This window comes from Urtica dioica, chromosome 5 (genome assembly GCF_054948205.1).
Source record: "Urtica dioica subsp. dioica isolate 48M chromosome 5, U.dioica_male_clone48M_v1_H2, whole genome shotgun sequence".
In the NCBI taxonomy this organism is placed as follows: Eukaryota; Viridiplantae; Streptophyta; class Magnoliopsida; order Rosales; family Urticaceae; genus Urtica; species Urtica dioica.
This window is the reverse complement of record NC_142760.1, coordinates 38,902,849-38,974,937: the sequence shown is the minus strand read 5'-3', so window position 1 is coordinate 38,974,937 and position 72,089 is coordinate 38,902,849. Positions and strand designations below refer to the sequence as shown.

At 41.1% G+C, this 72,089-nt stretch overlaps 2 protein-coding genes and 1 pseudogene across 3 annotated transcripts; 2 read left to right on the top strand and 1 right to left on the bottom strand.

The window, feature by feature from the left end:
- Positions 1 to 481: 481 nt before the first annotated feature.
- Positions 482 to 939, top strand: LOC149398381 (secreted RxLR effector protein 161-like). Its single transcript, XM_089614574.1, has 2 exons — positions 482 to 616; positions 736 to 939. Exons 1-2 carry the CDS (start codon positions 482 to 484, stop codon positions 937 to 939), a joined length of 339 nt encoding a protein of 112 aa, XP_089470700.1.
- Positions 940 to 19,853: 18,914 nt separating this feature from the next.
- On the bottom strand, positions 19,854 to 23,546 carry LOC149398380 (G-type lectin S-receptor-like serine/threonine-protein kinase At4g27290). Of its 2 annotated transcripts, none has more exons than XM_089614893.1 (7): positions 22,024 to 23,546; positions 21,829 to 21,936; positions 21,363 to 21,493; positions 21,050 to 21,260; positions 20,730 to 20,967; positions 20,478 to 20,628; positions 19,854 to 20,350 (listed from the first exon to the last, which is right to left on the bottom strand). In XM_089614893.1, exons 1-7 carry the CDS (start codon positions 23,306 to 23,308, stop codon positions 20,042 to 20,044), a joined length of 2,433 nt encoding a protein of 810 aa, XP_089471019.1. In that variant the 5' UTR covers positions 23,309 to 23,546; the 3' UTR covers positions 19,854 to 20,041. The 2 variants fall into 2 exon arrangements, with proteins under 2 accessions (XP_089471019.1, XP_089471018.1); XM_089614892.1 differs by having other exon boundaries at positions 21,829 to 21,939; positions 22,024 to 23,545.
- Positions 23,547 to 37,242: 13,696 nt separating this feature from the next.
- Positions 37,243 to 58,531, top strand: LOC149398379 ((-)-germacrene D synthase-like; annotated as a pseudogene).
- The last annotated feature ends 13,558 nt before the right edge of the window (positions 58,532 to 72,089 follow it).

Genomic DNA, 72,089 nt, shown 5'->3' with positions numbered 1-72,089 from the left:
TTTTTATCACTAGTCATATGACCAGAGCAACCACTGTCAAAGTACCAGCTTCTTTCCTCTACATGGCAAGTAGAGCTGTATGCCACAAAACACATCCCTTGCTTCTTGACTCTCAATTCACGACGGGTACAGGTAGACGGTTTGGCAAATACAGGCTTCTCTATCTTGTTAAATCTGAGATCTGCAAGATACCTGAAGCATCAGGGATTGATGTGACCAGGGCGATTGTAGTAGTGACAAATCCACTTCTTTTTTCTTCTAGAGTTGGGAAGAACGCTTGAGACAGATACCTCAAAATTCTTCTTTACATCGCTGATTCTCGGTGGAGAGCTCAAGAATTTTATTTTCCATATCATTCTTCTCAAGCTTTAACTCAATAATGCTCTGATTAAGCATCTTGTTATGCTTTAGAACGCCGCTGGGCAGCTACTTCAAATTTTCCAAGGAGCAATCGCCAGTCACCGAGGACAAGCTGGCGTACATGGACATGATCCCCTATGTTTCGACTATCGGAAGTTTGATGTACGCAATGGTGTGTATGAGGTCAGACATTGCTCATGCAGTGGGAGTTATGAGCAGGTTTATGAGTAACCCAGGGGGAGAGCACTGGAAGGCTGTGAAGTGGATCCTCTGATATATGAGAGGCAGCTCGAGTTCGGCATTGGAATTCAGGAAGTCCGAGCTGGGACCCCAAGGCTACGTCAATGCTGACAATGGGGGCGACGTCGACAGCAGGAAGAGCATGTCCGGATACGTCTACACGTTTTGAGGGACGACTATCTGCTGGGTGTCGAGATTGCAGAAGATTGTTGCCTTGTCAAGCTGCGAGGCGGAGTACGTGGCCATCACCAAGGCCACAAAGGAGATGATATGGCTGATGACAACGGGGGCGACGTCGACAGCAGGAAGAGCACGTCCGGATACGTCTACACGTTCTGAGGGACGATTATATGTTGGGTGTCGAGATGTAGAAGATTGTTGCCTTGTCGAGCTACGAGGCGGAGTACGTGGCCATCACCGAGCCCACAAAAGAGATGATATGGCTGTAGACATTTATGCGCGAGCTGGATCAAGACCATGTCAGGAGTGTGTTGTACAGTGACAATCAGAGTGCCATTCAATTGGCGAATAAACCGGTGTATCATGCTAGGATGAAGTATATACAGTTGAGATACCACTTCATCAGATCGGCGTTAGAAGATGGAGTGTTGATGTTTAAGAAGATCACGAGAAGTCAGAATCCAGCTGACATGTTGACGAAGTCAGTGCCATATGACAAACTAAGGTTATGCTCAACCTCAGTTGGACTCCTCACCTAATGAGTTGAGTCTCCGCTGCAAAATGGAGACATGTGATGAGATTAGTCTCCAAGATTGTTAGAGAGATGAAGCCTAATTTATAGGAGTAAAAAAAAAGTCACACATCGGATATGGATAATCACTTTTGTAAGCTCCTTAGTACATAAAAGGGGTTCCATAGGGTGTATTCTCATCATTCCAAAATAAGAAACACTTGTATACTGTAAACACCTCCCTAATGGGTTTATAGTGATTGTGCTGCGGAAAAGTGGATGCAGCTTTCGCATTGAAAGTGAACCACTATAAATTCTTGTGTCGTTTCTTTGCTATTTATTTATTTCGTTTTCTATCTGGGATTGGGGTTTCGATGAAGAAATCCAAAAAAAAGAATATCGTTGTTTCGATCCGGTTAGTCAGAAATTGTATGTCTCTCGTAATTTCGTGTATTTAGAGCATATGCATTTCTTCTCTGTTCCCACTAGTTCTCATCGTATGACTCAAGACAACTTTATTCGTATTGATCCTTTTGATATTGACACCTTACCCACTGATACTTTGGTTCCCGAGACACACACGCCTCTGACCTCCCCTACTACAACTATTCACCCATCGCTCGAGATTACGGATCATCCTCATCTGCGTCAGTCCACTCGTCCTCGTAAGTCCACTAAATTTCTTGATTTTGCCTATTCTTCATACTCTACCTATTTTGTTTCCTTTCGTGTGTCTCTTCACTCTCTGCATGAGCCTTTGTCCTATAGAGAAGTTGTTGACCCTCTTTGGAAGACTGCTATGGCTGAGGAACTTAGTGCTCTACATTAGACTCATACTTGGGACTTCGTACCATTACCGTCGGGGAAGCGAGCTATTGGCTGCATTAGGTCTATAAGATCAAAACCGAATCTGATGCGTCCGTGGAACGGTATAAGGCCCTTCTTATTGCAAAAGGCTATTCACATGAGTATGACTTGGATTATGAAGAGACTTTTACGCCGGTTACGAAGATGATGATAATCCGCACTCTGATCGATGTGGCTTCCGTTCATCAGTGGAAGATATCTCAGATGGATGTGAAGAATGCTTTCTTGTATGATGATCTTCACGAGGAGGTCTACATGACATCTCATCCAGGTGTTGCGTACCGATCCGGTCATGTGTGCAAGTTACACAAAGCTCTCTATGGTCTCAAACAAGTTCCCCGAGCTTGGTTTAAGAAGTTCTCCACCATGATTACTTGTCTTGGCTTTCTCCCTAGTCTACATGACACCACCTTGTTTGAAAAGCGTATAAGTACAGATCGTATCCTTATGTCCTTGTATGTTGATGATATGATTATTACCGGCGATGATTATGATAAGATTGAATCGTTGAAGCCTGACTTGGCTCTGTGCTTTGCGATGAAAGATCTGCATTTGTTGCGTTACTTTATGGGTATCGAGGTGGCCTTCTCCCCGAAAGGCTACCTTCAATCTTAGTCAAAGTATGTATCAGATCTTTTTTAACGTGCTCATCTCACTGGCAGCAGGACCGTTGATACTCCTCTTGAAACTAATGCTTGTTACTCTCCATCTGACGGGTCTCCTCTTCCCGATCCTAGCCTATACCGCACGATGGTAGGGAGCTTGGTTTATCTCATGATTACCCGTCCCGACATTTCACGTGTTGTTCATAATGTTAGTCAGTTTGTCAGTGCTCCTACCATAGTTCATTGGGTTGCGCCGTTCTTCGTATTCTCGGGTATATATCTTCGTGGTACTCTGTTTCAGAGTCTATGGTTTTCGTCCTCGTCTTCTTAGAGTTGCGCGCCTACTCTGATACCGATTGGGCCGGTGATCCTACGGATCGCAAGTCCACCACTGGATTATGTGTTTTCCTTGGAGATTCACTCATCATTTGGAAGAACAAGAAGCAAGATGTTATTTCTCGCTCTTCCACTGAAGCTGAGTATCGCGCTATGGCCACGACTACATGTGAGATTATTTGGTACCGCTGGCTACTTGTTGTTCTGAATGTCACTCTTCATCATCCTATGTCGCTATACTATGATAAGAATGCCATCCATATTGCTCGTCACTCGGTCTTTCATGAGCGAACCAAACATATTGAGATTGATTGTCGTTACACCCCCCATCATTTACGCTTGATACGATCACATTGCTCTATGTTCCCCCTTCTCTTCAGATTGCCGATTTATTCAAGAAGGCTCACTCCACTTCGCGCTTCCTCTTCTTAGTTGACAAACACTCAATGTTTATTGTTGTAGTATCGTGAGCTTAAGGGGGATATTAACGCATATATATATATATATATATATATATATATATTAGTCATTATTATTATTATTATTATTATTATTATTATTATTATTATTATTATATTTATTTAAGATTATTTTCATTTTTCTTTATTTCCTTTTTTGTTGTTATTTCTCTTTAATGTATTATCATTCAGACTATCTCTTCTATTTCGCAATCCCTAAATCTTCATGGTACCAGAGCCATAAAATCAATTTTTTCACATTTGTTCACTTTTGGATTGTCATGAATTTTTCACAGAATGTTTGTGACACATATCCGCTCATTCTGAACCGTTGGATTGCTATTTTGAGTATTTTAAGTTCGTCCGTCAAGTGAATAGATGAATTGTGAATTTACTTTCGCAACAACCCCGATCAACAACGGGAAAATTAAGTTTGCGCCTTCGTCATCCATTGGATTGTCTCGAAATTAGAACAACATGTTTGGGACAATCATAGGTATGTTTAAAACGGTGGGATTAAAGTTTAGAGCTTTCTAAATCTCTCGTCGGGTGAATCACAGAGCTGTGAATTGTTTGGCTAATTTTACTTTGCATTGGGTAGTTTGGTTGTTGTTTGGTTGCAAATTGCTTCAATTTGAAGTGTATATTGGGTTGTTTGGATTTCGAATTTGGTTGTTTGATTTCATCTTTGGAGTGTTTTGGCTTTGAGTTTTTTTTTTGTTATGGCGAGGTACAATGAATAGTGTGCTTACTGCAAGAAGAAGGGACATTGGAAGGCTGAGTGTCCCGTATTGTTGAGCAGAAGCAAAACGCAGCCGCAATACTAACACCACAGTCCCATTAGCAGGTCATTGGCCCCATTTGTAGATCCGTACATGTTTGAGCAGTTCCAGTAGTTCCTTGCCTCGCAGCCTCATGTCATGTCCCCTTATTCCTCAAAAGGTTTGTCTTTGTCATCAGCCCCAAGTATAACATCCTCCTCGTGGATCCTTGATTCAGGTGCCTCCAATCATATGTTCCATCGCATTTCATCTTTTGTGTCATTGTCTCGTCATTCATCTCTTCCCTTTATGATCGTCGATGGTACCCCTATGCCATCGGAGATAATTGGTTCTGTTGTTACATCTCATATTTATATTCCGGATGTCTACTATACCCCTAGTCTTGCTCTAAATCTTGTGTCTGTTAGTCAATTGACCGAATCTGGTTTCTTAGTCACATTTTCTTCTTCCACTTGTTATGTTCAGAATTTGCGATCTTAGACGGTGATTAGGACAGACCGTAAGCGGGGGGGGGGGGGGGGGGGGGGGGGGGGGGGGGGCTCTATGTCTTGTTTCAGAGTCTCGTTTGCGTTTTTTGGTTTATACGGGAGTTTTAGTTCATTTGAATTCCCATGATATTTCTGATTGTAGTGGTTATAAACTTGCAAAATTCTCAGAATTTCAAAATAGTGTTTCATCATCTCTTGCTCCCTTTGATATTGTGCATTCTGATGTGTGGGGACGTGCCCCTCTGTCTACTAATGGTGGTTCGAGATATTACATCTCTTTTATTGATGATTTCACTCGTTACACTTGGGTTTATCTCATGAAGCGTAGATATAATTTTTTGGGTATTTATCGTGATTTTAGAGCTCTCATTAAAACCAATTGGTGTCAAGTGGAGGGGTCCAACCGATATATAAACACGTGTTCATTCACACACACAATCAACGTGAGACTATCTCACATCAATACTCCCCCTCACGCGTAGCGTGATCAGGTCAAATAACAATAACATCAATACTCCCCCTCATGCATGCATGTATTAAGTAGGTAGGCTTGATCCAACCCTTCTACATTTTCATGGGTCTTTTAATATTTTCAATAATGGAGCAGGTATGCATACCATATGTCAAACAATCTGCTCCTTTCTTTATATATTTTACACGTCGCTATGACATTTCGGCTAAGAAATTAAAGCGGTGTACACAATACAGGAGTGTGCAAAAAAAATCGTAAATCGGATTAGACCAACAGTTATTTAAACTGTCGGTCCAATTTAAAACAATTTTGTCTAATTCGGTCTGGTTCAATTTTTTTGGACCGGTCTAAAATTTCCGTCTGATTTGAAAATTTTAGAATGTGTTTTAGACCTGACCGGACTTGTCTTAATATTTTAATTTTTTGTTTTTTAAATAATTCTAAGACATTTGAATGGACTAATTTTAGTTGGACATATTAATTAATATATGTTTAAATTAATTTTTTTTTCAATTTTCTAATTGAATTTGTACAAAAAAGTCTTAAAAATAATTAAAACGGTTTTAAATTATATAAACTGGACAGGACCAGTCTAAAACGGTTTGGCCTGGTTTAGTTTATTTTCTAAAATGGTCCGGTTTGATCTTAAGATTTTCGAACTGTTTAAAACGGTCTGGTCCGGGTCGGAGGCCGCTGTTAGACCGGACCTAACCGTGCACACTTCTAATACAAATTTCAAGTCACATAAATTGAATCATACGTCGGTATTTTTTTTTACACAAATCAAACACAACAACCGGACTTAGCCACTCACTCTTGAGGAGCTTGCTGAATACATGTTACATCCCAATTTGGCGGAGCAATTCTAGAAGATGCGAGAGCGTCACTTAGCTTTGGAGGCAAGCAAGAAGGATCTGGAGGAGAAGATTAGAGCTAAAAAGGTAGCGCTACGGAGTGAAGTACTGATCCCAGATGAAGAACCCTTACACCGAGCAGGGAATGAGCTACTAGGATAGGAACTGTGGATTAAAAAATTTCGGACCAGACTGTGCACACCCCTACATATCATATGTCGCTATATTTTGAAAGGATAACAATCACTCAAAAAGAAAATATTTTTTCTTTAAATATTTATTTTTATAGTAATAGAAATCACAATTTTAGTCACTTAAAGGAAAAGCCCTTGACGTGTCGTTGAAGGACTACATCAATCGTTACTCTGAGTAAGTGCTCCAAGTAGATGATCTCAACAAGGATTTCAAGCTATTCGGAATCAAGTCAAGAGTCCGAATAAAATTGGAGTTTTGGTGGTCACTCCAGAAGACTGGTCCTCGGGATTACAATAAGTTTCTTAAAAGAGCTCAGAAGTACATCAACGCTTAAGAGGCTAGGTACGTTGCTCGGAAGGTGGAGCGTCCTAAGAGACAACAAGATGAGGATAGAAGGGACATATTCGAGGATACTCACTCCAATAATTATGACAAATACCACCATCTCAACACCCTCATAGAAGAGATTTTTAGCATCACCCAGGATCAATAGATCTTTCTGAGGCCACAATAAATAAAGAAACATGTCTCGAAGAGAGACATAACGAAGTATTGTCCTTTCCACCACAACATCGACCACAAAATGTTAGAGTGCTTCACCTCAATGAGGCTTTAGAAGCCCTTATCCAAAGATGATCACTAAAAAAGTTCTGAACTCAATTTGAAGACCAGGCCGAGAAGAAGCTAGAGGTCTACGAAGACATTTCTCTGATCGTGGGAGGACCACACATGAGCGGAACTGCCAGGAGCTCACAGAAGAGCTATGTCAGGGACCCACTGGTCATCTTCGCCATCATCAGGAACTGTAATGTTCATCGAATCATGATGAAAATGCGGCTCGGTAGATATCCTCTTTGAGAAAATGTTCAACATGCGGGGCCTTAAGAAAGATTTCTTAGCCCCGTTCCAAGTGAACCTCCTAAGGTTTTACATGAAACTCCATCTAACCCAAAGGAACCATCTCGGTACCCATCATAGTGGGTGAGCATCCGAGGACAAAAACGACTAACCCCGAGTCGGTGGTCGTCCCAGCAAAATCCGTTTTCAATGTGGTTAATGATAGACCCACCTTGCAAGAGCTCGGAGCCATTACATCGGTGCAATATTTGAAGATGAAGACCCCAACCGACTAAGGTGTGGTAGAAGCTCAAGTTACACATGCCTTGGCAAGAAGTTGCTATACACCGACTACCTGAAGGTAAGTCAAGACAATCAAGGCCATAAAGTCATGATGACAGCATCGATCTTGACCCCGGCCTTCCAATAAAAGGTGTAATTGACCCAAGAGACGATGTAAAGGAAGTTGGACCTGATCCCGATCAGCCCAAGAAGAAGCTCAAAGTCGGGAAATATCTCAAATCGGATATCAAACAAAACATCCTCTCTTTATCATCTAAGAATTTAGATATTTTTTCATGGTCACAAGACGACATGGACGTAATAAATCTTTAACTTTCTTATCATCGGCTGAATATAGACCCTAAAGAGAAACCTATTAGACATAAAACGTGCCAAATGACGGGAAGCTGGATAGATACGACAAGTGGCGTCTATTTAGTTTCCCGCCATTGCGCTATTTTCATGTATTTACAGACGTAAGTCTTAGATAAATAACAACCTCCATATATTAGGTCACATCATTATTTACGACTATTTATATCTAAGATTTACCGAACGTTTATTATTTAACAATGTCAAACGCAAGGACAAAAAAAAACAATGTCAAACGTTTAAATCGTCTATTTTCATAATTTTTTTGTAATTTTTATTATTTTATTTAATCTGTTTACCAAAGCAACAAGGAACCGTATTCAACAACTTGGTCTAGTGTTTAAGGGTAATTCTGACAGTTGGCTTATAGAAACATGATCACACTGACAATAAGATATAATTTAATTGGTTGGTGTTAAGAACAGTGAAATTTCATTCTCATAGTACATAAGTAGATATATATGTATTCAGTAGGTAGGCTAGATCCAATCCTTCAACATCTTTATGGGCCTTTTAATATTTTAAATAATGGAGCAGGTAGGCATACCATATGTCGTACAATCTGCTCTTTTCTTTATATATTTTACATGTCGCTATGACATTACGGACGTGACATTACGGACAGTACAACAAATACAAATTTCCCTTTCAAGTAACATAAATTTAGGGCGGCGCAAAATAACCAATAAAAACGTAAATCGAATCGAACCATTGCTTTTTAAATTGTTGATCCGGTTTTAAACAGTTTAAAATTTCACCGGTCCAATTTGATTTGTACTTTTAAATGGTCTTGTATAAAAATTTTAAACTGTGATTTAGACCGGACCGGAACGGTTAGTAGAAAAAAATATGTCTAAAACGGTCTTGTCTAAAAGTGAACCGGACTGGTTACTATTTAAGAAAAATATTTAGAAAAATTTAAAATGAAACGGTCCAATACGATCAGGTCTAAACGATATGCAACGGTTTAAATCGGACCAGACTATTTTAATCGTTTGATCCTGTCCGATTTTTTTTTCTTATTTGGTCTGGTCCGATTTAATTTTTTTAAAAATCGTTTATACATGTCCGGTTTGATTTTTTGACCGATTTTAGACCGGACCAGACCGTGCACACTCCTACATAAATTGAATCATATGTCGCTATATTTTGAAAGGATAACAATCACTCAAAAAGGAAATATTTTTTCTTTAAATATTTATTTTTATAGTAATAGAAATGACAATTTTAGTCACTCAAAGGAAAAACTTCTACACTAGAGCATCTCTAATGTATACACTAAATTTAATGTAATTTTTACACTACATTAAAAGTAAATTTTACACCAAATATTTTTTTTTTACTCCAATGATATTGCAGTACAAGCGGGATACCCGCGCGTTGCAACGAAAATTTTTGTTGCATTTTTATATTTTATGATAATAAACTTTTTTTTTTTAGATGTGATAATAAATAATTTTTTTCTCATAAAAAGAAATAATACGGAGTCTAAATATTTTCGAAATATGTAAACATTAAAAAATAGTAAGTATAATACATAGATTATGATATTAAAATATATATGAGACCAAAACATTTGTTCCTTTTGCACAATGGAAAAAAACCGTCGTGGAAAGGGTCATTGGTACAAAATTTTCTAGATGAAATGTGGTGACAATTTTAAGGTTTTACGACGGAACCACGAAGGCCTTATTTCCATCGTGAAAACTTACCACGACATAAAATGACTGTCATGAATATTTAGATGAAGGTTTAAAAAAGCCGTGGAATCCATATTTTGTACTAGTGTACAACGCACTGAAATAACATAAAGATGAGGTGATTGCCACCGAAACTCTCCAGCATTTGGACGATGTCCACCACGTGTTCCGCTTTAACGAAAAAGTGCCGGAGCTTATTCTTTTTCCTCGTATACTCCCGAATATACAATGAATTTTAACACATTTTCTCTTATCTTTTATACGTCAAAAACATCCGGTCATCTTTTTTTTGGGGATCAATACTGAGGATGTATAGGTTAGGGCGAGCTGAGGAGTTGAGCGAGCTGCGAGCTGAGGAGTTGAGCGAGCTGGTTAGGTTAATACGATGTCGTTTTACTTATTTAGTTTTCTTTTAGTTTCACGTGTAAGTGGACACGTGTTATGTTTTCATTTGTTCGTTCTTTTAAGTAGGTAAAGTAGTTGTGCGCTACTATTTAATTACCAGTTGTACTTTCTTTTCAATTAATGAAATTCATTCTTTCTTTTCTTCATCTTCTCGATCCAACCCCAAATCCTCTGGTTTTCTCTCGTAGCTCGGATTCAGCATGGTATCAGAGCTATCCGCGTTTTAGTCTACGTTTGTCTCCATTATCGGTCACAAGTTTTCTTTGAAGATCTGCTCTTATGGATTATGAAATAACAACGCCGACTGGAGAAGATTCCAAGAAAGTCATACCTCATAGGTCTGTGGATGATGATCTTTTAGATCCGTACTAGCTCCACCATTCTGACACTACCAGCTCGGTTCTCGTATCGCAAGCTCTCACCGGAGACAATTACATCTCCTGGAGTAGATCGATGAAGATAGCGCTGGATGTGAAGAACAAGATCGGATTTATAGACGGATCGCTCGACAGACCACCGCCAGAAGAAGTGAAGGCTCATCGACAGTGGAATCGCAACAACAAAATTGTCCTATCATGGATTCTCAATTGTGTATCGAAAGAAATTTCATCGAGTTTGCTGTTTGCAGATACAGCGATGGAAGTATGGAAAGATCTGGAAGAAAGGTTTTCTCAGAGCAATGCGCCGAGAATCTTTGAGTTACGAAGGGAATTTGTGCATTGCCTTCAGGATCAGAAGTCGGTTGGCTTGTACTACACGAAACTGAAGTCTATTTGGGAAGAACTGAGTAATTTCAGACCATGCTGCAAGTGCGAATGCAAATGTTGAGGAGCAAAAGAATTGGCGGCTTTCTTGCACTCAGAATATGTCATGCAATTTCTTATGGGACTGAATGAGAATTACGCTCAAGCGAGAGGTCAAGTTCTTCTGATGGATCATGTTCCACCAATCAACAAAGTCTTTGCACTTATCACTCAGGAGGAGAAGCAAAGATCGATCCAAACAGATATGGTTGGAAATCTTGAACAATCAAGCACCATGGCGATGAATGTTGCTCAAGACCAGAAGAAGTTTAACAACAAAAAGGATAAACCTACCTGTACTCACTATAAGATGATTGGACACACCGCTGACAAGTGTTACAAGCTTCACGGTTATCCACCAGGGTACAAACCACGGGTCAGAGGCCAAGCCAATTCTGTTGAAGGTGTTCAAGTGCCTGACAACGTGAATGAAGCAGTAATGTCACGACCCGCAGGACACCCGTCGCCCTCGGACCGCGACCTTTACCTATACTCATATACTATCAACTCATTCATTATTTAAAAACCACATTTTTTGAAAAGAGTAGCATTAAAGTCATGAGTAGTTTGTAGAAAAATACGGTAAAATTTTTCTTTTCTTTTTAAAATGCTTTACAACTACTTATGACCGCTACTCGTAAACACGGCCTAGGCCTTCAGCGCGTGTTTACATTTTACAAAACTTTAGTAAAATACTTACTTAATATCAAATGAACTAGAAACAGAGTTCGAGCTGGTTTTAAAGAAAATAAAACCTTACATGTCTTCCCTACATGTATCCGTCCTTGCCGCAGGTCGTCATGAGATCTACGTTGACTAGCACTTCCGCTTCGCCTGAGCTTCCTTCATCTACAGGGAGGGGGTATTGTGGGGTGAGTCACACCGACTCAGTAAGCAGGATATCTAACCTAGTGCTACATGAGATGCACGAATGCAGATGATGAATACAGACAATAGATGCTGATGACGAATGCAAATGACAACAGCAGGTAGCAGATTCAGCAGAATAACGATCATTCAGCATCAAGGAAATATCTAACTGGCTAACACGAACAATTTCTTATCGAAATCCATTCATTCATTCAGGAATCCGGCATTCTCCGGTTCCCTCAAAATCTCATCCATCTCACGCATCCCGGCGCCTTACATCAGTGGACTGGGCCCAATCGACACTTCAGTCCGCAGCCGCTCATGAGAGATGAGTAAGCTATTCCGAAAACTCGAGCCTAGCTCTCGGAAAGCCGAAGTTTTAATGTCTAGGATCCACTAGCACATGTAGGAGGGCCTTGACGCGTGTATGGTAGAGGGGAACTAACCCTCACCAATCCCTGATTAGTTCAGGGTTCATATTTCCCTCAGGACAGGTAAGCCACTCATCGACTTACCTGAAGCCACCCATCGACTTCCCATTAAAGGGCCTTCAGGAATGCCACTCGCTACATTGCCGACAAGAGTTCGTTATGTTTTACAGGAGCTGTCTACAGCCTACCTGCCTATCCTACTACAGGAGGAGATCTTATCGGGATAAAGCCCATCATTAACATTATTAGTTTCATTGTATGGCTCTTTACGTATTTTAGAAGGAGTTGTCGACAGCTGTGAGGCTGGACCTTCTCCTAGAGCAGTTTCTCTCGGGATTAAATCCGGAGAACACCGTCTTTCCTCCTCCTGTTGTCCTCCTCATCAGGACAAAGGGTTAAAAACCTATTACAGAAGCTCAACATAGCTTTAAAGGCTTCAAGGTTCTTAACTAGCTAATCGTTTAACCCCACCATTTTATTATCTTATTAGTTAGTGGCCGAAGCCTTATTCGGTCATCTTGTCTAACTGAGGGTTTCTCTTTGTTTTAGGATTAAACGAAAAAACATAAACAATTATTCTACTAGGCACCATTCCCCTTTTGGCGCCTCAAACTTAAATCCCACTTACCCGGAATAGTTCGTTGAAGAACTCGATGAATTCCGGAGAACACTTTGCTTTACACGCTTCCCGAGACCTTTAGCACGTCCTGGAGCGCGAGAGAACTAGAATCCGAAGTTGGAACTTCGTTAGTTACTGGATTTGAAACTACTTGAAAAGATAAGGTTCGTTGTCGGGATTAGATTCGAGTCGGTTCGGAATTCGAGAATTTAATCCATTATTCTCCGGTTTTTCGGAAGTCAAACTTATTCAAGACTCGCGTATTTTCGTATCGAGAACAATACGAAATAAAATCCAACAACATGCTTATGAGTCTTAAATAAATTGATCCGAATAAAAAGTAACCGAGAATTCCAAAGCGAATCAAATCAAACTCTTAAACGTTATTAAATAAATAAACATAAATTATTTATTTAAATACGCGAAATACATCACACTAATCAAATCCAAGAGTATTTAAACGCGAGACGCGATTAAAAGACTCACGAGTTAATCGAGCTTTAATTTCGATAACTCTTTTTCTTAGAATCTTCAAAACCGGCTTCGTCGCCTCCGCCTCGTCCGGTTTCCGTTCGTCCGTCTAGATCTGTAACCAAGTCATTGAATCCAATAACGAGTCAATTTCACAATTTCAAACTCGTACCAAAATTCCCAAACTTGTCAACAAACCCAATAACTTGTCACAAAATCCACATTGACTCAAACCCGAACCAAACCAAGCAAACACTTAACCCGAGGCTCAGAAATATCATTCCAAAATCAGATCAAAATGATAAAAATGCTCGTGGTCAACAAACCTCTGACCAAACCAAATACACGGCCAAGGAAGAACACACTTGGCCATAACGAGCATTTAATCAGAACAACACTTTCAACCCGAAAATCCAACAGCCCTGAAAACATCACAGCCTCCACAAACAGCAATCAAACCCAACTATCCAACTCATATCCAAACACATACACGGCCACAACAACAATCGGCCACGACAACAACAAAAATCAAGTATCCAGAATTCACAACCATTTTTCCTCAAAATCCAAATCAATTTCACGAAAATCCTCATTGAAATCGAAAACCCCCAAATTTTCAATTTCAAAAACCCTAAATCAAAAATCAATTCGGGTTTAGCTTTTCTTATCGAAATTCTTGTGAATCCGGAGTCCTCGTTGCTGTAACTCTCGTTCCCGGCGTCTCTTCCTCAGGCGGTGGTCACGGCGAGCTCGCGGCGGCGTCGCTTCGCTCGGTCGAGGCGCGCGCGCGTCCAGTGACTCCGGGTCTCGGTCTCGGTGGCTGTCGGCCGAGCTTTCTCTTCGCGAGCTCAACTCCGTCTCGCACTCTTTCTCAGTCTCTCTTTCGGCTCTCTCTCTCTCTCCCTCTCTCTCTCTCTCTCACTCCCGCTCGGTTCTCTTCTTCTTCTTCTTTCTTTTCTTTTCTTTTTTTTTTTCCTGGTTGCCGATTCTTTTCTTCTTCACTCGGCCAAGTGATACTTATCACTTTGAAGAAGATGAGTCATAGATGACGTGGCAAGCTAGGAAGAAAACATCTTATTCACAATCCAAACTCTTTTCCTTGTTTTCTTTCAAATGGGTCCCTTAAAAATTGTTACAACCACGTCCTTTGACATAATTATTTAATTAAATCCATAACCGTACGGATTATAATTATAGGATTCGAACCGGGAATTTTCTCGTTCGTTCTCGAATAATTTAAATATATTTAAGGTTTCTCGGAATTAATTCTCGTCCTTAAGAATGTCTTTCTTAAATTAATTTCCGGAATATTTTCTCGGAATTAATTTATTATTCGAGATAAACTCGATAATTCCTTTACTCATTCCGAGATTTCTCATTACCTTAATATATTTAAATCACTTGATAAACTCATTGGACCATAATTCGTTCGAGAGACGAAAAAATATAACGAGGAATCTACTTCACTAATTTCCTTCCGGATTCCTTTCACGTTGAAATCAGCTAGGTCGTTAAAATATATTTTCACTTTCACAATCCTTCTTACATTCGTGAAAATATTCTAAAACCTTATCGACCTTAATATTCTTAATTCCTCATTCTCGATTATTTCCTCGTTCCTTCGAGAAATTCCTTGATATTATTTCCTTTGAAATCTTGAAATCTCACTTGAAATGTGAACCGAGGGAGTATAGAGAAAATCTTCTCGTTTATCTGAGACGAGAGAGGAATGAAATTCTATATAAATTCAAACGAGAGAGAGAAATATAATTTCATTTATTTATTTGCGAGAGAGAGAATCATATGGAGACGGCGTTTAGAAAGTTAGGTTGTGCGGGTCTCACAAGTAAAGGCAATGGAAGGATTTTCAAGTGACCAATGCCATCAACTCATCAACCTTCTCTCAACCAGGCTCACTTCATCAGCTATGCCTCAGACAAAATCTGGAGAAATCAACATGACATCTTACACACCAGGTTATCTTTGTTATAGTTGTTCTCAAATTTCTTTTGACAAATACCACAAGATGTGGATTCTTGATACTGGTGCTACTAAACATATCTGTTCTGATCATTCAGTTTTCATGAGCCTTAAGCCTTTACAGAATTCCAATGTCACTCTACCAAACCATACTTCTATCCCGGTGCAGTTTTATGGTGATATCCGCATCAACAATAATCTCATTCTAAGAGATGTTCTTCTTGTTCCTAGTTTCAGATTCAACCTTATATCTATCAGTGCTCTGACTAGCAAAACTCATTTGTCTGTTTGTTTTACTGATCATGGTTTCACTATACAGGATATGTATCACAAGAAGACGATTGGCAGAGGTGAAAATCACCAAGACCTCTATGTTCTCACTGATCAAAGCCATACCATTGATTTCATCAACAAAGTGTCTGATCAAGTGTGACATAGACGTCTTGGTCATCTCTCCTACAAATGTCTTGATACTATAAAAAACAAACTTCTTTTTTCTTCATCTGACAGAAATGAGCCTTGCTATGTTTGTCCTGAAGCTAAACAGAAGAGGCTTCCTTTTATTTCGCAAAATAAACGTTGTGATAAGCCTTTTGATTTAGTTCATTGTGATATCTGGGGGCCCTACTCTGTTATCTCTAGAAATGGCCACAGATTTTTTCTTACTCATGTTGATGATTGTACAAGGTTCTGTTGGATTTTCTTGTTGAGGAATAAATCAGATGTTCACACAATTTTACCTCGTTTTTGTGCCTTGATTGATAACCAGTTTTCTGCCAAGATTAAACTTTTCAGGTCCGACAATGCAAAGGAATTGGTCTTTGAACAATACTTTGCAAAACAAGGAATTTTTCACCAATATTCATGTACTGAGACACCTCAGCAAAATTCTGTGGTAGAAAGGAAGCACCAACATTTGTTAAATGTCTCTCGTGCTCTTTACTTTCAATCCAAGTTACCGGCTGAATTTTGGTCTGATTGTGTTTTGACTTCTGTCTTCCTCATAAATAGGACTCCTACTCCCTTGTTAGATAATAAAACACCTTATGAGTTGCTATATAATCACCCTGTTGACTATGCTTTCATGCGTGTGTTTGGTTGCTTAGCCTTTGCTTCCACTTTGAAAAACCATAGAACTAAGTTTGCCCCTAGAGCAAGGCAGTGTGTGTTCATTGGTTATCCTCCGGATTACAAAGGTTATCGTTTGCTTGATATCAAAACCAGAAATGTTTTCATTTCTCGGGATGTTATCTTTCATGAAAATGTTTTTCCCTTTCATAATCTTTCTGAACAAGACCAGAATTTTGATCCCTTTCCTGATCTTGTTTTACCTTCCATTAGTCCTGTCTATATTCCTTCTGTTGAGTGTGAAAATGGAGATGATCACAGTGAACCTGACATTAGTCACACAGATGGAGATGATGATCTTGATGATAATGATGGAGGACTGGAGGATAATGGTGGAGGACTGGAAAATGATGATACAACCACTGATCAATCACATAACAGTCCATCTATTCAAACCCAATTGGCTCCTATGAGACCACAAAGGGTTAAACAGCCACCTACATATTTGCAAGATTATCATTGTGGTGTCACCATCACTGAATCAGGTGGTAAAATAACATCACCTCATCACATATCTAAGGTTATAACATATAATTAGTTATCTCCTTCATATTTGGCCTTTTGTTTGGCAGTCTCGACATGTCCGGAACCAAAATTCTATCATCAAGCAGCTCCACATGCTCATTGGAGGAATGCCATGAATGAGGAACTTCAAGCGATGGGGTACAACAAAACCTGGACCCTAGTTCCTTTGCCTGCACACAAGAAAGCCATTGGCTGCCGTTGGATTTACACCAACAAGTTCCATGCTGATGGTTCACTTGCCAGACACAAAGCAAGGCTTTTTGCCAAGGGGTACAACCAGAAAGAAGGCATAGACTTCATCAACACTTTTTTCTCCAGTAGCCAAACTGGTGACAGTGAAACTGCTGATAGCTCTTGCAGCATCATAGAAATGGCATCTCACGCAGTTGGACATTAACAATGCCTTTCTCAACAGAGATTTGGTGGAAGAAGTCTATATGGATCTGCCTCTTGGACTTCAGATTCAGGGGGAGCAAATAGAGGATTCAGCATCAAAACTTGTCTGTCGACTGCATAAGTCAATCTATGGGCTTAAACAAGCCTCTAGACAATGGAATGTCAAGTTTACAAGCTTGGTGATCTCAGTCGGGTTCACGCAATCAAAAGCATATTACTCCTTGTTTACAAGAGGGAGTGGAGACACCTTTGTGGCTATGTTACTCTATGTTGATGACATCATACTGGCAGGACCATCCTTGGAAGCCATTGGTGAAGTAAATGGATATTTGAGTTCCACTTTCAAGTTAAAGGATCTGGGCCAGTTGAGATTTTTTTTTGGGGCTAGAGATTGCACGGTCATCCCAAGGATTGGTGTTAAGTCAGAGACATTATGCTCTCCAGTTACTTGAAGATTATGGGTTCATAGAGTCAAAGCCACTACACACTCCGATGGATCCAAGACAAGTTTTAACTGCTGAGACTGGAATTGCTTTGCCAGATTCAAAGCACTATAGAAGTCTGGTTGGACGACTCTTGTACTTGACCATTACAAGGCCGGATATTACTTTTGCAGTACATGCCTTGAGTCAGTTCCTTCACGCTCAAACTGATGAACATCTTCGAGCTGCACATCATTTGCTCAGATACATCAAGTCCAATCCAGGGCTTGGTCTGTTCTACTCCTCTCAGTCTTCGACACAATTGAGAGGTTTTGTGGATGCTGATTGGGGAACGTGCAAGGACACTCGGAGATCGGTTACAGGCTTTTGTATGTTTATTGGAGATTATTTGATCTCCTGGAAAGCTAAGAAACAGTCAACGGTGGCTCGCTCGTCTGCGGAGGCTGAGTATAGGGCGATGGCTTCAGCTACAAGCGAGATTGTTTGGCTGCATCAACTGCTTAGAGATTTCAAGATTGAAGCTTCATCTAAGTCTGTTTTGTATTGTGACAACAAGTCGGCAATTCATATTGCTGAGAATCCTTCATTTCATGAACGGACAAAACATTTGGAGATAGATTTGCACTTTGTCAAAGATCATGTCAATGAAGGGACTTTTAAGCTCTTGCCGGTCAGGACTCAGCATCAATTAGCTGACATGTTTACGAAGCCGCTGTCATCTCCACAACTACGTCTTACTTTGTCCAAGATTCATCTCAAGGATGTATTCGCTTGAGGGGGAGTACTGAGGATGTATAGGTTAGGGCGAGCTGAGGAGTTGAGCGAGCTGCGAGCTGAGGAGTTGAGCGAGCTGGTTAGGTTAATGGGCGAGCTGAGGAGTTGAGCGAGCTGCGAGCTTAGGAGTTGAGCGAGCTGCGAGCTGAGGAGTTGAGCGAGCTGGTTAGGTTAATACGGTGTCGTTTTACTTATTCAGTTTTCTTTTAGTTTCACGTGTAAGTGGACACGTGTTATGTTTTCATTTGTTCGTTCTTTTGAGTCGGTAAAGTAGTTGTGCGCTACTATTTAATTACCAGTTGTACTTTCTTTTCAATTAATGAAATTCATTCTTTCTTTTCTTCATCTTCTCGATCCAACCCCAAATCCTCTGGTTTTCTCTCGTAGCTCGGAGTCAACAATCAATGTGGTGTTTTGACTTTTCCAAATTTTTTGGAACGAAGTTAAACGACAATATTCAGAATAATGTCTTTATCAATCGCACTGCTCTTGGCGGTGCCGCCACCGCCCATTTTTACTCATCGGAATTTGATACCTTGGTTCTAACTAAAAGTTAAATTGATGTTAAAAGTTAATGAAAAATTATATCATCGGCATATCAACAAGTACAAGGCAGGTGTTGCGGCCTAAAGATATAACAAGTTGTGGGCTTTGACTACAACGAGACTTTGAAGTCCAATAATTATGGCAAACCCACTATCAAGTTGGGTTATATTCTTACCTTTTTTTTTTTTTTTAAACACTATTATATTCTTACTTTAACTATTTCCAGAGTGGTAGGTGAGCGGCTTTATAATTTATATCAATACAGTTGTTGGTTGGTTGTTCAATTAATTATCTGTCGCATGTGTGGGTCTCAAAATAGAACATAAGAAGGTAGTAATCGTAGATATCAAAATATACAGTTGTCATAAATTATTGATTTACAAATTTACAATTAACAACATTTATAGATATAAAAATCTATAATTACTAATAAAAATGTTTAAGAAAATAGGTACTACTATTAGTATCAAAATTACTACTAATTGATTCTATTTCCCAACATAAGATTGGTTTAGGAAGGTTGTCATCAAAATTATCAGATTAGACTAACAGCCTAAAAATATTAGCGTAATTACATACTAAACATAATCTTGTATTAACATATTTCTCTCTCTCTCTCTCTCTCTCTCTCTCTCTCTCTCTCTCTCTCTCTCTCTCTCTCTCTCTCTCTCCCTCATTAATCTCCACAAATTATATATATGAAACTTAATTAATACTAGGTACTTTGATGCTGGAAAGCAAATTTGAGAAAAAAAACTAACCTTTTATTTTCTTGCCATGAATTTATGGAATAATAACTGCTGAAAATGATACGGCAACAGCTCAACATTGATATTTAATATTTGTGATAGTTGACCAAGTCAGTTATTTAATATTTAAAAAAGCTTCAGGGAGATTTAAAAAAAAAAACCAGAACAAGAGCATTATAAATCAACATTGATATTTAACAAGTAATAGCCAGATTAATAACATTCGTCGCAACTTGGTAACAAATGTTACCAAGTTGTACCTTTATCAAGGATTCAATAATGACACGCTAATTTTGTTTTATATAACACCTTTCGACAAATTTTTAGTCCTATGCGTGGATGCATCGAGATTAAATAAGAGTTCATCGAGGCTCCAATACAGAAACGGTAACCTCATTAGTTGATAGTGCTTGGTTGCTTGAAGAAGAAGCGTCGATATGATCATTGCACGCTCTAACAACGAAGAAACCAGGTTCTTTAGGCTGATCCAATGGACTTTGGCTTCCCAACATCATAACCACGGACGGCATGTTTGGCCGATCGTCGGGGCATTGTTGAACACACAAGAGACTAATGTGGACACATCTCAATATTTGCGACATTGAACTCGAGTCTACCAAATATTCGTCAACGATTGCTACGGGGTTTTCGTCTTTCCATAACCTCCATGCCTGAATTAACAATTGATAAAAAAAAAATTAAATTAGATAACATTACTCGTGGGTTTTAATTTCCCAATTTTTTGGTCAAGGTTCATAAATACATTGGAATTTAAAATTTTAAGACTGGCCTCCTTACATGTCCCGTGAGATTAAGGCTGCGGTCGGGATTAAAGAATCCTCGGTTTTTCCTTCCACTTATCATCTCGAGTACTAATATGCCAAAGCTAAACACGTCCGATTTTACGGAGAAAAGCCCATCGCCTGCATATTCGGGTGCCATGTAACCACTAGAAATTCCAATATTTGACAAACAAATGTCATTAATCTACATAAAAAAAATAAAAAAAAATTGATACCATAATTAATCGTCGGAGGTTTTGAAACTTACTATGTCCCGACCACTCGGTTTGTGTTTCCCTCGGTTTGATTTCCTCCAAAGCTTTTTGCCATTCCAAAGTCGGAAATTTTAGGTGTCATTTCGCTATCAAGCAATACATTACTTGCTTTGAGGTCTCGATGAATTATCCTTAATCTCGAGTCTTGGTGAAGATAGAGAATGCCTCGAGCGATTCCGCATATAATTTCAAATCGCTTATTCCACTCTAAAAGCTTCTTCTTTGTCTCGTCTGAAAAAGGTTATTCAATGAAAAATATGGCAATCCATACTGAATCTAGTTAAAACTAAAAATGTTAATTTTTTTTACATACCAAAGATGAAGAAGTCCAAGCTTTTGTTGGGCATATATTCGTAGATCAGCATCTTTTCTTCTCCGTCGATGCAACAACCAAGAAGCCTCACAAGATTCCGGTGCTGAAGTTTTGCGATGAGAATGACCTCATTCTTGAACTCATTTAATCCTTGGCCGGAACATTTTGAAAGCCTCTTTACCGCTATTTCAGGGCCATCTTTCAGCGTTCCCTGAGTATATAACCAATAATGTTTTTTTTTTTCCCTTCATGTTATTGAAATATTATATTTGGCATCCACAATCAAATACTTATTGTATGCTGCTTTTCTAACCTTGTAAACAGGTCCGAAACCCCCTTCTCCGAGCTTGTTCTCATTTGAAAAGTTTTCGGTGGCAGAACATATTGTAGCCAAGTCAAAAAGTGGAAGCTCTAGGCCTTCTTGATCTTTTTCTTGTCTAATTTCTGTGGAACATGAAACTCAATCAAATTTGCATACCCACAAATAATTATTATGTTTTAATAAGCTAATGATGACATCTGAATTTGTAGAAGTGAATCTTCAAAATTGTTTCAGCATTCACTTCCCTGCACTTTTTTATTTATGTCATTTGTACCCTTATGAGAAAAATTGATCATAATTTCAATGAAAAAATTTCAACGTTTTTGTAACTAAATTTAAATGTCAGCTCGCATTAAAATTTTCATTTGCAATGACGACACTTAAATTTTACTACTTTGCTAAACATTTGTCCAACATAGCTATTTTACTAGATTTTTCTAAACTTCTCTGCATTTACCTTTTAAGCATTTTGTCCTTAAAATCCAAAGGCCAAATAAGAGCATCGCCGAAGTTGCTACGACAAGTGCTGCAATTATTACAGCTTTGTGCTTCGTATTGACCTTCCCTTCTAGTAAGACAAATGGAGTAAAAATAGAGAAACATAGACATATATTAACAAATTAATACACTTCACTGTATAAAAATTAATTACCTAGCTCCGAAGCTGAAACCCGGACATATAAATCTTGCCCATTTTCACGAAACTGGACGGTATCGACTAGATCTCCGAACCACATGAAACAACCGCTTCCCTGGCCTCGAATGTCTGAATTCGCATAAGCCGTGCAAGAACAGTTGTTCAAGCATTTATCCTTGCATTCCTTCAGATTCATGCTTCGGTTCACCCGAGAGTGAGCTGTGTCCGGAATTTTCAACCCAACGATCTTGACAAACCCGTCCCCTTTCGATCCCACGCAGCTCGGCAGAGACTTTCTCACGCAGCCCCTCGTTCGATTCGTCGAATCTTTCAACTTGAACCCTCTTGTGATACAATTACAAGCGGGGTTTTGTCCCACCATGGCACAGACTCCGTTGGGCCCGCAAAATCCGTACCTATCGCAGTCCGTTTTGGGGGCCCAATCGAAGCGCACCCAAGCCTGCTTCTGGGCGACCCAGACGTAGCGCTCACGCATTCCCGTGGTTTCGTTCACGACCACTCTCGCGAAGAACTCTCCCACGAACTTGATGCTGTACGTGAAGTAGAGCTCGCGTTCGTCGAACACGTATCGATAGTCGTAAAAAGCGTTGCTCGTCGTCATATCGGGGAGCCCGTTGAAGCGGACCCCATTCCACGGACCTGAGCGGTACACCTTCGAGCCTCCCCTTCGGATGTAAATCTCGGGGCTCCCGTTCGAGTTCGTCTCGAACCCGTAGCTCGAATCCCCGTCGCACGGGTCGTCCCGGCTCTTCCAAGACGTGACTCGGCGCTCGATCCCGGACCTGAAATCCCACCCGAGCTTCATCCCCGGAAGCACAGTGTCCGAAGGGTGGTCGAAGCTCTCCCACAAAACCGTCTCGTCTTGTTCGTCACTCAAGACGAGATTCCCTGAATCCAGAAGCCGAAGGATCGGCTTCTCGGCTTGCCTCCGAAGTCCTGTCGACCACAAGACAGTCTTGTTACCGTACAAGAGAACGGCGTTTCCTGAGCTGTCGATTGTGAACGAGCCGGAGGACGAGTCGTTGATCGGTTTGCACCGGTTAGCTACCCAAATGACGATGATCGGATCCGGCATTTTTGAGTACCAAATTCCGGCGTAACGGCTCTTCGAGTTCCCGGGGCTGAAGAAGCCAAACTCAAAGCTTCCTCCACTAGAGACCAGGGTTTTCCCATCGGCGATGGATTCGAATTGGGAAATCCTGTGAACTGATAAAGAAGACGAGCTGCATGAAAATAGTATAACGTATAATATGAACGTAAAGGCGAAGCTTAGTCTCATTGTTTTGGGGGTATTATCTTTTATTTTTCCTTCTTTTTTATATCTTTTTTATATACGTCCCTTTTATCTTGTTGTTAGTGTAAACTCAACTAGCTAGAATTGGGTGATTGTACGCATACACGTTGCAACTTAGTAATCTTACTACATTATTTTAAAAACTATTTACATCTAAAAATATTTAAAACATAACTTAATATAGCGAGATTCTCACAAAGTATACGTACTTTTTGAAATATTAGCTACTTTTTGTTCAAATTACGTCAGATACAGAGAGATAAATTGACACCTTGTTTAGCTATAGAAATATGAAAAAAAAAAAAACACTATTTTAAGGAAAGTTATTTTTTCATATGTATAAAGTTCATTTTTAGAAAATCTCTCTTTTATGTAACAATTCATTGAAGGGATGGAAAACAAATACGTCACTATTATTACCTTCCAATTGCCACAATGAGTTACTCTCTTGTCCCATACATATTAGACAAATAATACTTGTACGTTAGGGGCATTATAATAGTGGAATAGACGTATATCTTCCTTTAAGACCAAGTGGATGCTCAAATGAATATATGGGTCACTTTGGTTCAATGATAGGACGGACCAACTATAGAATACTATGGGCCATTAAATATGCACAACAAATTGACAAATTTAATTTAAAATGCTAATCAAATTTTCATTCTAACCTTTTTTTTAATTGGGCACAGTAGAACAAGTGTCGGTTGAAGATACAGCGACGCCAAGGCCAAAGTCATCAGCAAGGCCCAAGCCCATTGAAAACAATTTTGACTACAAACATTCCGGCTTCTAATTGGGAAATTGTTATAACTAGTAGCAATTTTGATAATTTGAACCAAAATAATAACAACTATATTTTTTGACACTTTTTGTGACAACCCGACTTTTCGGACCGTCTTACTTATCTTACTTTTTAAAATTTAAGAAAATTTGAGGTAAATTTTTTTTTTTTTAAACATAACTTAAAATATATAGTTTGAAAACTCATAACCTAAAATAAATTTTCATTTAAACTTGACGAACGAAAACACTCAAAAAGTCGAAGTTGCATAATCGAAAATTAAAACCCAAAAATATCATTGTAAATAAATACCATAAATAAATTCGTAACCTTTAACGGAATTAAAACAAATAACTTAAACCATGAAAATAAAACCTTGGGTTTGGATTATTGAAAAACTGAAAGCAAAGCGGAAGTCTTTTATTTTCGAAAATGGCAACCATAACCCAACCATTTCACCATCGTCGCCGCTGATCCACCCTCCTCACTTGCTTATAGGTTGTTAACCTACAACACAGACGTATATTTTTTTTTTCTCGAAGATATGAGCTTACACTCAGCGAGAATACTATAAAGCTCACAAAATAAAAAGAGTAATGCAATGCATGAACCGGTTATTAGTATTTTAAAGCTAATTGATGACTCGATCTTTCTTTTCTTGATTCTATCAATTTTTAGTTCGGGTACCCCTAGGGTAGTCGTACATATTTCAGTGCACACTTAAGAGACGAAAATATGGGGTTGCAAGATCCCACACTTCGCTCTATCTAATAAACATATTAGGGCCTCGGCACGAGAAATTTCCCCATTTGGGCCCGTAAGTCGGCTCGAAAAATTCTCCTTAAGACCTCCGTAACTCGAGGCGGTACGACTCTCTTTCTTATCTTTATCTTTTCTCTTTTTTTATTTTCGTGACATGCATGAATGACGTATGACATAAAATATACATGATAACATGACTAGAAATAAGAACATGATATAAGTATTCTAATTATAAGATATAATCACATAACAGACCATACCATATCATAAACTCAGCATATCATAATATATCATTCATAATTTATCATACCATACCATATCATACTGTTGTTACTATTTTTTTGGCTTTATTTTTTAGTGCAAGATGTGTGGAAAAATGTCTGTCGTTATGCTTCTACTTCTGGTGAGACATCTTTCCTCCTGTGAACAGACTTTATTTCAGGCAAGTTTCCAGTTTTGTCAGATTGCTTCGCTGGTGACTTCATTGTGATATATTTCCTCGCTGGTGACTTGATTGTGAGATATTGCCTCGCTGGTGACTTGATTATGAGATATTCATATGAGGCTGGGTAAGGAAACCCTAGATTCACTTCCAGGCCTGTGCATCTGCTATAAAAGCCATGCGCTCCCCCTTAGCAGCGGTGGCGCTTTTGATAAAACACTTAGAGCTCTTAGACATGCAAGACCGGCGGACTAGGGGGCTTTGTGTTTTGTTGATCGCGGTATATTCTCTCAAACACTATTCCACAGAGATTGAGTGTCTGTGAGAGTTGGGTTTTGTGTTCTCGTGATTGAAGGTTCACGAACGGCTGAAGACTGAGAGTCAACCGAGCACAGGTGGTTGCTCGAAGGGTGGAATTGAGACGGAGCTCAAATTCAGGGGGAGTCCCTGAATAGGTATTCACTGGTGGTGATAGTCTCTAGGTTTTATTGGTTTGTCGATTGTAATCATATATAAACCATGTGTGTACTATTGACTACGAGATACTGAAATCATTTCCACTAGCAGAGTGCCCCCAGACGTAGGTGTGTTTCACCGAACTGGGTAACCATATTGTGTGTATTTTGTTTATTGCACTTTTTGTTTTTTATCCATAATTTGTGTTCAAGCAAGTTGTCGGACACATTGTCAACGCATTGTGTGCGACATCTTGTCTTTGTGACTAATCAGAATTTAAATTGGTATCAGAGCAGGCACCTAGATCTTTTGGTGGTTTCCTGGATTTTTTTTTTTCTGATTACCAGATATGGATAGTTCCAGAGAAGGAGGTTCGGTCAATCGCCCTCCAGTACTCGATGGAACCAACTATGGTTATCGGAAAGCCCGCATGAGCGCATTCATGAAATCCTTTGATAGTAGAACTTGGAAAGCTGTGATACACAGGTGGGAAGCTCCAGTTAATGTTGATGACAAAGGAGCCTCTACTGGTCCAAAACCCGAAAAGGACTGGACCCCTGCTTAAGATGAGGCGGCTCTGGGTAACTCTTGTGCACTCAATGCCATTTTTAACGGAGTTGATAAAAATGTTTTCAGGCTTATAAACACCTGCACAAGTGCCAAAGAAGTCTGGGAAATTCTTGCTGTTGCCTATGAGGGAACCACGAAAGTTCGTGAGCAGAAGTTGCAGTATCTCACAACTAACTTTGAAGCCCTCACTATGCTTGAAGATGAATCAGTCGCAAAATTCAATGTTCGCATCCGAGACCTTGCCAACGAATCCTACTCTCTCGGGAAACCCATGACCGATGAAGATCTTGTTCGAAAAACTCTGAAGGCTTTAAGCCCAAGATTCAAAAATGAAGATCACGGTCATTGAAGAAGTCCATGACCTAAAAACTCTGAAGTTTGATGAACTCATGGGATCCCTCGTGACATTTGAGCTTTCTCTGCCCAAGATGGAGAAAAAACACAAAGGAATGGCCCTCAAAAGCTCTATTCATGAACAAAAAGAACAAGTATACTCGGATTCTGACAATGATATTGACGATACTATAGCTATGCTGGCAAAAAAATTATAGCAGGGTTATGAAGAGACACAATCAGATGAATGGGAAAAATGTCTCGCAAGATGTTAAAGACAATTTCCAACAAAGATTCCAGAGGAATATTAACCCTCACAGGAATGGTAAAAGTGGTGAACGCTCCGGAAAGGGGAAAGGTATTCAGTGTCATGAATGTGAAGGTTTCGGACATATTCAGAAGGAGTGTCCCAACTTCCTCAAGAAATAGAAAAAAGGGTACAACGCCACTCTATCGGATGAAGAAGATGAAGACAGTGACTCCGACCAGATAAGTAACTTTGTGGCCTTTACTGCCTCTATCCATACTCATGAATCTACTAATGAAATTGGTGAATGCTCTCAAAAATTTGTTCTAGATGAAGAACTATCTGACGATGCCATGAATAATGCATACAATACCTTGCACACCAAATGGGTTGAGGAGTCCCAGATTCTCGACAAACAGAGTGCTCTTATTCTCACTCTGATTGAAGACAAGGCAAGGCTCCTAGAAACCATTGTGGATCTGAAAAAGGAAGTCAGTCGGCTGATTGGAGAGCTGGATCAGATGACTAAATCAGTCAGGATGCTGAACTCCGACACTGACAGCCTTGACAAAATCCTCACCATTGGTAAACCTACAAAGAATATGAAGGGGCTTGGATATACTCATGGTGCTTCCTCATCCCACACAACTTTTGTTCCCCAAAAGTTAACTACGCAAATGTCACGAAACATGTCTCAAACATCTGGTGATGACAAGCTTCAACGACAACATCAGCAACATTCTTTTGGACCAACCGGGCCTCTTGCCAACAGACCTCGTTGGGTCTGCCATTATTGTGGAAGAAGGGACCATATTCGACCTTTTTGCTATCGGTTATATGGGAGAAATGTTCATCAGCAAAAATTCTTTCACATAAATGCTCTTCCTCGTCAACAACCCTCTACTCGGTTAGAATGGAGAGTACAAGACACATCCTACCGTGCCAATATCGCATACACATCTCGGAGTGCATCCACCGGTAGCGACTGATACTTCGATAGTGGATGTTCTCGTCATATGATAGGTGACCAAACTTTTCTGACCAACGTAAAACCTTACTCTAACTGTCATGTTACCTTCGGAGATGGAGTGAAAGCCAAGATTGTTGGTAAAGGTCAGCTTAATTACCCTGGTATGTCATGCTTGACTGATGCTTTGTTGGTAGAAGGTCTTACCGCTAATCTTATCAGTATTAGTCAGCTCTGTTATCTGAATTTGCGTGTCAATTTTACTCGTGATAAGTGTGTGGTGATAAATGAGGAACATGATGAACTTATGCAAGGAACCAGGTCTTGTGACAACTGCTACATGTGGTCCCCCGTATCAAACACTCAGTCCAACAACTGTCTCATGACCAAGATTGACGAAACCAAGCTATGTCATCAAAAGCTTGGTCACTTGAATCTCAGGAGCATGCAGAAAATTGTTTCTGAGAAGGCCATTGTCGGTGTCCCCAATCTAAAGATTGTTGAAGGAAGAATTTGTGGTGAATGCCACGTTGGGAAACAAGTCAAGAAGTCTCACAAGATGGTGCAACATTTTACCACATCTCGTGTTCTGGAACTTCTCCACATGGATCTGATGGGACCGATGCAGGTCGAGAGTCTCGGAGGGAAGAGATATGTGTTTGTGTGTGTGGATGACCACTCCAGGTATACTTGGGTTGATTTTATCCGTGAGAAATCTGACACTTTTGCTGTTTTTGAAGCTTTATGCAAGAAGGTTCAGAGAGAAAAAGGAGAAAGCACGGCAAAGTGGTCAAAATACGAAGTGATCATGGGAGGGAGTTTGAGAATATGAGCTTTGCTAAGTTTTGTACTGCAGAAGGGATAGCCCATGAATTCTCAGCTCCCATCACACCACAACAAAATGTAATTGTAGAAAGGAAAAAATCGAACCCTTCAAGAAATAGCCAGAGTGATGATGTTAGCCAAGGACATTCCAGCACACTTTTGGGCTAAAGCTCTCAATACTGCTTGCCATATTCATAATAGAGTTACTATTCGTCCAGGTACTTCTATCACTCACTATGAAATATGGAGGGGGAGAAAGCCAAATGTGAAATACTTCCATGTTTTTGGCTCTGTTTGTCATATCCTTGCTGACAGGGATCCTCGACGCAAATTTGATCCTAAAAGTGATGAAGGTATATTTCTTGGGTACTCTTGAAATAGCCGAGCCTATCGTGTCTTTAACAAACGCACTAAGTCCATGATGGAATCCATAAATGTGGTGGTAAACGATGATCATGATGTTTCTAACAGTACTAATGATGAAGATGAAGTTTTTCCCAGTGACACAGATGTCAGGACAAATACTGATAACTCTCTGCACGACATCTCATATGGAAGCCCTAATGTCAGGACGAATGCAGATGACAAAGTGAGCGACATTGTTCCGGATGAAGGGTCTCCTCCTGTGAATGAACAAAGAATTCCTTCCAGAAGAATTCAGAACAATCATCCTGCTCATGAGGTGATTGGCGAGATTAGTGAAGGAGTGAGGACTTGTCCAAAACCTCCTGTAAACTATCGGGAGATGATTGGTAATCTTTGCTTTGTCTCTAAGATTGAACCTAAAAATGTAAATGAGGCTATTGATGATGAATACTGGGTTAATGCTATGCAAGAGGAGCTTGTTCAGTTTGAAAGAAATGAAGTCTGGGAGCTAGTTCCTAAACCTGACAATGTGAATGTCGTTGGAACTAAGTGGACATTTAAAAATAAATCTGATGAGCATGGCAATATAACTCGAAACAAAGCTAGACTTGTGGCGCAGGGTTATACACAGGTGGAAGGCATAGACTTTGATGAAACCTTTGCCCCTGTTGCGAGACTTGAAGCCATCAGACTCTTGCTCGGCATCTCCTGTCATTTGCACTTCAAACTTTTCCAGATGGATATTAAAAGTGCTTTCCTCAATGGGTACTTGAATGAGGAAGTCTATGTGGCCCAACCTAAAGGCTTTGTAGATCCCAGCTCGCCTCAACATGTCTACAAACTCAAAAAAGCTCTCTACGACCTTAAGCAGGCTCATCGGGCATGGTATGAAAGACTAACTCAGTTCCTTGTGCAGAATGGTTACACCAGAGGTGGAATAGATAAAACCTTGTTCATAAAGAAGGAGGATGGCAACCTCATGATAGCCCAAATCTATGTTGATGATATCGTCTTTGGAGGAATGTCGAACAAGATAGTGGATCTTTTTGTTCGACAAATGCAGTCTGAATTTGAGATGAGTATAGTTGGTGAGCTTAATTATTTTCTGGGCTTTCAGATCATACAAATGATTGATGGTATCTTTATCTCCCAAATTAAGTATGCTAAAAACTTAGTGAAGAAGTTTGGCTTGGAAAAGGCTTCTCACAAGCGGACCCCCGCCGCTACTCATGTCAAACTTACTAAGGATGAGCATGGTGAATCTGTTGATCAAAGCCTCTACAGGAGTATCATTGGTAGCCTCCTCTACCTCACTGCCAGTCGACCAGATATAGCCTACTCTGTAGGTGTGTGTGCACGATATCAAGCTAATCCCAAAGCTAGCCATCTGGCCCAAGCCAAGAGAATTATAAGGTACATCTCAGGAACTGCTGATTTTGGCCTTTTGTATACTTATGATACATCATCAACGCTTGTGGGATACTCTGATGCTGATTGGGCAGGTAGCACGGTTGATAGAACAAGTACCTCTGGTGGATGTTTCTACCTTGAAAACAATCTCATCTCCTGGTTCAGCAAGAAGCAGAATTGCGTTTCATTGTCCACAGCTGAGGCTGAATACATAGCTGCAGGGAGCAGTTGCACTCAGCTCCTCTGGATGAAACAGATGCTTGCTGAATATGATGTTGGACAAGATGTCATGACATTATTCTGTGACAACATCAGTGCGATCAATATTTCAAAAAATCCTGTTCAACACAGTAAGACTAAGCATATTGAGATCAGACATCACTTCATTCGAGATCTTGTGGAAGATAAGAAGATCAAACTCGAATATATTCACCTTCACCAAGGCCTTGGATGCTAACAGGTTTGAAAATCTCAGATCCTCCCTAGGACTGTGTGTGATTGATCAATAGCAATTACTGCTTTTTGGAAGGATTTTTGGTTCCTTCATTCATGTTGACAAGACCGATAACTCTCTGATTTGTGTTGAGAAAGTTTGCTCATGGGCCCATTGCCATTTGTTCTTTTCTTGGGCCGATGGCGGACCATGGCCCATTCCTTGCTACGATGTCGTATTACTCCTTGCCATGCTCTCCTACATGCAGACGGTTGCGTTTTCGAGAAAAACTGGGAAGTTACCTATTGCATTTTTCTTAATTTCTCGCATTTTTCTTCGCCCCCCTTTCACACTATCTCCCTAATTTGCGCTTTCACTCCTCTCGACGGTTATCTGTGTGACAGTTTTATTCAAATTCCTGACAAAATGGTTGGGACCAGAAGCGGGATCATCACTACCATTCCTCCCAAGAAAGAAAAGACCGCGATGAAGGCGAAAGATGTCCGGGTTCGAGGTTTGCGATCCAATAAACTCGCCGATGGTCAGGTCGGAGGTGCGATTTGCTGGGTCAATTCCTCCTGAGAATCCCTCTCTCTCAGTCACACGAAATGCCATGCTCAAGAAAGCCACTCTCTCGATCACAGACATTACCAAAGAAGTAAGCTCCAGCAGTTCTTCTGAAGAAGGAAGAAAAGATGACGCGGCTCTTGAAGAAGAAATCCACACTGGTGGATCTCCCATTGAGAGCCCTCACAAGGTTGTGCAAGGTAACCCTGAAACCTCTCTTCCTCCTGATGAAAATCCTAGGGACAGTGAAATGTTGAACTCTCTCCTCGATGAACAAGAGCCTCCTCCAGTTGATTTCATTGGTGGCATTCTGGGTTTAAGTGTAGATGTCGCGAAAGATGTTCCAACATCTTCTTCTCTAAGGCAAGAGAGGAAGAATGCTCAAGTTCAAGATGATGGGAAGGATATTCTTGCCTCTCTGAAAGAGAAAGTCCAGAAAGATGACGACGTCTGTATTACCACTCTTCTGTCGGAGAAGAGAAAGAAGAAGAGAAAGCTGTTGGAAGAAAGTGCTCCTGCTGCTCCCATCCCTGCAAAGAAGAAGAAGAAGAAGAAGAAAGAAAAGGTGGGCATGATAAAGAAACGTGTAAAGAAGTTTGCTGAGACTCCTAGGTCTCCTACTGACGAGGGCCATGAGTTTGAGGAAGAGGAACCGGTGATCTCTCTTGGGTTGAGAAACAAGAGATCTGTGGAAGGGAAAAAGCTCCCAAAGAATGTCCCTGCTGCCCATATGGACAATGTCTCATTCCATAAGGAAGGCGGTGTCCTCAAATGGAGGTATGTGTATCATCGAGCCATTTTTCCTGAAAAGGAATTGTCTGCTGAGGCTCTCAAGATAGATGTCGTTATTGAGCTCTTGCACGACGCTGAGATGCTCATGACTATCTCAAGCATTGGAGTATACTATCCGGCTTTTGTAAAGGAATTCATCGTCAATCTCTCCTCGTCCTTCGATGCTCCTGACGATGCAGAATTCAGAAAGGTCTTCGTCAGAGGACATTGTTTTGAGATCTCACCTAGTGTCATCAACGAGTACCTTGGTTGAGGGAAGATCATTACTGCCGATAGGGTTCCCTCTCTGGACATCATTGCTCAAGAAATTACTGGTGACGAAACCAAGGTCTAGCCTTCCAAGGGGACTTTGCCATCTGCTGATTTAACTGCCAAATACTCTATTCTCTATCTACCAGATAGGTACTCGTTCCTCCTTTGATTTTGGTGATTTTGTCTTTGATCACTTGGCGAAGCACGCTAAGTCGTTTGCAGTGAAGCTCCCCATAGGTTTCCCTCCCCTCATCACTAGCATCCTGCTCAAGCAAAACAAGAACATTTTGAGAAGTACAGATGTGGTGGGCAAAAGACCTGGTGTTCTCAACTTCAGTCACAAACAGTTTGAGGGGAAACATGCTCGAGACCTTGTCAGACCTTCCGTCGTGACATCTGACATCTCTGGGAGCAATCTTCATTTGGGATCAATGACAGAAGAAGTTTAGAAGAGTGTGCTGAAAGAGCTTCTTGAGGAGATTGAGACTCTTAAAAAGACTATTGAGACTCTCTCCGACAGGAAGTCCAAGTGTGAAGCCCTTGCCCGAGATCTCACTGCTCCTAGTACTGCTACCGATTCTCAGCCTGGTCAAGCTAATGATTCTAATGTTTCTGATACTACTGAAGACACTGAGGACGCTGAGGAGTCTGAAGACGATGAAGGAGGTAATGGCAGTGACCGTGATGATGTTGGTGATGTTGGTGGTTCAGCTTAAATCTCTCTCTCTCTCTCTCTCTCTCTCTCTCTCTCTCTCTCCTTTTATTCAAGATCTGGTCTGTATTATTCAACTTTTTTTTTCAGACCTCTTTATGTTTGTCTTGTGCTACAGTTCATCTTGTGTTTCAGACTATGTTGTGTTGATGTCTAAAACATCTTTCTCATACTCTTGATGGTTAATGTACTACTATTTGCTTGAGTTCTCATCTTTTCAGCCTGCTTTTGTTCCTCCCTTTGTGTTGGTCGATCCTTGCTTTTGGTATTATTTTGAGGCAATCAGGGGGAGAGGCGTCATGAGGTCATTTATTTTGTCTCTCTTCTCTGGTCATGACGCTTGTATGAGAACTGCTCCTGGAAGTGCTTGCCTAAAAAATAGCCAAAGGGGGGATTGTTGTTACTTTTTTGTTGGCTTTTATTTTTTAGTGCAAGATGTGTGGAAAGATGTCGGTCGTTATGCTTTTACTTCTGGTGAGACATCTTTCCTCCTGTGAACAGACTTTATTTCAGGCAAGTTTCCAGTTTTGTCAGATTGCTTCGCTGGTGACTTCATTGTGATATATTTCCTCGCTGGTGACTTGATTGTGAGATATTGCCTCGCTGCTGACTTGATTATGAGATATTCGTATGAGGCTGGGTAAAGAAACCCTAGATTCACTTCCAGGCCTATGCAGCTGCTATAAAAGCCATGCGCTCCCCCTTAGCAGCGATGACGCTTTTGATAAAACACTTAGAGCTCTTAGACGTGCAAGACCGGCAGACTGGGAGGCTTTGTATTTTTTTGATCGCGGTGTATTCTCTCAAACATTATTCCACAAAGATTGAGTGTCTGTGAGAGTTGGGTTTTGTGTTCTCGTGATTGAAGGTTCACGAACGGCTGAAGACTGAGAGTCATCCGAGCACAGGTGGTTGCTCGAAGGGTGGAATTGAGACGGAGCTCAAATTCAGGGGGAGTCCCTGACTAGGTATTCACTGGTGGTGATAGTATCTAGGTTTTATTGGGTTGTCGATTGTAATCATATATAAACCTTGTGTGTACTATTGACTATAAGATAGTGAAATCCTTTCCACTGGCAGAGTGCCCCCAGACGTAGGTGTGTTTCACCGAACTGGGTAACAATATCCTGTGTATTTTGTTTATTGCACTTTTTGTTGTTTAATCATAATCTGTGTTCAAGCAAGTTGTCAGACACATTGTCAACGCATTGTGTGCGATATCTTGTCTTTGTGACTAATCAGAATTTCACATACCATAACACACATATGTCAAACAATCACACAATAACAATTTCAAAAAAATATCATTAACTCATTCAAATCATATACTTATCGTATTTTATTTTGGACAAATATGTGTTGTAATGAGATTATTCTCACCTTGACAAAACGGGAATAAAGCTCATTGGGTCGAAGACGGATTGGAAGCTCTACTTGACTCGAAACCTAATCGGGGTAAAAGAATATCGGGGATCAACTAAGAAAAGGATTCAAGACATACTTTAGATTCTGGAAGTTTCAGAAACGACATTCAAAGTGAAATTACTAAAATACCCTTGGCTATTAGGGTTTAGGTGAAAAACTAAAACTCTGAGAAAACTTTTGTAAAAATTCCAGTACGTATAAAACATAATATTGATCACTTTTTGTAAAGGCACCACGGCCAAAATAAGTTTTTAACTATTTATTAAAAATAAAAGAAGTGTTAAAATCTAACTTTAAAATTTTTGCCAAAAACTGTCTGCGCACCGTTTTTAAAATAGTCTGAAAATATTCTATATTTTATAAATATATTTTTCGATTAGAGTTTTAGATAGAAGACATTTAAACCTAACTTTTCCAAAAAGAATCAACGCAAAACCAATTTTTTTGAATCCACAGTAAACGTTTAAAGTATGAAAATCAGAAATAGGTCTCAGGTTTGCGCACTGATTTGAAAATAATCGAAAAATATTCTGTATTTCATAAAAATATTTTTCGATTAAAGATTAAGATAGAAGACACTTAAACCTAACTTTTCCAAAAATAATTAACGCAAAACCATACTTTTTGAAACTAGGGCAAGCGTTTTAAGAAACCGTTTTCAAGGAATCCGAACCAGATAGAAAAGAAAGCATACCTATTTAGATCTACGAATTTCCAAACAAAGAGAGGAATGGAGGAGGGAGAGCAGAGAAGAAACGTGAGAAAAAAAGAATAGGATGTATGTATATGACTTGATTAAACTCTAAAAACCCAAACCTTAAAAGCCCAAAACTAATTCTACTATTATTATTATATTTATATAAATATATATATATATATATATATATATATATATATATATATATATATATATATATACACACACACGTACAGATACTCTAACTTACTTGACTACTATGTATATATAATATTATATTATATTATATAATATAATATATAACATAATTATATATACGTGCATAATGCATATAATAACTGAACAAATTAATCTTAAGTATATATATAATATGTAATCATATAATATATAACTTATATACAATATATATCCATAATTTATATGCCAAAAAGTATATTAAAATTCAAAAACACTCTAAAGCACATATAAAAAATAAAACTTCAAAAACTACCACATAAATAAATCATTCACTACTACTTTATTAAAAAAAAAATACTAACGTCACTCGAACACCAATATTTTAATTTTTTAATTACCCTTAAAATTTGGGATTTTACACTTTTACTGGTAATAGTAGACATCAAAGTATACAGTTGTCATAAACTGTTTACAATTCTACAATTAACAATAATTGTAGATATATAAGTCTATAATTACTAATAAAAGTGTCAAAAAACATAGTTGTTACTATTTTTGTTCAAAGTATCAAAATTGTTACTAGTTAAATCAATTCCCCTTTCAAATTGTGTTTTGATTCCTTCAAGCATTTAGTTTGGATGCTACTATCTTTTGCTTGTGATATATCTTCTTGTGTGAGGACATGAGTTCAACCCTCCAAAATAGCTATCTGTCTTCATTATTTAAACTTTAAAGAATTTTTTTTGTAATCTATAAGCTTAAATATTATATTTAATCAAGTATAAAATGTATGAATGAAAAAAAAAATTGTATTTTCATTATATTTTTAATTTTTATTTTTTAAGAGAAATTATTTTATATAAGTCACTTAAAACAATGGTAATTAAAAACTAGTTAATTTTTACTTATTTTTAATAACTACACATTCATAATATTGTAGGCAGTTTTTATTAAATCGATTTATTATTTATATTTATATTTTAATTCATTTTTATTTATATATGTTTAATTGATTTTTTTTAATTCTTTGTCTTCATTGTTTTTTACTTCTCTTATTCTCAATTGGTTTTGAATTAAAATAAAAATTACGTGGCATAATTCTATTTGGAGACATCATTTGTGAATTTTTTTATTTTTTTTTTTTTATCCCAGACATGATTGTGATACAAATGATATGAGCTCATCCATTACACGTTAGCAATTGAGTATAACCCCACTCTATAGAGTATAGTCTATAATAAACACCACAACAAGACTATCTCTTATCCAAACCGATCTATAAATTTGCCCGCGTGGTCAGCTCATACATTAAGGGCATGTAATATTAATATAAATATTCTTGAAAAGATAAAACACCAACTCCATTATTGTTAATAAATAAACAGAAACCACCACCAACCAACAGCATGATAGAAACGAAATCAACAAGAAGCTAAAATAAAAACAGGATTGAATTTAGACCCGTATTGAGTTGTGTGCAAAATTAGGTTATAGACCCATACTGTTTTGTGTATGTATATGTATAAGAAAATTATTAAAGACGACTATATAGACCCATATGTACTGTTGATGCCTAATAAGGCTATAAATAACTGAATGCATAAGTTCTATCATCTCACACTCATATTTCATGAACTTTTCACATAGAGAATAACATCAAGAGAGCAATATAATACAAGCCCTATAAACAACATTTCAGGAAATGGCTGCTCAACTAATGGTACAGATTGTTCGTCGAACTGCAGATTTTCATCCTACCATTTGGGGTGATTATTTCCTTAAATACGCTTCTGAATCCACGGTAAGTATACAAGTCCTCACACCTATACACTTAGAAACACAAACGAAGCCATGAATTTTATTCGGGGGCTAAATATGCACATTCTAAAAGTAATTAGGTATGAACTATTTTAAAAGTAACCTAATTCGTAAAAAGACGATTATAACTGTTCAAAAATTTAAATTTTATATTTTAAAAATAGCTTTTTAAGGATGTTCAGTATCATTACTGGAATATATCCATATATCCTTTAAGTTTTATTGATGTGCATAGATTGTGGACGACTCAACTACCGAGCATTTCCAACAGCTGAAAGAGCAAGTGAAGATGATGCTAGTTGCTACTGAACTTGTGCAAGCCCTAGAATTGGTTGATTCAATCCAACGGTTAGGTATAGCGTATCACTTCGAGGAAGAAATTTGCGACATCTTAAGACGGATCAAGAACATCTGTGATGATGAGTTCCAAGAGGATAGTCTGCATATTACCTCACTTCGATTCCGATTACTTAGACAAGAAGGATATGACATATCAAGTGGTAACTATAGAATCCTATTCACCTCATTTCTTAGTTAAGGGTTTTTATTAAGATATGAGTTCATTCATTACATGTTAGTTCCTTAGTTTCATTAAGATATTTATATTTAGTTAATTTTGTATTATTTTTAGTCATTTAAAGAAACACTATATATCTCAATGAAACTAATGAACTAATGTTTTGATTGAAGTAGAAATTTTCAAGAAGTTCACAAAAGAAGAAGGAAAGTTTAAGGATGAGGTCACAAGTGATCTTCAAGGAATGTAAAGCTTGTACGAAGCTTCGCATCTCATGTTTAATGAAGAGCCCATCTTAGAGGAGGCTTTGTATTTTACTACGCGTCATCTTCAGACCTTCGTAGCCACGTCATCAAATTTGAGCACATTTCTTGACGTGCAAGTCAAGCATGCCTTGTTTCAGCCGATCTGGACGGGCTTGCGAAGAGTGGAGGCGAGGCATTTCATCTCCATCTACCATGAAGACCCTTCGTATAATGAGGTTTTGCTCAAGTTTGCTTCGTTAGATTTCAATATTGTACAAAAGTTGCACCAAAAGGAAGTATGCGAACTCACGATGTATGTATTTGCAAACTTCCTATAAAATTTAATATCTACAATTAATAATTCGGATTTTGAAATAATGGTTGTGATATATGAAGTATCATTTATACTACATGTTTCAGGTGGTGGAAAGATTTGGACTTTGTATCAAAGTTTCCATATTTCCGAGACAGGTTTGCTGAGTGTTTCTTGTGGAGTATGGTGATTCTCTTTGAGCCCAAATATGCCGTTGCTAGAAAAATACTGGCAAAACTATTGCTTATGATCACAGTTATTGATGACACTTATGATGTTCATGGAACAATCGAGGAGCTACGAGCGTTCACAAAAGCATTTCAAAGGTTTGTATCGTTGGAAATTAGAGTGTTAATTATGATATTAAAGAGTATTTAGTATCATTTTATTTTATTGGGTCAATTTTTGCAAATATTAGAGTGGAGTCCACTTGAAATATTTTGATGGATTCTTATTCATCATTGCAAGAGGTATATAAGGTCGGTTATTTATTTGCCATAATAGTAGCTAAGATAAATGAAAAGTTAATGTTCAAAGTGCATTGAAAAACATCAAAATTATGAAAGAAATTAAGGTGATGTGAATTGGTGTGCACATGTAACAGTCCATATTTAGTAGATATGTAGATTTTATTGTGCTTATATATGGAAAAATTGAATAAGCCTTTGGGCACGCAAGGGTTACGCAGTTTGAGAATTTCTTATATTTTTGTACCTTTTTTTTAAACTGTTTTCATTAATTTCCGAAACAATTTTGTGCTCTAATAGACATGTTTAATAGTGACATTAAGGTTGGGTTGAATAGTTTTTTTTTATAGTATTCAACAAACAATAATGGGCTAAACGTTTTTTTTTACACATTAAAGCTTTCTTCATGTGCATTAAAATGCTAGAGTTTTGTGTCCAAAAACGTTCTGCAGATGGGCCTATAAAAGGCAGAAGATTGCTCTCATTCGTAGAGAAGACATAGGGAGAGCTTTCCAAAGCTTGAGGCATATAGAAAGAAATACACATGAAATAACTCCATCGACGACTTCATTTTTATTTATTTTCTCTCAATTTTCTCGGTGTGATGGTGATTTTATGGCACATGTTCAAGTTCATCTGAGTTAAGCAATGTGGTATCTTTTTCATCTTGATGATGAGAATTTTCTTAACTAAAGAAAAATTCTACACGACGCAAGCGAACGTGTCGTCAAGTAATAGAGTGCAAAAGCACGGATATCGATCCCACAAGGACTCTAGACTATTTCCGAAGCAAACTCACTAGCTTTCTTTTTCGAGTTATGAAAATGAAAAATGGGGGTTTTGATTGTTTTGAGAACAAGATGAAATGTAAACAAGAGTGAAAACACTATTTAAGCACAAGTTAAAAGGAAGGGGCACGATTTCGTTATTTCATCGAGTCGGTCGGTCTTGGTACGATTCTAAGCCTGGGTTTAGAGTTGTAAAAACTTAGTCTCAATCCCTCCTATAACATTCACTAATCTCTCTCGAGTCTTTAGGAATCTAGCTACGTGTCGAACTTACACCTCTCGGTTTGGGTCCTACTAAAACACAAAACCGCATTTAGCCCGGGATTTCAATCAACTACATCTACCCCCTAGTCTTTCTATAGCTCTAGGAAGGTTAATGATGGGACGGGTAGAGCTCACTCGTTTATTACCTCTCGGTTTCTAAACTCGTCTAAGGTTCACTAATTAGTTAGCTACTCTAATTAGCGTTAACACACAACCCATACCCATAATATTTCACTCTCAACCCAACCATGAAGCACAAAATATAATCTAAAGGATTGACCAACCAACTCAACTACTCAACTACATCGCACCCCTAAATCTACTTAGCTACTCATGATTATGAATAAACAAAGCAAAATAGAAATTAACAAAAGAATTAAAGCAATAAAATAAGTAGACATTGAGTGCTAAAATAAACAAACACTTAAGCTCTCATTAATATACTACCACCAACTCCAAAAATCCACTCAACCAAAACAATAAATTCAAAACACAAATATTCAATGTTCAAGAGACTAAAGTAATCACCAAAACTCAATAGAAATAGATTGCAAGCAATATAAATGATGTTCAAAGCAATAAATGGACAATAAATAATAGAGATAGAGTTAAGGGTGAACAAATGGAGGTGATGAGGATGATGGAGGTTGTCACTTCTCCTTCTTCTTCTTCACTCCCAAGCTCAAGAACAAAATGAGTGTCAAACCCTAGCTTTCTCTCTCTCACTTTCTCTCTCAAGTTTTCAAAACAAAAGTCAAAATGTTCTATGTCAAGCCTCCCTTCTCTTCTTTGAATAAGTGTATATGAGGGTTTAGGAGAGGTTTTCGGAGCAAATATGGACCCTTGGATGAGATCCAAGGGCCAAAAATGATTTAAAAGACGAGCTCCAAAATGCTGAAAAAGCAACTGGCGCGGCACGCCACATAACAGGCGCGCCGCGCCACTCGTGAATTTCTGAAGGCGCACCGCGCCTCTCTTGCGCGTCGGCCGCTCGAGCTCTCGGGTGTAAATTTAGTCACCAGGGCGCGGCGCGCCATTCAATAGGCGCGGCGTGCCAGCCTTGAAACGCTGACTTCTTGTTGACCGCCGTTGACTTTTGTTGACTTGACTTCAAATGACCATAACTTGCTCGATTTAGCTCCGATTCAGCCCGTTTTCGCACCACCACCTTCTCATACTCTCTCAAACCTGAAAATGCAATAAAAACTACAAAATAATATCAAAAACATTAAGAACAAGCTTCGATTCTTATCTAAGAGTCATAGATAAGTGTGAATGAATCTCACTTATCACTTGAACGTCGTTATATCATGAGAGACAGTTACTTATATTTTTCAGCATCCGGTGGGAGAGCAATAACGTTTTTGGGAAATCGTCAAACTAGCTTTGAAATATTCTCCATTTCCTTTAGTATATCGATTCAATCCGGTTTTTAATTTTGTATAATTAATTGGTTTCCATATCTACTTATTTATTACAAGTATTTGTTACAAATAGTCAATTTTCTACCTTGTTTTAAGGATCTAGTCCAAGTTTCATTTTATTAGGAAAATAACACACCGGATCGAGTTTAATTAAATTAACTTTTTAGGTTAATTAATTTACTTCGATCCTAATGAGTTAATTAATTTATCTCAACTTGATATGCTATTTACTTAATAAAATGAAACTTTGACTATTTTTCAAAAGAATCATGAATTATTGGGCTAATGGTCTAATTGCCCTTATTTATTATATTAGTTTCCGCTTTTTATTTATTATATAATATTATTGTAATTTGTCTTTTTATTTATCCCCTCCTATTATTAACAAAAATATGACTAACATGTATATCGATATAAATGGTCCATAACTAATTATATATAGAGATAACAATGCTTTGCTTAATTTGATGATCTGTACCATTTTTCAGTTGGAATATCAACTGTATAGACCAACTTCCAAACTTCATGAAGCACATTTACAAGTCAACGATAGATATATACGACCAGACTGAGGAATTTATGGAAAAAGAAGGAAAAGGATCGTATCGAGTTCAATATGCTAAAGACGTTGTAAGTGACAATGCTTAAATTTCGCTATGTTATTGCTATAAGTTTTATCCAATGTAGTTTGAAATTGTTCTTGATTTCATTTTATAAAACATATTTTTGCATCTTTATCGAGAAAATAAGCTAATAGTACAATTTAGTATGGATCAACATATGTCTGAATCGAAAAATAAAAGAACTTTTTAATTCAATGATTGATATACTACTGATTTTGATCGGTATATATCTGAAATATCACTATCGGCGGATAAATATATCATCAGTTATTTTGGAAAAATATTTACAAAATTAATATAGTTTTTGTTATGACGATATTTTCGCGAGGTAAAAACGACACCCTAAAATAAGAAACGACACGTCAAGTCAATGCACAAGGCCCAAACCGATGAACACATCGCATGAAGTCAAAACTCGAGTCTAATTCTCGTGAAATGTCTTTCAAAAGACTTGTAAATAATTTTTTCAAGCTAGGCTCCTTGAGAAATCTTCAAGACAAAATCACAAGAATGACCACCCGGTCGGTCAAAAAAGAAGACCACCCGGTCATTTTCACTCGGCCAAGACCACCCGGTCATTTTCACTCGGTCAGGACCACCCGGTTATCTTCACTCGGCCAAGACCACCCGGTCATTTTCACTCGGTCAAGACCACCCGGTCATTTTCACTCGGTCAAATACCACCCGGTCATCTTCACTCGGCCAAGACCACCCGGTCATCTTCACTCGGCCGAAATCACCCGGTCATCTTCACTCGGCCAAGATCACCCGGTCATCTTCACTCGGTCAAGACCACCCGGTCATCTCCACCACTCAACCAAGCATTCTCCACCAAACTCCTTGGTCCCTATAAATACCCCACTCATTCACAACACAAGGTAAGTTTCTCTCAACTTGTCAAAACTCTACAAAAATCACACCACCACTTTCTCTCTCTAAAAAGCATAGAGACAAGTACAAATCGTTTATCAAAAACACATTACAACACGACTAATGTTGAGCGTCGGAGAACGCGCCGAGGGAAAACCCTCCGCGTCCCTCTAGATTCACATTTCATTTGTGGTTAGGTGAAGGTGCAAGGATTCGAAGACTCGGTGAAGAACACGAAGAACGTATAAGATCCAAAGACCCAGAGACTTGAAGATTCGAAGACCCGGAAACTCGAAGACCCGAAGATCCGAATAACATGAATAGGACAAGAAGAGAAGAATTTCACCGAACCCAACCTACGTGCGGTCATAGATTCCGGCCCTAGATCGAACCACGGACGGTTCTTAGTGTTAATCTAAAAACGCGGTTAACATTTTGGCGCTAGAAGGAGGGGGTTCTCGAGTACAACCACGAATTCCCAACAGCAAATTTCTCATCTCCACAAGTAGAACTTCGAAACTACCAGCGGGAGACCACTCTGTGTGACCGTATTAGACGACATCCTTACGAGATGCTTAACCGAGTAGCTGTCTCCGAGAGCGGACAACCCCGCCAAGGAGGAAACATTGCTCACCGCACGCGGGCTCAACTCCAAGCCCACAAAATCAAATCGAAGATGCTCCTCGAGCGAGTGTAACCTCTGGACCCGTCCACCCCGAAAGAGATGCTCGAATGGAGCGCCTTGAGAATAATTTCTTTCGTTTGACCGGAATGATCGTGAGGATGAGAGGAGAAGGAGACACCCTGGGCGAAATCTATGGTGAATACGAAGATCCGGTGGAAGCCCTACCGGAGCATGAAGGACAAGAGCTGGAAGAGGCCGCCGAGGGGTACGAAGGAAACCAATACGTTGACCATGACGCGCAAGGTGATGCCCCCGACCCAAGTATCCGAGATATAGACCGCGGCGAACGCTCAAACGAAAGGAACAGCCACGACGAAGACCGACGCCAAGAAGGCCGAGCACCTCGACATGCGGAAGCTCGCCCTCGTGAGCCGCCGAGGCGACCAAACCACAACCAACCCCGGAGTGTCCACTCGACGTCCGCTCCTAGGGGAGAACCTTCCCGTCGCTCCGCCTTCGCCCGCCTAGGTCGAGGAGAAGAAGTGGCGGATAGTGGAGACATTCGGAGATTCTCACAACCACGGCGAGTAGATGTTCCGAGACCACCCACGCGTAACGTAGATTTGAGGCAACACCTCAACGCACAATGGGAAATTCCTCGCCGCAACAATGAGCGAGTGAACACAGAGCCATTGTACGCGACAGAACCATTCATAGCAAATCCTCCTCCTCCGCAAATCGCTCTGGTCAACCAGGAATCCAACGAAAGGGGTCGCACGGCGCGACCCGCTCCTGCAGGAACGCCGACTGACGATGTCGACCTGGCAAGAATGATTCAAGGGCTAAGGGATGAAGTTCGGGAGCTAAGAGCGGAACGAACTCTTACGCCTGCGGTCCGAAACTTAGTGGAGAGTACGGCTTCCCCATTTACCGCAAACATACTCGAAGAAGAAATCATGGGCGACTTCCGCCTACCGAATTTTCCTCTTTATGATGGAACGAGTGACCCGTCCTACCATATAACCCAGTACCAGACGGCAATGAGAATGAAGAGATTGTCTCCGGCGGCGATGTGTCAAGCGTTCTGTCTCACACTTACAGGCACCGCCTTTGAGTGGTTTCAAAGACTTGGCAAAGGAACCGTTTCCTCATTCGAAGATCTACAAGGCCGATTCCTCACACGTTTTGCCGCGTCGCGGGTTCGAAAGAAGGAGAAATCTCACTTATGGTCAATCAAGCAAGGGAGAGACGAATCTCTCCAGAAGTATCTCACTCGATTCACCGATGAGTCAAATAAAGTTGGTGATTACGATGACGGCGACGCGATTGTTGCCCTCATGAACGGGCTCTGGACAGGCGAATTCCTTATATCCTTAGTCAAAGAGAGACCATCCTCGATGACCGAACTCATGGCCCGCGCAGCCCAACATAGAGTATCTCGAAAGTCGAAGAACCAGCGAACGAGGAAACCGGAACAGAGAAGACGATCACCATGATAACAACGACTCGCGAAAGAAGAGGAGTAGAAATGTTCCAATCCCACACGTCCATCCTCTCGTTGAAGGAAGATCCCATTTGGTGGAGAGATTTCGAAAGCAATCGGATTTCACCCCGCTCAACACCCCGCCGGATAGGATTCTCGCTCTCCATGGAAGCAAGTTTACCGAACCAGTTCCTATGAAGAATGACCCCGCCAAGCGAGATAAAAATAAATATTGTGAATTCCACAAAGATCATGGACATGTGACCGTCGACTGTGTCCACTTGAGAAGACAGATCGAAAGTTTGATTCAAAATGAAAAACTAAAAGAATTTGTATTGGCCATGGTAGCAACGGGGAACGCCTCCTCGAGCCGACAAGCCCCACCCGCCAACCACCAGCAACGAGGTGTTAGAGGAACCTCCGCCAGCAATGACAACCGTGACAATGCCCGAGGGAACACCGTGACCGCCCCACTCAACATTGTGTCAACTATATTCGGTGGTTCAGAAACGGGGGATTCTAACAAGGTCCGAAAGAACTACTCCCGGGCAGCACTCAAGTTTGATTTCTCTCACCATGTCAACCTCGTTGAGGAGAATTGGCCAACCACCCCGTGCGAGGCAATCCATTTCACAGAGGAGGAAGCCGTTCGGGTGATGCATCCTCACAATGACGCGATAGTCATCGAGACCCAGGTTGCCAACAACATGGTGAGACGAATTTTGATCGATAACGGAAGCTCAGCTGATGTCATGTTCAAAACGGCTCTCGACTGGATGAACTTGGGAGGAATCAGCCTCACACCAATCAAGATGCCGCTCTTTGGTTTCATCGGAGAGCGCATATACACAGAGGGATCCATTGAATTGCCGGTCACATTCGGGACCAAAGGAGAAGCTCAAGTCACTAGGATGGTCAATTTTCTTGTGGTGGACATACCATCCGCTCACAATGCAATCATCGGGCGACCGACACTCAATAGGCTTCGTGCGGTCACTTCTACATATCATCTCCTCATGAAGTTCCCGACTCCCGCTGGAGTCGGGGTTGTGAAGGGAAATCAAATAGATGCGCGAATGTGCTACATCCGCGGGACCAATCACAGGGCATCCGACCTCACGATCGGGACAATTCACCAAATCGAAGATAATTATCCATGTGCCGTTAACGATGCACGAATGTTTGGAGAACTCGACCCGAGGGATGAGGCAAATGGGAAAAAGATTGAAGCATCAAGCGATCTCTTCCCTGTCGTGTTAGATGAAACAAAACCCGACCAAGTAGTCATGGTGGGAGCGCGTATACCCGTAATAGTGAAAACCCAACTCGAGGCCTTCTTGCGAGAATACAAAGATGTCTTCGCATGGACACACGTAGACATGCCGGGAATAGACCCAGAAGTCATCGTCCACCGACTCAACGTCATTTTCCCGGAGAATGGAAAAATCCAAAAGCGGCGCTCTTTCAATCCCGAGCGTTATCTCGCCATAAATGAGGAAGTTGAGAAGTTGATCACTGCCGGATTCATTCGTGAGGCGGAGCTCCCTACGTGGGTGTCCAACGTCGTGATGGTGAGGAAGGCAAACGGGAAATGGAGTATATGCATCGACTACACCGATCTCAACAAAGCGTGCCCAAAGGACTGTTTTCCTCTACCGAGGATCGATCAGCTGGTGGATGCTACAGCCGGACATGAGCTCATGAGCTTCATGGACGCCTATTCTGGATACAATCAAATCCGGATGCATGAACCAGATCAACTTAGGACCACGTTCACCACCGACCGCGGACTGTTTTGCTATAAAGTAATGCCGTTCGGATTAAAAAATGCCGGGGCCACATACCAACGCCTAGTCAATCGAATGTTTGCAAGGCAAATCGGAAAGACGATGGAGGTGTACGTAGATGACATGCTGGTAAAGAGTTTGAAAATTTCGGACCACGTCCGAGACTCGAGAGAGATGTTCATCCTCCTGCGAAGATATAAGATGAAGTTAAACCCCAATAAGTGCGCGTTTGGAGTCGAGTCAGAGAAGTTCCTAGGATTCATTGTCAACCAGCGCGGAATCGAGGCTAATCCCGAAAAAATCCGAGCCTTAATGGAGATGAAATCCCCAAGGAGGGTGAAAGAGGTGCAGAGTTTGACGGGGCGAGTCGCCGCTCTGAGCCGGTTTGTCTCCAAAGCGACCGGTCGCTATCAACCATTTTTTCAAGCCTTGAAAGGCGGCAAGGACTTTAAGTGGGATGACGAGTGCGAGAGTGCATTCCAAGAGTTGAAGACCTACTTCGGATCTCCCCCCTTTCTCGTCAAGCCCAAGGAGGGGGAGACGCTATACCTATACCTTTCAGTATCTACAAGGGCGGTAAGCACGGTCTTAGTACGGGAAGAAGAAAGAATACAATGGCCAATTTATTACGTAAGCAAGGCATTGCTAGACGCCAAGACTCGATACCCCGAGATCGAGAAGCTCGCCTTGGCATTAGCAACAACAGCTAGGAAGCTCCGTCCATACTTTCAAGCGCACCAAATTGTGGTGAGAACGGAGTATCCAATTCGAAAAGCCCTTCAAAAGGGATCATCATCGAGAATGGCCGTATGGTCCCAAGAGCTTGGAGAGTATGGGGTGGATTTCCAACCGAAGGTCGCCATCAAAGGCCAAGCTGTGGCTGACTTCATAGCGGAGTTTACGTACGCGGTGGATGCGCAACAACAAGAAGAGGAAGCGAAGCAGGGAAACTTAGAAGGAGAGAGCCCCACCAGGAAAAGGAAAGCCACTCCTGAGGGCCCGTTGTGGAGCTTGCATGTAGAAGGAGCATCGAATATCCAAGGGTCTGGAGCAGGAATTGTTTTCGTCAACCCAGACGGAGAAAAGTTGAAGTACGGTATGCATTTTTAATTCAAGGCTTCGAACAACGAAGCAGAGTACGAGGCCCTCCTCGTGGGACTCGAATTGGCCAAAAAACTAGAAATCAAAAACCTCAAAATTTATTGCGACTCCCTCTTGATCGTTAATCAAGTGAAAGGTGAATACCAAGCGAAAGAAGATAACATGGTGGCTTACCTCGGTGAGACCAAGAGACGCCTCGAATCATTCTCATGGTATGAGATAGTTCAAGTCCCACGAAGCTCTAACGCTGAGGCAGACGCACTAGCCCGCCTAGCCTCCGGAGTTGGAGATGAAGGTTTGGGGAAAGTTCCCATCGAAACTCTAGCGCGCCCCTCGATCGCCAAAGAAGAAATAAACTCCGTTGAAGCACCTCCAGGATCCTCCTGGATGACTCCCCTCGTGGAGTATCTTCGTGAAAATAAACTCCCCGACGATCGTGCCGGTGCCAGGAGAATCAAGCTCCACGCATCGAGATATGTCTTGCGGGGCGATGTGTTGTACAAGCGCGGATTTTTGCAACCGTTGCTCCGTTGTCTGGATAGCACCGAGGCCAATTACGTCCTTCGGGAGATTCACGAAGGAATATGTGGGAATCACTCGGCGGGACAATCACTTATGCAGAAGGCTCTGAAGTAAGGTTACTTTTGGCCGACGATCAAAAAGGATGCTCATACCTTGGCGCGGAAGTGCAACAAATGCCAGAGGTTTGCGCACATTCCGAAGCAACCCCCGACACCTTTATGTCCTATCTTGGTCGCCCGACCATTTTCCAAATGGGGGGTCGACATCATTGGCAAGCTACCCACTGCACCGGGGAATCGAGTCTATGCCATTGTCGCGATAGATTACTTCACAAAATGGGTGGAGGCGGAACCGTTGCACAAGATCACTGAAGAAAATACAACTAACTTCACTTGGCGGTCAATCATATGTCGCCACGGGATTCCCGAATCCATAATCACCGATAATGGTACACAGTTCGATAATAAGAAGATCATAAACATATGCGAGCAATTGAAGATTAGCAAGACTTTTTCATCGCCGCGACATCCGCAAGCGAATGGCCAAGTCGAAGCCGTGAACAAAACCATCAAGGAAAATTTGAAGAAAAAATTGGAAGAAAAGAAAGGAGCTTGGGCTGAAGAGCTTCCCTTCGTCCTTTGGGCATACCGAACGACGACTAGAACTGCCACTGGGGAGACCCCATTCTCCCTCACATATGGAGTCGAGGCGGTAATCCCCACCGAGATCGGCATCCCGACGTATCGGATGGAGGATTTCGATGAAGAAAACAACAATGAAGCCTTAAGGATGGAGCTTGACGTGATTGAAGAAAAGAGGACGGACGCTTTTGCACGCATGACCGCACAGAAGAGGATCGTCGAAAGACACTACAACTCGAAGGTTAAGGCGCGTAACTTCGCGGAAGGAAATTTGGTTCTCCGAAGAGTGTTTCAAAACACGCAGGTACAAGGAGCAGGAGTACTTGGCCCCAACTGGGAAGGCCCGTACCGAGTCCGACAAGTGATACGCGACAACACATATCGGATCGAAAGAATCGATGGTACCGAGATCGCACATCCATGGAATGCGGAACACCTCCGCAAGTATTACCAATAGGAGATTAAGCTAATTATAGCATTAAGTCTCTACTTTTGATTTTGATTTTCGTTAAGATGATGTACCTTTTCATTTTTCACTTTTAGCCAATAGTAAAATGCTAAGCACTCAACCAAGTGCCCTTTTTGTTTTATCTTAAAATCGGATCAATGAAAAAGCAAGCATTTTTCCTCTCAATTGTGTATTCTACTCTTAAGTTTTTTCACAATTCTTTGAATTATACAAAAACTGGGGGGTTAATGGATACATGGAATGTAGGAATACAAAGGAACGAGCCACGAGCTGCAAAAAAAAAGAAAAAAAAAGTCAACGCATGACGTGAACAACACGCATGAAAGACATAGTCTACAAGCACAAAAGATGTAAAAAAAAAAAATGAAGGATCGCCCGTCGAGGGCTCTAACAAAAACGAGCCCCAACAGAAGCGATCCTATCTGAGACCCACGGTGACAAGCCAAAGCGCATAAGACGCGAAGTAAACACCAAACGAGCGTAAACACGCATCAACGTTACAAAAAAAAAAAAACGACAAAGCAAGCGAACACAATCGAGGGCTATAGCACCCCAGGTTCCACAAGCACGTTGGAAATTATGAAGTCCACAAACCATCAACAAACGATGTATAAAAGAATAGAAAAAAAAGAGGAAAAAAGACGATTATGCGAATGGGAGAACTTTCATTTATCGGCATTACACCCATGAGGGAGGGCCCACAAAAGATAATAAGGGCTCGAAAAGACGCACAACATACCGCGTCAACAAAAAGAAAAATAGCCAACAAATGATGGTTCGCCCAGAAACGCATACATAAACATATATTAATATCCTAATAGCTAAATAAACAAAAAGCATCAAGACTACTCGCCAATGCCATCTAGAGCATTAATCCTCTCGGCGTCTTCCGGAACATCCCCGTTTTCCATTCGGACCGCGCGATCCGCATCACCATCAGAAGCCCCTGACATCCTCGGACCCTCTGATGCTTCGACTCTCTCAGCTGCCCGCCTAGCCGCACGTGCGTCATCCGCAGCGATGTACTCTGGCGGGATATAACTAAAGGTAAGCGGGCCGGGGTTCTCAATCATAGTCTGCCTCAGACCATAGAGCATCGCATCCCATTCCAAAGAGACGTTCTTAGCCTCAAGAGATGCTCTGAGTTCGGTAATCGACTCAAGTGCCTTGTCCAACTCCAAGCGAAGAGAACACGAGTCGCCATTACATGCGGCCGATGCTTCAAGCTCGGCGATCCTCTTTCCCAACCGCTCAATCTCAGAGCGCGTGAAAGCCGCATCGTCATCACGATCCCGGAGTTTCTTTTCGGCTAGCAACTTGCTTCACCAGGTCACCGGAGGTGTGGCGGATAGCTCTCTTCTCCGCTTCGGAATTCTTTAAGTCAATCTTCAGACAGTCCACCTCCCTCGACAAGCGATCAGCATCTTTTCGAGAACGTTCGGAGGTCTTCATCTTCCCCTTTAACTCGTCCACCCCCGCCTTCAACGACCGAACAACCTCCTCGGATTCCACGGACTCGACAAAAGCCTACAAAGGGGAATGACAATATAAAACATGACGCATATACCCAAAGCATATGTTCGTACAAAAATACATTTACCCAGGTATTTGCACTAAAAGGAACATATGAAATAAATCACCAACCATCATGAGACGCTCCGAGTGGGAGGACATCAACTCCAAGCAACTCATTCGACTCACGGATGCGAGCCGCTCGTGCGGGACTGCCTTGACAACTGCGGTGATACGTTCACCCAATCTCCTCCCGCGCCCCGACGTGGACGAGTCTCCCTTTAATCTTTTCTCAAGACCATCGGGAATAGGGTCAGAAGAACGCTTCCTCGTGAACACCTCCAACGACGGATACTCAGAAATAATAGAGGGGCAAGCCGGCACGACTCCCGTCTCGCACACACCCGGGCTGCGAATTATCGGATACTGCGAGCTCGGCCATCCACTGCGTTCATTGCGAGCGTGGGTGCCTCGAGCCATCCTTACGAAGAAGAAAAAGATTAAGCAAAACTAATATTATTATACTAATAATTATAGTAATGACAATGGCAAGTAAATATGGGGAATGTATGCATAGTTGGTAGAACACGATCATCCACGCGACACACACAATCACTTTTCCCACGCCAATAAATAATACCGTCGACTGTCGATGGCTGAGGCGAGGAAATCAAAGGATCCGCGGGTGACACCACAGGAGCTGCCCTCGACGGCAAAGTGTCAGGAGTCGCGACTTCATGTGACAAAAGACCCCCAGACGGCGATAAAGAAACCCATGGGATATCGGGGGAATGATTCGAAACGGGAGAAGCCACAGAGTCACCGAGAAGTTCCGTATACGCCTCAAAAGTTTCCTCGAAGATCTCCGGGGACGGCGGGTTAGAACTCGGCACAAGAGACGCAGCGGGGACCCTCGACGCGCACGGCTCATTGCCGTCGACCACACCCGGACGAAACGGAAACCAACCAAACTCCCACCATGTGACACGAGACCGATAAAACTCAGCACACAATGCGTCATCGGGTAGCGACCGGATTAGTTGGCAGAACTCTGTTATGTTCGCTCCCTTGCTCGCACTGAAACTAGCCGATAGACCAAATTCTCAAGGAGCAATACCGTACAACTTGTCAGAAATCCAAAACCATCGTTTCTTCCATCCCCTACGAATTCTCTCAGGAAGACCCAAAACCACCGGCCTCCAAGTACGGTCCATGAAAAAGTACGAACCCGAAACCGAAGGCAAGGTAGCAAGCCTCACTAAATCACGAAAAATCTCCCGCCGTCATCGCCCGACCAGAAAACCACGACCAAATCATGTAACATGCCGAGATAACCCAATAGGCTGTAGGACTTAACTGGAAAGCATGGATACGAAGGACCACTAATAAATCTTGTATGATAGGCTGGAGGGGGTAACTTAACCCGCACATGAGACTCTCGAGGTGTACCGGTCCGTAACCCAAAGGAGGACAACTTGGAATATCATTCGGAGAAGGGGCGAGAGTGAGAAACGATTTCGGGATGCAAAGCTCCTCCCGGATCAGTTTCAACTCCTCCGTGGTGATAGAACTCTCGACCTCCAAGATGAACGGATTGGACACCTTTCCGTGGGAGGCATGCTCTTTTTCGTTTTTATTAATGGCTACCGTTTTGCCTTCTCCTGAACTTTCTACCCACACCTTCCCCGCCGCTTTCTTCCTCTCCCGAGGCTTGTCTTGTTTTTGCCTTGCTTCCTTCCCCTCTTTTCTCCTCCTCAGCTCGCTAAGAGGGATGTCATCCGACTCGTGATTAGATTCGGGACCTGCCAACGCAAAATAGTGAGAAGACAAACTCCGAATGAGACAAAAATATGCTCATAAATGTCTCACGCTATCCGCTACGTGATTACAACGCGTGCGTACGAAGCTAAGGGCACAAAAAATCACATCCCACCCAAAACATAGCTCAAATGTGCATAAAAAAATAAATAACCCATAATTCCCACCATATAGTCACACAAAGCATCCACCAAGTATTCAAGGAAATTTAAAGCATGGCAAAGTCCAAAGATCACAAAGTCCTCAACACATTCCAGAGTCCTTAGACAAACCGCAAGCATTTCCATATGACCCAAAAACTTCATGGCCAAAACACAAGAGAACTCTATATAGTGTTGTGCCAAACCACCTCAAATTATACAAACGTGTGTATTCATGGTATGAGAATCATGCTCATGGGAACCAGAGAGTGCAATAAAAAGAGAAAAAGAAGAAGAAACGTACCTCCTCCGGCCACCGAGACAACCCCCTCCGCAAGAGCACTCGTTGTCGACTCCACCTCGACCTGACCCGACATCGACGACTTATGCATGAAGCCTCTACCAGTAACACGAGTCGAAGAAGCGCATCCAGTCGCCGAATCCTCGCCGGCCACCTCGGACGGAGACTCGGTCCTGGGTTTGCCACCGATCCCTGTTGGAGATCCCTGCGGAATGGCCGACACCCCGCTCTCCCTCACCGCCTTCGCTGACCCGGCCCGCGTCCGCACCGAAGGCATCGCAGAGCCAACGCTGGCGACCTCCGGGCTTCTGACATTCTTCGGGGAAATTCTCGCCATCTCTTTCGCCTGAACAATCTCACCAAGGGACTGTCTTGCCACAACCTGGACGACCTCCGCATGTGACCCCACCACTCGTGCACCGCAAGAATCTTCGACTCCGATGCCGGAGGCACGATGTCCGCCACCGCCGTCAACGAAATCCGCCTGGTTTACTTCCGCCAAGACGCTCACCCAGCCAAAGTCATCGTACCTAAACACATCCGAACCTTGAACCTCCTCCGTGGAAAACAAATCGTCAAGCAAATGAACCCCAAACTCTTCTCCCGGGTCAAAAGCTTCCCCATTGTTTGAATTAATTTCAGACAAACGTACCAAATCTAAAACCTCGGACCCGTCATCAATGGGGTCGTTGAGCACCATCAATGAAGAGGGAGAAAGTAAAAAAAAAAAAAAAAAAGGAAGCAGAAGTGTGAGAGAAGAGGAGGAGCCAAGAAGCTATTCTCACCTGAAATCCGACGTTTTTTTTTTTTGTTGCAGAATGAGCTTCAATCTGGCAAGAATGGTGGACGATGTGTTTCTAGGGTTTTTGCACTGATAGTTTCAAAATGAAAGTAATGAAACTCAGAGTAATGCTTTTCCCGTGTAGAAAGTCTCTGTTTGTTTCTTTCTTTTCCTTTAAAAAAAAATAATAATAAAAAAAGGGTAAAAGGAAAGGGAAACGTGTGTCAGAATGTGCTGATGTATAACAAAAGAACAATTTCAAAAAAGAAAAAAGAAAAAACATGTGTATGTCAGAAAGAAAAGTGAACATTGTATCATTTGTATGTACATAGAAATATATACATGTGAATTTTTTAAAATGCCCATCTAGGCGCATGCTCATACTCATATATATCAAAAGAAAATATGCATATGCATATGTATATATGTATGGATAAGCATGTATGTACGGCAATAGAAATATATTTATACATATATATACATGTACTAAAAAAAAGGAAGTACATATATAAAGAAAATCCAAAGTACATACAAATAAATATATTTATATAAAAAAAAAAAAAGAAGTACATATATAAAGAAAATCCAAGTACATACAAAAAAAAAAAAAAAAAAAAAAAAAAAAAAGAGTAGACTCAAAAAAATTTCGGAATCGACATCGGAGATCCACGAAGCGGAGAAGAAGATTAGAGAATTTCTCACACGACAAGTCGCGCAAGAAACTGGGGGGTTAATGTTATGACGATATTTTCGCGAGGTAAAAACGACACCCTAAAATAAGAAACGACACGTCAAGTCAATGCACAAGGCCCTAACCGATGAACACATCGCATGAAGTCAAAACTCGAGTCTAATTCTCGTGAAATGTCTTTCAAAAGACTTGTAAATAATTTTTTCAAGCTAGGCTCCTTGAGAAATCTTCAAGACAAAATCACAAGAATGACCACCCGGTCGGTCAAAAAAGAAGACCACCCGGTCATTTTCACTCGGCCAAGACCACCCGGTCATTTTCACTCGGTCAGGACCACCCGGTTATCTTCACTCGGCCAAGACCACCCGGTCATTTTCACTCGGTCAAGACCACCCGGTCATTTTCACTCGGTCAAATACCACCCGGTCATCTTCACTCGGCCAAGACCACCCGGTCATCTTCACTCGACCGAAATCACCCGGTCATCTTCACTCGGCCAAGATCACCCGGTCATCTTCACTCGGCCAAGACTACCCGGTCATCTCCACCACTCAACCAAGCATTCTCCACCAAACTCCTTGGTCCCTATAAATACCCCACTCATTCACAACACAAGGTAAGTTTCTCTCAACTTGTCAAAACTCTACAAAAATCACACCACCACTTTCTCTCTCTAAAAAGCATAGAGACAAGTACAAATCGTTTATCAAAAACACATTACAACACGACTAATGTTGAGCGTCGGAGAACGCGCCGAGGGAAAACCCTCCGCGTCCCTCTAGATTCACATTTCATTTGTGGTTAGGTGAAGGTGCAAGGATTCGAAGACTCGGTGAAGAACACGAAGAACGTATAAGATCCAAAGACCCGGAGACTTGAAGATTCGAAGACCCGGAAACTCGAAGACCCGAAGATCCGAATAACATGAATAGGACAAGAAGAGAAGAATTTCACCGAACCCAACCTACGTGCGGTCATAGGGTCCGGCCCTAGATCGAACCACGGACGGTTCTTAGTGTTAATCCAAAAACGCGGTTAACAGTTTTCAATGCTTGAATTAAATTACCACTTATCGACTATTGACAGTTTATGATATTCTTATGACAAAATTGAACAAAATTGTAATTATCTTGTTATTAACAAATATAATTGACAAAACTGACCAAAACTCGAAGACATCTTACAAAACTTAAACTAATTATCACATGAAACCTCAAAGTCAAAGGCTGGAAAGAATACACACAAAAATGAAGAGAAGAGATTTTCGAAGAGTTTAAGATATTCCAGAGTTTTGGCTTATAGCTGCCGAGAAGTGGTTACTGATTACCTGTCAGTAAATAACCCGAAGAAGCCATTTCCAATCGATGCCGTATTCAAAGGCGGAGCTGCCTTGAGACCAGGGAGCTAATGCCGCCACCACCCTTCCTCTTCTCCAATTTTTTAAAATTAATATTTTACCTTAAATTTTTAAAGATCACCCAAATATTTTACATTTTGATCTAACATTATATTTGTCCCTCTTGAATTTTTTTTCTCGCCTTATTAAATTTAGATTTGTTTTTTCAAACAAAATTGCCCCCCTTTCAAATATTTTTTTCCTTACACACCCCTTATGAAACTTAGAATAATTCACCACTAGCCATACCCATAGTAAATAAGGGCGTTTCGATCATCGATTTAATTAATAGAGATCATGATGTTATTGCATACATATTATTTTTTAAAAAATTTTGTAATTCAAAAAGTAGGATCTTCATCCCTATTTGTTTTGATTACTAATCATATGCATGCTACTACTAGTTGAAAGAAATGTGCAGAGCATACATAGTAGAAGCCGAATGGTGTAGTAACGATCACGTGCCAACAATGGAGGAATATATGCAACATGCTTCAGTGACATCTGGTCAGTGCTTCGTTGCAATCACATCTTTCCTTGGTGAGGGAGATATTGCCACAGAGCAGGCCTTTGAATGGGCTTCAAAATATCCCAAAATCATTCGTGCTGGCACAGTTGTTTGTAGGTTTATGAATGACATTGCTGGCCATAACGTACATCTTGAATAAATGCTGATTAAATGATGATTTTGTTTTCGTTTTTTGCTCAAAGCTATTCTCTTGTACCGAATGAAAAAGCACGCACTCATATATATATATTTTTTTTGATAAAAGGGATTTCCATTAGAAAGGGGTAAAATATCCACAAATACAAGAGAAGTACATCATAATATAAGGAACACTATCGACCTAAATCGAAGTGAATCTAACACTAAAAACAGATGAACGTCCAATCTTGTGCATGCTTCCAACAAGAGGAAGAATACCGAGCACAAAAGAAATCGAGCCCTCATATGACTCTTTCAAAATATCCATAACGGATAATGGAGAAATCCAATCAACCTTGATCCAGTGACCAAGTAGAAGATGATTCTTCAACCTGCATAGAGAAAATTCTAACAGGAAATCCATACCGGGGAGGACAGCTATTCCGCCTCCATAGTAAACCAAAACAACAAAAACATAAAATTTTCAGTCCGGGGAGGACAGCTAATCCGTCTCCAAAAAAACTTAATACAACCAAAAAGCAAAAACCAAAAGACTTAAAAGACAACTGAAAAAACGAAACTAAACAAAAAAGTCCAGATTCGCACACCAGCTTCGCACAAAAAAGAATCCATGTACCACTCTTAAGCTCCAACAGAACCGATTGTCCGAAGTCGGGAACCGGAGGATAGGAGTGGCGCTCATCTAGGCTGACGCAGATCTCACCGGATAGAGAGGTTGAATCGGGATCGGGGGGGGGGGGGGGGGGCACCGATCTGAAATGAAATAACCCAGTGGGGACCGGAGCCAAGAGTGAGGTTGGATTTCGTCGGAGCGCTTCATCGAGGGGCAGCGGAGGCTTGGAGCAACGTCGGTGAGGAGTGAGGGATCGGGGGAGGCCGGATCTGAGGGAACACCCAAAACCGCCCGTGGGTGAGACGAGATCGAGATCCACTGCGCCTCCAAAAATAGCCCACCAACAGCACCAAGAAACGCCATCCAAAGAGAAGTGCCGGACTCCCAGAGGCACGGTTCGACGTTGAGGAAGACCGCCGGAGAACCCCGCAGCAACAATGGCAGATCTGGATGGAAAAATCAAAAAGAAAAAAAAAACAAAAGATTCTGGGTAACTTAAAAAAAAAGTAGGCCTCCCCCCAAGTCTCAGCCTTGCCACCGTTGGACGGACGGCCGGCGCTTGGGGGGAGTGGTGGCTGAGAAGAGAAGGGGACTGGGTTTTGAAACCCTGGTTTCTAAGAGAGAGAGAGACTATCGAGACTTTTCCCTGTTCTCTTCAACTGTAGTAGCTTAAGCACGCACTCATATTAGAAAGAAAAAAAATTGACAGCTCAATGTGATTTGAAGAGTATATGAGTTACTATAATATATTTTTAACCGAGTTTGTAATTATTATTTAATGTCAAATCCCTAATCAGTAGTGTTTTACAGTTTGAGCAAAAGAGAGGGCATGTTGCGTCAAGTGTCGAGTGCTATATGAAGCAATATGGGGTGTCGGAGGAAGAAGCATACACCGAATTGCGGAAGCAAATTAAGGATGCTTGGAAGGATATAAATGAAGAGTTTCTTGAGCCTAGAGCTGTGCCAATACCTCTCCTTACACTCATAGTCAATTACACACGTGTGGTAGATGTTTTATACAAAGATAAAGATAATTTCACCCACGCTGGAGGATTCATGAGAGATCTCGTCAGGGCTATGCTCGTCGATTCTGTACCGGTGTAACTTGTAAAGTCAACTTCATATAATTTGTTAAGAACTATTTTCGGGGGTGGTTTGTTGTGTGGAGCATTAAATACTTGTGAATTAATCTCAATTCCGCATGATGTGAACTTTCATTTCTTTTGCCGATATGTAATTCTCTTTTGATTTTCGGTGTATGTTTCATTGATGAACTGTAATGTTATCATTAACAGTATATCATATGATCTGGAAGTCAATTGTTTGCAACATTTATGTACGCAAGTGCACGTAGTCGCTCAATTAGTAAAGTCATAAATACCAGTTGATCTCACAAAGACTAGCTTAACTGAAAATCAAACTAACTAGCAACGAATTGAAATCAAAAGCAGCAATGGTGATTATTAACTAAAATTGAGACTTTAAATAGAAACACAAAGTAAACGTGGATAAACGGATGTGTAGAAGGAAAATGCAACGGTGTCGCAAAACTTTCATGTCATCGGGATTCCTAGAACTGCGCACAATTTTTCGGTTCTCTCTCTTCACTAATCACACTCACGTAATATTACCGCTAAATCTCTCTCGACTATCTAACTACTTATGTCAATACTAGATTTTTATCTCTCAATCTCAAACTCTAAAAAAACGACAAACATTACAAATAACAACGCTCACACGACTCCATAGTATCCTAGCTATCTCTAGTCTTAGGAATGCACTACGGTGAAATAATTCTTATGCATGATTATTCAATCTTTCTCAAGCATCAAATAAATTCTAAAATTCATGAACGATGTCGCGAATCTCATGCAAGCATTATGAATGGAATTAAATTGGACAATAGAGAAAATGAGCATGAAAAATACTTCAATCAATAAAATAATCTACAACCATATTTAAGTATGCTAAGCCATCACCCTCTCGGTGATTACTTCATGGCGGAGAAGAAATATAACGAAAACAAGTAAATAAAACACATAATCAAACTCAAAACAATAAACATAAAAACGGAAGTTCCATAATTAAAGAGAAGAAGATGAAACATTGAATTAATGGTGGTAAACAGTGGTGATGAACAAGACTTCTTCTCATATTTTTCTCCTCTCCCAACTAGCCAAGCACTATTCTTAAACATAAAATAGAACCTAGCTAACTTGTGTTTTGAGACATCTAACTCTAACATATTATGTTTAGGGTTATTTTCAGAGCTTTTACGGATCCTTGGATGAGATCCGACGGTTCAAAATTCAATTAAAACATTAAATCGGAGTTGTAGAGTGCTTGTAATTTTTGTAACTTCGGAATGAAAGTTTATTAGTAAAATTACTCTCGAAATAGGTTGTAGGACATTTTTTTCAGTGAAATATTTTATATTGGTAAACGTTATTTCCCCTCGATTTTTGTAAGAAATCTGAATCCCTTGAAACTATATATATATATATATCTATAATCCACAAGTATCCGATAGTCCACAAATTGATATTAGGTTTGTTTGTCTTTGAAATTCAGGGGTTTTGTGTTTTGACTTCATATTGTGCACAATAAGTTACCAATAAACTGTTTCCTTAGAGCTATGGGTTGACTACAAAAGTTGACCTTGAGATAGTGGCTCAAACTATATATATTTCTAGAAGGCTTAATGATACGCAGCGACTAAAGAGGTGTTGTGAAATGCTGTCCATCCTTGGTGATGAGATGTTGTAGAAGGCTTAATGATATGCATGGTGGTCGAAACATGGTTGAAGCTATAATATTTTTCACGGCAAATTAAGATGGAGGAAAAAATAGAGATGATTGAGCATCTCAATGATAAGTGTATTTTATACGGCTAATCACTTATTTTTTAACTCGAGTTGAAACAAGTTCTCGAGTGCTTTTTTTTTAATAGTTTTTAGTGTATTTTTGGGAAATTACAAGTTTAGGGACCATATTAGTGTTAAGGACACTATTGAGTCATCGTGCTATGTTTCAAAGCAATCCAAAATGATTCAGACATGTTTCCGCATGATATTTAGAGTCTCTATTGATGATTTTGGATTATATCTTTCCAAAATTGAATAGAGCTTTCTATTAGATTTACAACACATATTTATTTGCAAAAATTTGATAACGGAGCAAGAAGTTATTATGGCTATTTCAAGCACGACTACACACTGCATTGTATCCTCCACGCGCCGTGCACATGAACATATCAACAAAGCTGAAATTTGCAAGTTTAGCCCGTTTGAGCCGTCATATCCCATTGAAGGGCTCGTATAGCTCCGAAAATACATTGACAACCTACATATACGAATTCGATTGTGAAGCGACAAGAGGACAAATAAAAAAGTAGACCTTCCTGAATTATAATAGATGATGATGAAATAGTCTATTTGATTACTTCATTGTTCGTGGTTTATATTAAGACATGTAATGATTTATTTATTTTTGATATTTTTTTTACTCAATTTAATTTCGTTTCTTATTTTGTCTGATCTAGCTTAAACTTTTCTAAACCGTTTATAACAGCCGAGTCCAATTTGGAGAGGACAGAACCGTGCCCACACCTACAAGAACAATAGATAAGATATCCTATTAAATACGAGTCAGTCTTTGGCGAGTAAGCGAGAGAAAAAATTGGTCCTTTTATAGTCCTGCAAGAAAAACTAATAGCTGTTGAAACTCATGTGACAACAATTCATCATTTATTGTATATCTGACCAGGTCAAGTTTATAATATTTACTCTTAGATTAAGAAAAGAAAAATTGAAATACTCATTTCAAAACGGTTTCTCCACAATATATTTTTTCCATTTATGTGGATACATAGAGATCAATTAAGCTTATCGAGGCTGCAATGCAGAAATGGTAACTTCATTAATTGACGATACTTGGTTGCTTGAGGAAGAAGCGTTGATAACATCTTCGAACGCTTTCACAACGAAGAAACCGGGTTCTTTAGGCTGATCCAACGGACTTTGGCTTCCCAACATCATAACCACGGACGACATGTTTGGCCGATCTTCGGGGCGCTGTTGGACACACAAGAGACTAATGTTGACGCATCGCAATATTTGCGATCTACAACTCGAGTTTACCAAATATTCGTCGACAATTTCTATGGTTTTATCGTCTTTCCATAATCTCCATGCCTTAAAATGATAAAACATTCGAGAAAAAGATAAGATTATTAACGGTTTGAAACTATATATATAAATAAGTGATGAAATTATAATTCCATAATTGCTCTCCTTACATGTCCCGTGAGATTAAGGTCGCGGTCGGGATTGAAGAATCCTCGGTTTTTTCTCCCACTTATGATCTCTAGTACTAAAATTCCAAAGCTGAATACGTAGTCCGTCACCTGCGTATTCGGGTGACATGTACCCACTACATTTTCCATGATAGAGTCAATTGTCTATAAAATTAATTTATACATTGTTGACCTGTAAAATTAGTACAACAATATCTCACGAAAATACACAGACTCCGAGTACGAGGGCTCCGAGTACAGAGGTGATTTAGGCAAGACTTTCTCTTTATACAGACGAATCTAATACAAGAGAGCAGTGTTTTCTAGAGATTTCAAGTGAGAAAAAGTGTGTAAAAAAGTCCGTCCTTCGTTCTGTGCCGCGTCTTCTATTTATACTCGTCTGGTGTAGCTTCGTGGTCGTGTCTTTGACGGTTATTCTGAGGAACGTGGGGTGATCAATCCCACGTTCTGGACGGTTTTGGGTAACTGTCTCTTGATGAGGTGGACGGTTAATACTCTTCGTATGGTTCCTGAACCGTCAAGGTGTGCGTTTTAGAGTTTGAAACATGTTTTCTATTGATTTTGACTAGTCTTTGACCCACGTTCTTCTCTTCTCTTCGAAGTTCTGATCGGTGGGTTTCGTTCTTAACTTATGAACGGTTCGTTCCTTTTCAATAGATGGCCCTTGGGTTTACTTAACCTGAGCTCGGTGCTGGATTCTTCTCGCTGCTCGGTAGTCCGACTATCCTGCTCGGAGTCTGACTAATTTATCCCGTAACAGCTGCCCTCCAGTTTCTTAGTTTTTTCTTTAGCAAAAATGGTAAGGAACTATTTCGGTTTGCTTCGTGACCGTGTTCATCTTTGCTTACTTGTCTCGGGACGATCCGAGTAGAATTCTTCATTCTTTTGTTCTTTTTGCAGGACGACGTCGTTTGTCATTTGGCATTTTTGAACCGTAGCGTCTTTTTGCTTCGACGGTCAGATGTGTTTGGCTTCCTGGACAAGCTTAATCCTCGCCGTGCGTGAGGTCTTTATATAAGGCCTTTTCTCAACTTTTGACTTCATTTCGCTTTTTCTTCTAAATTTTAGTCTCAGAGCGTTCTCGGCTTGATCTGCTTATTCAGATTGTGCTCTTGGCTCTCTTGCTTTTGCTCGGATCTTCCGATCTTCAATCTCGCGGGTAAGGTCTTTTTATCATTGATCTGATACATTCCTTTTGTTTTGAGATCGTTATTCGGCGATCGGTATTTTCTTCATTTCTCGTATTCGGACCCTTCGGACTTTAGGGATCTTAGTTTCTCAACTTCAGTAGGGCTATGGGAGGACTTGCGCGTCCTGATCTAAGCTTTGATCCTCGCGTCGTTCGGCGATCGGAGCCTGATCCCGATAGCGTTACTTTGTTGGATGGGTCCAAGTTTCCTTTCCTCAGGAGTCGCGTTTGGTATCATGTCCCAGAGATCGGATGGGACCGTCCTGTAATGGCATATGATGAATCATGCGTGCATCCCAGTCCTGAGTCCGAGGGGGTTGATAACGAGAAAAAGGTTTTTGACTCGTCTTCCCTGTCGTGTAGGGACACCATGGTCGTGGAGATATCGTCTTCGTCCGCTTCTTCGAGTGAGAGCGGGTCGGAATCTCGTGATACGACGAGCCTTTCTCTTTCGCAAGACCGAGGAGAGGGCTGTTCTCAAGGTATTCCGGGTCCAAGTGGGAGGACCTTTGGGGTTGATCTTCCAGAGGAAGAGGATGAGGCCTTGGTCTTTGAACGGAAAGAGGGCCAGTTTTCGGCCAATGTTTGGACTTCTCGGGTTACCGAGAAATATATACGAGATCTGAGGGAGGAATTTGAGATAGCCGAGGGGATTATCATCTCGGCGCCCTTGGAACATGAAAGGGCCGATCAGCCTCCTGCCGGGAAAGTAGCGTTCAATAGGGCTATTTTGAACGTGATCGGAGGGTTGCCGATGCATCCTCTAATTTCCCAGTTTGTTTCTGACCTGGGTTGTTCCCCTACCCAGCTCGTCCCCAATGTGTATAAGATTTTTGTTGGGATGGCTGTGCTATGGGCGAAGGTTTATGATCGCCCTGTTACTTTGCAAGATTTTTCGCTGTATTATTCGTTTAAGTCGGCTCCAGGGCAGCATGGTTACTATTATGCTCGGGCCAATGATGATCAGTCTAAGGTGGTTACCCGCCTTCCGTCCAGCCAGAAAAATTGGAAGGATCATTTCTTTTGGGTTGAAGGGAACGCCTCTTATGAGAGGTGCCCCATAAGAGCTTCGTTCTCGGAACTGGGTGTGGCTCTGGTTCAGAATTTTTATTTGATAAACCGGATGAGGTTTTTGTTCTGGTTTTCTCATATGTTCATATTTGGTTTCAGGTTCCCTTCCACAGTATCCCGAGGACGAGCGGCCACTCCACTCAGAAATCTTTGATATTTCGGAGGCTGATCGGTTGACGTTTGTGCTGTCGGACCCAGACTTGCTCGAGGAATACTATTATTATCCCTACTCGAGTGAGCATTTTATTCGCCTTCTATCAAGTCGCCTATGTTCAAATTTTCCTCGTTCTTACTCTTTTTGTTTCTTAACAGAAATTGCACGTATGGCAAAGAAGAGACCCGCTCCCGAGCATTTCCTCCTAACCCGAAACGTACTAAAGCTTCCAAGACTTCGGCTGCTAGTAAGCGGGCGACCGCGTCTGCTTCAAAGGCTTCGGAACTTCCGAGCTCGGCCGAACCCTCTTCTGCGTCCGACCACCTGAATCCGATTGTTACCTTCCTGCATGAGCGTCTTCCGGCCGAGAGGGCCCAAGCGGTTCTTGGGTCTGAGCCTTTAGAGAGGCTTAACCAGGTCACCGATTCCGCAGTTTCGGTACGTTTTTACTCAACTAGTCGGTGTCTCTTTCCTTTCCTTAACCAATTTTGTAACTTGACCTTTTGTTTACTATAGGTTTTTGTTGGTGTGGTCGGCCTTGTCGGATCACTGGGCTCCGAGCTCACGTCTTTGAGACAACGAAACGATCGTTTCCTCAAGGAGAGGGATGTGGCCAGGGACGAGACAGTGAAGACCCGATCGGAGCTCGCGGCGCTTACGCAGAAATTCCAAGCAGATCTCGAGGCTTCTCGTTTGGCGGCGGTGGAAGAATACAAAGCTTCCGAGGATTATCGCAACATGCGCGATGACCTTTATGCCGCTGGGATGAACGAGGCCGTTCGGATCCTTGGCCCGAAGAATCCTACTTTGGATACTACGAACCTTGATGAAGACTCAGAATCAAGAGCTAGTGATGACGCGGATGGGGGAGCCGATCAGGAGTAGATTTTTATTATTATATATATATATATATATTTTTTTGTATTCTGTTTTTCAGCTAACCCGCTTGGGTTTTAAACAATTGATCCGTGGTCGGATCTTTATGTAATTTTGGTTAACCCGCTCGGGTTTTGGACAATCGATCCTTGGTCGGATCTATGTTAATTTACCTGTGTTTCTGACTTCGGCAAGAAAAATCAAAAAGTATTTTCGAATTTTGGCAAAGTAAAGTATAACTAGGTCTATTTAAATTTTAAGTTTTCTAAACAATTGTTTGTCAGTTAACCAGCCGCCCAGTTTACTTTGTTGAAATAATAAAAGCAATGTGATTTAAATCGAGTAGAGAAACGAAAGATAATTCCGAGTAGAAGAATTGTTTGAAATCATAAGTACGTGATTACTTGAAATTTTAAATACTTCCGAGTAGAAGATCGAAAGAAAAACAATTACTTGAAATTATAAGTACGCGCGACCAACCCGCTTTTTGTAATTGTAAACATAATACATGCGACCAAGCCGCTTTTTGAAAATGTAAACGCGATACACGCGACCAAGCCGCTTTTTGAAAATTTAACAAGTAAACAACTTAAACGTAAAATCGGCGAAGGTGCTCAGCATTCCAGGGGTTTTTCTCCATATCGCCGCTCAACTGTTGTAGTCGGTAGGCCCCGTTTCCGAAGTCTTCTCGGATGATGTAGGGTCCTTCCCAGTTTGCGTTGAAGGCTCCTTCCTGGTGGATTTTGGTATGGAGAAAAACTCTTCTGAGGACTTTGTCGCCGACTTTGAATGATCTTGGTCGGACTTTCCTGTTGAAATACCGAGAAACCTTTTGTTGGTTAGCTAGATTTCTTAATCTGGCGTTTTCTCTTTTTTCTTCTAACAGGTCTAGACTAATTTCAAGCATGTCGTTGTTTACCTTTGTTGAGTAATTTTCTCTTCTCATTGTTGGTATTAAGACGTCGGTCGGTATGGCCGCGTCGGAACCGTATGCGAGGGAGAAAGGAATCACAGTCGAACTGAGTTCCGTGGTCGGATACAATTTTGACTGGCATTCCAAACCGAGTAATGATATTTTTCCATACGAATTTCTCAATTGCATGGGCTGTTATTTTGTTTAAGGGCTCGGCTTCAACCCATTTTGAAAAATAGTCGATGGCTATAATCGCGTACCTGCATCCGCCTCGGCCTGTTGGCAAAGCTCCGATTAGGTCTATTCCCCATTCTGCGAACGGGATCGGGCATGAGAGAGAGATGAGGGGGTTAGGTGGAAGCCTCGGTATGTTTGAAAACTTTTGACACTTGACGCATCTTTGCGTCATGCGCCGAGCATCGGCCTTTAATGTTGGCCAGTAGAGTCCCTGTCGGATGATCTTTTGTGCCAATGCTTCGCATCCGATGTGACTTCCGCATATCCCTTCATGGATTTCTTTGAGAGTGTACTCGGCTTCGTCTTCATCTAGACATTTGAGTAGAGCTCGAGAAAATCCCCTTTTGTAGAGATTCTGTCCTTCGAGGAAATATCTAGCAGCTCTGAACTTCAAGCTTCTAGCCTCATTTTTGTCTTTGGGCAGAGCTCCGAGCTGCAAGTATTCCCTGATCGGAGTTTGCCAAGATTTTCGTTGCTCGACCTGAAGCACATGGGGGGCTTGCTCAATGCTAGGTTGCCCAATTTTGATCACTGGGATTGACTCCGAGTCTGATCCTTGAGTGGCGTGCTTCGCTAATGTGTCGGCCTCTTCGTTCATGGCTCTTGGGACTTGGGTGATCTCGCAAAGTTCGAATTCGCTTGCTAGGTTTCTAGCTTTCTCGGCATATAGCGACATCTTTTCGCCTTTTGCCTGAAATTCACATTTCATTTGATTAACAATTAACTGAGAATCCGAATATACTTTGAGCTTTTTGATTTCTAAATCTTTTGCTATTTGTAGCCCATGTATCATAGCTTCGTACTCAGCTTCATTGTTCGAAGTATTAAAATCGAATTTTAAAGCGAATTTTACCTTGTCTCCTTCTGGACTGGATAGCGCAATTCCGACCCCGGACCCCTTTTCGTTGACTGCTCCGTCTACATACATGTCCCAAATCGGGAATTCAACTGGCCTGTATGTGAACTCTGCAATGAAGTCAGCGACTGCCTGCCCTTTAATTGCTGGTCGGGGGCTGAAGTGTATGTCATATTGTGTCAACTCAATTGACCATTTCATTAGCCTTCCGGACACGTCAGGCTTTTGCAGCACCTGGCGCAGTGGGAAATTGGTGAGGACCGTAATCGGATGTGCGAGGAAGTAGTGTTTTAGCTTCCGAGAAGCAGTGATGAGGGCGAAAGCTAGCTTTTCGAGTTCCGGGTATCTTCATTCCACCTCGTTAAGGCGCCGCGAAGTATAATAAACCGGGACCTGGTGTTTTCCCTCATTCTTGATCAGCGCTGAGCTTACTGCATGTTCCGAGACGGCTAGGTAGATCTCCAGGGGCTCTCATTCCTGCATTTTCCTTAAAGTCGGAGGCCATGCCAAGTGTTCCTTTAGAGATTCGAAGCTCTTGTCGCACTGCTTGGTCCATTCAAATTCCTTGGAGCCTCTGAGTATATTGAAGAAATGAATACTTCGGTCGGTAGACCGAGAGATAAAGCGACTTAATGCAGCTATGCATCCTGTCAGTTTTTGCACTTCTTTGATGTTCCGTGGTGGTCTCATGTTCCATAGGGCTGTGATCTTTTCTGGATTCACTTCAATGCCTCGTTCATGAACGATGAATCCTAAGAATTTACCTGCAGAGACACCAAACGTACATTTTAGAGGGTTTAGTTTCATGCGATATTGCCTTAAAAGTTCGAATGATCTTCTAAGATCATTCGTATGTTCAACTATTTTTCGGCTTTTAACTAACAAGTCATCGATGTATGCTTCCATCGTAATCCCGAGTAATTCAGCGAACATTCGATTTACTAATCTTTGATATGTTGCTCCAGCATTTTTTAACCCGAAAGGCATTACCGTGTAACAGTATAGCCCCCGATCAGTTATGAATGCCGTGTGGTCCTGGTCGGGACCATACATAGGGATTTGATTGTAGCCAGAGTAGGCATCCATAAAACTTAGGATTTCATGGCCTGCCGTGGCGTCTACTAACTGATCTATTCTCGGCATAGGAAAACTATCCTTTGGGCAAGCCTTGTTCAGATCTGTAAAATCCACACAAGTTCTCCATTTCCCGTTAGGTTTCTTGACCAGGACGGGGTTGGCTACCCATTTAGGATATTTAGTTTCTTTTATTGATTCGTTAGAAATCAGTTTGTCTACTTCTTCTTTTAGAGCAGTATACCTTTCGGAGTTTAAAGCCCTTCTTTTTTGTCTGATAGGTTTTTCTTTAGGATCTATATTTAACCTATGACATGCTATTTGAGGATCTATCCCCGTCATGTCGGACTGTGACCAGGCAAATATATCTAAGCTATTAGATAGGAGAGTAATTAAGTAACTTTTGGTACCTGATTCAAGATATTTTCCAATCTTGAGCTTCTTCTCAGGTTGCTTTGGGTCTGGGGCAACTTCCTCGACTTCGTCTCCTAGGCCAATTTCTTCTCGGCTCGGGAGGCGTGGGTCAAAATCTGAATCGATCATCATAACCTTGTGGACATATTTGTCCTGACTCTCTTTGAGATAATTCGCATAGCAGCTCCTTGCGATAGCCTGAGTTCCGACTACTTCACCTACCCCGTGCTCGGTAGGGAACTTCATCTTCAAATATTCCACCGACGCGACGGCCCCGAGGGACTGCAAGGTCGGCCTGCCAATAATCGCATTGAACGAAGATTTTCCGGGGACCACTATCCATGTTGTGTTGGTGGTTTTACCCCTCGGGTTCTCTCCCACAGTTATTGGGAGTGAGACTAATCCATTGGGCTGGATTGAATCTCCTGTGAAGCCATAGAGATTTTCAGGGGAAGGAGCCAACGCGTCTTGCTTAAGTCCCATCTTATTGAACGTGTCTTCATAGAGCACGTCAACATCACTTCCAGTGTCCACCAAAATTCGGTGTACATTCCTGTTGCCGATTAGAGCCGAAATGACCAATGGATCGTTGTGAGGATACATCACCCACCGAGCATCTTCTGCTGTAAAGGTGATAGGCTCCGAGCTAGATTTGGCTATCTTGTTAGGCCTCTGCTCGGCTGTAAACAAGATCTGCCGGGGTCCTGCGTAGGCTTCCCTTACATAGCTCTTTTGAGCGCTCCTTGAAGTTCCTCCCACATGTGGTCCTCCGACTATGAGTGAGATTTCGGCATACGCCTCACCTTTCTGTTCCACTTGCTCCCCTTGCTCGGCCTTGAATTTCTTCAACGCTCCTCTTCGGATTAGAGCTTCTATGGCTTCTTTGAGGTTGAAATAGTCGGCAGTGCGGTGACCGATGTCCGCGTGGAAAGCGCAATATTTTGTTTTATCTCTCCTTATGATATCTTTCTTGATCGGCCTTGGCTTAGGGAAATCTTCCTTGTCTTGTGTAAGACTAAATATCTCCTCTATCGGGGCATTGAGCTTATGATATTTATCGAACTTACTGGAAAAAGGTTTCAGAGGTCCTGCTCCCGACCGGCTCTTCTTCGGTGGGCGGTTGTCCTCAGAATGTCGTTCCCTATGCTCTTCTCGGTAGCTCTTCGGCAGCTTTGCTTTTCTTGCCGCCAGCCTTGCTTCCTCCGCATTGATATATTTCTGAGCTCTCTTCAGGAAATCGTTGTAATCCCTTGGACTAGTCTTCTGAAGTGACCACCAGAATTCTGATTCTGTTCGGACGCCGGAGGAGATCCCGAAGAGCTTAAAGTCTTCGTTCAGATCGTCAACTTGAAGAGCTTGCTCCGAATAGCGATTAATAAAATCTTTTAGAGACTCGTCATGGGCTTGTCTTACCGCCAGCAGTCTTTCTTTGGGAGTTTTCCGTGAGCTGGAGCCGACAAACTGTTCCATGAATTTTCTAGATAGCTGTTTCCAGGATCCTATGGAGTTTGGCTTTAATTTTCTGTACCATCTTTTGGCTGAGCCAGTCAGAGTGATAGAGAAAGCTCTGCACATAACTTCTGGTCCGGCTCCTTGCAGCAGCATCCAAGAGGAAAAGGTGTCTATATGGTCTCCCGGGTCGGTCTTTCCATCGTATACTAGGATGCTTGGCATCCTAAAACGATCAGGCAACGGGTGTTCTAACACGCGGGCCGTGAAAGGGGAGATAGCTTCTCCGACTTTCGGAACAGACTCCTTCTGACCTAGGGCTACCTCTTCGATCCGACGTTCCAATCTTCTAAGATTTGTTTTGTTGGTGCTTGCACTGTCTTCGGTCTCCGAGCTTTCTAAGCTGTGCCTGAAAGTGCTTGAATGTCCTTTGTCCATGATGGGCTGGTACCGATCAGGAATCTTTTCCTGACTGTACTGCTCCTTCTCGGACTCAGAATCATCTTCCATCCTCTCATACCGATCTCTAGCATGTTTCCGAGGTTTCTTAATCTGCGGATCTTGCCCGATGGGTTCTTTCCCTGATCGGTGCGAGGGCTCTTCATCTGGGATCACTATTGCGCTTCGCAGTGTGACCCTTTTTGCCTGCAGCCTTCTCTTCAAATCCCTGTTATTTGCCTCTAAGACCGAGAGACGCTCTTGCATCTGTCTGAATTGTTCTTCGAGGCTGGGTTCCGGAAGGAGTTCATCTATTTCTTCCGAGGTGAGAGGCAGGGTGCGGTTATGGTGCTCTATCTCCGTCTCCTGGTTAGAGACAGCGTTCACGGGTGCGGACGAACTAGCCATATTCTTCAGCTGGTCCCCCTCCTTCTAGCGCCAACTGTTGACCTGTAAAATTAGTACAACAATATCTCACGAAAATACACAGACTCCGAGTACGAGGGCTCCGAGTTCAGAGGTGATTTAGGCAAGACTTTCTCTTTATACAGACGAATCTAATACAAGAAAGCAGTGTTTTCTAGAGATTTCAAGTGAGAAAAAGTGTGTAAAAAAAGTCCGTCCTTCGTTTTGTGCCGCGTCTTCTATTTATACTCGTCTGGTGTAGCTTCGTGGTCGTGTCTTTGACGGTTATTCTGAGGAACGTGGGGTGATCAATCCCACGTTCTGGACGGTTTTGGGTAACTGCCTCTTGATGAGGTGGACGGTTAATACTCTTCGTATGGTTCCTGAACCGTCAAGGTGTGCGTTTTAGAGTTTGAAACATGTTTTCTATTGATTTTGACTAGTCTTTGACCCACGTTCTTCTCTTCTCTTCGAAGTTCTGATCGGTGGGTTTCGTTCTTAACTTATGAACGGTTCGTTCCTTTTCAATGGATGGCCCTTGGGTTTACTTAACCTGAGCTCGGTGCTGGATTCTTCTCGCTGCTCGGTAGTCCGACTATCCTGCTCGGAGTCTGACTAATTTATCCCGTAACATATATAAACGAAAAAAATCTTAAGTGCAATTAACGGTGTATGTATAAAAGAAAAAAATATCTTTCTTTGCAAAGAAAGTAACTAGAGAACTTAAATAAATTAGATAACTAAATTTTAAATCATGTTAGAATAATGGGGAAGACAAACTCCTTTTATATGCGAAGATGACTATAAGGAAATGGGATTCACAGTAGTTTAGCTATTTTGTAACTCGCTGCTAATTAACCATATTGAAGGTTTGAGAAAAAAAAAAAAAAAAAAAAACCCTCAATGCCTATTCAAATTTTCTCACGCGATTATCATCATTTAATGATGACTACCTCAATAGGAACTTCCAATCATAGCTATAGTTGTAATCTCTCATGTTCATCTCCCAATAAATAACTAAAATAAGGTCATAAAAATTGGGCTTAGATATGTGCCAATTTTAGAGGACTAAATAGTATATACACAATAATAGAGGACTAGATAGTATATAGCATACAATAATAGAGAGATAATAGCGGATGCTTATTCGATCAATTATTTTTAAAGCCCTTATTGTTGGTAATCAAATTGACCAAACAATTCTTACATTAAGAAATTTTTGGTATGAAAGTCACATAATAATCCAAATTTGTAACTTTAATAGCAGCCAGTGAAATCGTTA

Coding starts and splice junctions, on each gene's coding strand:
- LOC149398381 (XM_089614574.1), top strand. CDS start 482: ATGGACATGATCCCCTATGTTTCGACTATCGGAAGTTTGATGTACGCA. Junction 617..735: donor GGGGAGAGCACTGGAAGGCT/GTGAAGTGGATC, acceptor CGTCGACAGCAG/GAAGAGCATGTCCGGATACG.
- LOC149398380 (XM_089614892.1), bottom strand. CDS start 23,308: ATGAGACTAAGCTTCGCCTTTACGTTCATATTATACGTTATACTATTT. Junction 21,940..22,023: donor GGTTTCAGCTTCGGAGCTAG/GTAATTAATTTT, acceptor TTGTCTTACTAG/AAGGGAAGGTCAATACGAAG. Junction 21,261..21,362: donor GTTTCGGACCTGTTTACAAG/GTTAGAAAAGCA, acceptor TTATATACTCAG/GGAACGCTGAAAGATGGCCC.